The sequence below is a fragment of the Genypterus blacodes genome, unplaced genomic scaffold (assembly GCF_046128005.1).
Source record: "Genypterus blacodes isolate CSIRO-AG114 ecotype Tasmania unplaced genomic scaffold, CSIRO-AGI_Gbla_v1 ptg000133l_1, whole genome shotgun sequence".
Taxonomy (NCBI): domain Eukaryota; kingdom Metazoa; phylum Chordata; class Actinopteri; order Ophidiiformes; family Ophidiidae; genus Genypterus; species Genypterus blacodes.
The window spans coordinates 7,787,124-7,855,204 of NW_027466935.1; the positions used below are offsets into that span (position 1 = coordinate 7,787,124).

The 68,081-nt window shown below is 46.5% G+C and overlaps 9 protein-coding genes across 14 annotated transcripts in view; 8 read left to right on the forward strand and 1 right to left on the reverse strand.

Annotated features, from left to right (window-relative positions):
- The first annotated feature begins 776 nt into the window (after positions 1-776).
- LOC143011217 (calsenilin-like) lies at positions 777-10,215 on the forward strand. Of its 2 annotated transcripts, XM_076164018.1 has the most exons (10): positions 777-854; positions 2,249-2,423; positions 6,143-6,145; positions 6,632-6,756; positions 8,161-8,230; positions 8,338-8,408; positions 8,498-8,605; positions 9,156-9,260; positions 9,581-9,643; positions 9,766-10,215. In XM_076164018.1, the coding sequence occupies exons 1-10, from the start codon at positions 849-851 to the stop codon at positions 9,811-9,813; spliced, it is 774 nt and encodes a 257-aa protein (XP_076020133.1). In that variant the 5' UTR covers positions 777-848; the 3' UTR covers positions 9,814-10,215. The 2 variants fall into 2 exon arrangements, with proteins under 2 accessions (XP_076020133.1, XP_076020134.1); XM_076164019.1 differs by lacking the exons at positions 777-854; positions 2,249-2,423; positions 6,143-6,145 and adding an exon at positions 5,026-6,004.
- A 2,042-nt stretch (positions 10,216-12,257) lies between these two features.
- On the reverse strand, positions 12,258-16,200 carry prnpb (prion protein b). The gene is made up of 2 exons (XM_076164017.1): positions 16,092-16,200; positions 12,258-15,627 (listed from the first exon to the last, which is right to left on the reverse strand). Exon 2 carries the CDS (start codon positions 15,617-15,619, stop codon positions 14,168-14,170), a length of 1,452 nt encoding a protein of 483 aa, XP_076020132.1. The 5' UTR covers positions 15,620-15,627; positions 16,092-16,200; the 3' UTR covers positions 12,258-14,167.
- A 439-nt stretch (positions 16,201-16,639) lies between these two features.
- On the forward strand, positions 16,640-24,210 carry LOC143011021 (protein phosphatase PTC7 homolog). 5 transcript variants are annotated; one of them, XR_012964877.1, is made up of 7 exons: positions 16,640-17,209; positions 18,605-18,784; positions 19,688-19,886; positions 21,216-21,339; positions 21,427-21,556; positions 21,714-22,768; positions 22,861-24,210. XR_012964877.1 is itself a non-coding variant. In XM_076163672.1 (6 exons), the coding sequence occupies exons 1-6, from the start codon at positions 17,008-17,010 to the stop codon at positions 21,770-21,772; spliced, it is 894 nt and encodes a 297-aa protein (XP_076019787.1). In that variant the 5' UTR covers positions 16,640-17,007; the 3' UTR covers positions 21,773-24,210. The 5 variants fall into 5 exon arrangements, 1 of the variants encoding a protein (XP_076019787.1); XR_012964876.1 differs by having other exon boundaries at positions 21,714-22,762; XR_012964878.1 differs by having other exon boundaries at positions 21,714-22,758.
- A 676-nt stretch (positions 24,211-24,886) lies between these two features.
- Positions 24,887-31,372, forward strand: LOC143011020 (TBC1 domain family member 10A-like). Its single transcript, XM_076163671.1, has 9 exons — positions 24,887-25,493; positions 26,559-26,658; positions 26,800-26,907; positions 27,177-27,283; positions 27,389-27,503; positions 27,686-27,751; positions 28,301-28,490; positions 28,725-28,879; positions 29,189-31,372. The coding sequence occupies exons 1-9, from the start codon at positions 25,315-25,317 to the stop codon at positions 29,582-29,584; spliced, it is 1,416 nt and encodes a 471-aa protein (XP_076019786.1). The 5' UTR covers positions 24,887-25,314; the 3' UTR covers positions 29,585-31,372.
- A 2,998-nt stretch (positions 31,373-34,370) lies between these two features.
- On the forward strand, positions 34,371-37,305 carry LOC143010950 (apelin receptor B-like). The gene has a single exon (XM_076163561.1). The coding sequence runs from the start codon at positions 36,039-36,041 to the stop codon at positions 37,074-37,076; it is 1,038 nt and encodes a 345-aa protein (XP_076019676.1). The 5' UTR covers positions 34,371-36,038; the 3' UTR covers positions 37,077-37,305.
- Positions 37,306-41,035: 3,730 nt separating this feature from the next.
- LOC143011444 (apelin receptor B-like) lies at positions 41,036-43,104 on the forward strand. Its single transcript, XM_076164337.1, has one exon. The coding sequence runs from the start codon at positions 41,091-41,093 to the stop codon at positions 42,168-42,170; it is 1,080 nt and encodes a 359-aa protein (XP_076020452.1). The 5' UTR covers positions 41,036-41,090; the 3' UTR covers positions 42,171-43,104.
- A 3,693-nt stretch (positions 43,105-46,797) lies between these two features.
- On the forward strand, positions 46,798-49,353 carry nfkbil1 (nuclear factor of kappa light polypeptide gene enhancer in B-cells inhibitor-like 1). The gene is made up of 4 exons (XM_076163553.1): positions 46,798-47,180; positions 47,281-47,393; positions 48,143-48,254; positions 48,342-49,353. The coding sequence occupies exons 1-4, from the start codon at positions 46,907-46,909 to the stop codon at positions 48,929-48,931; spliced, it is 1,089 nt and encodes a 362-aa protein (XP_076019668.1). The 5' UTR covers positions 46,798-46,906; the 3' UTR covers positions 48,932-49,353.
- Positions 49,354-50,758: 1,405 nt separating this feature from the next.
- atp6v0a2a (ATPase H+ transporting V0 subunit a2a) lies at positions 50,759-57,830 on the forward strand. The gene is made up of 20 exons (XM_076163928.1): positions 50,759-51,445; positions 52,106-52,184; positions 52,338-52,435; positions 52,569-52,706; positions 53,027-53,124; positions 53,200-53,326; positions 53,446-53,528; positions 53,625-53,718; positions 53,799-54,011; positions 54,172-54,322; positions 54,412-54,551; positions 54,642-54,799; positions 54,954-55,044; positions 55,135-55,253; positions 55,612-55,822; positions 55,922-56,041; positions 56,139-56,255; positions 56,392-56,509; positions 56,611-56,782; positions 56,873-57,830. The coding sequence occupies exons 1-20, from the start codon at positions 51,335-51,337 to the stop codon at positions 56,973-56,975; spliced, it is 2,541 nt and encodes an 846-aa protein (XP_076020043.1). The 5' UTR covers positions 50,759-51,334; the 3' UTR covers positions 56,976-57,830.
- A 6,065-nt stretch (positions 57,831-63,895) lies between these two features.
- Positions 63,896-68,081, forward strand: part of osbp2a (oxysterol binding protein 2a) — a 5,097-nt gene continuing 911 nt past the window's right edge. The window contains exons 1-12 of the mRNA XM_076164052.1: positions 63,896-63,904; positions 64,014-64,184; positions 64,446-64,591; positions 64,674-64,740; positions 64,831-64,968; positions 65,051-65,296; positions 65,602-65,722; positions 65,852-65,955; positions 66,212-66,307; positions 66,407-66,591; positions 66,746-66,995; positions 67,276-68,081. The exon at positions 67,276-68,081 is cut by the window's right edge and continues 911 nt beyond it. Coding sequence (XP_076020167.1) covers positions 63,896-63,904; positions 64,014-64,184; positions 64,446-64,591; positions 64,674-64,740; positions 64,831-64,968; positions 65,051-65,296; positions 65,602-65,722; positions 65,852-65,955; positions 66,212-66,307; positions 66,407-66,591; positions 66,746-66,995; positions 67,276-67,404 — 1,662 coding nt within the window. The 3' untranslated portion in view covers positions 67,405-68,081. The remainder of the gene's footprint in view (positions 63,905-64,013; positions 64,185-64,445; positions 64,592-64,673; positions 64,741-64,830; positions 64,969-65,050; positions 65,297-65,601; positions 65,723-65,851; positions 65,956-66,211; positions 66,308-66,406; positions 66,592-66,745; positions 66,996-67,275) is intronic.

Genomic DNA, 68,081 nt, shown 5'->3' on the forward strand with positions numbered 1-68,081 from the left:
AAAATCTCCATCATCTACCGCGTTCACCCTCAGAAGGATCGGGAGCGAGCGAACAGCCCTTGTCTTCCTCCTCCTCCTTGTATTTGTTTTTAATGAGATTCCCGCTTGTGGTTTTGTCATCGAATGTGAGCTGATGCCACTTGAGCAGATGCAGAGGTTTATTTCTGGCGCAGGAGGAAGAGGAGAAGGAAGAGGAGGAGGAAGCTTCCTGCGCTGGTATTCATCCACCTCTCCAGTAAAGTCTCACTCTGCGCTGGATTAGGATGTCATTTCAATGGGATTACATGTGTCCATAGTGTCTAGAGCTCACAGGCTTGGTGGTGGGATGGGAGAACATCTGGAACATCTGGAACATCTGGGTTCATCCCACAAAGAGCTCAGGTATGATGTCACAGTAGATCAGCTCCATTAGAGGAAAAAGGTGCGTTGTGGTTTCACTGATGGTGTTCCAGATGCTCCGTCCAACACCAAACACCAAACTCTGTGTGTGTGTGTGCGTGTGTGTGCGTGTATGTGTGTGTGTGTGTGGTCTCACACTTCAGTCTCTTTGAAGAGTCACCTGTTGACCTTGTTTCTGTTCAAACTGAACTTTAAAATAGAAAATCTTATGCTGCTGCTCTCTCCTCTCTCTCTCCCCCCTCTCTCTCTTCCCTCTCACTCTCTCTCTACCTCTCTCTATACCCCCCTCTCTCTCCCCCTCTCTCTACGCCCCCCCCCCCCCCCCCCCCCCCCTCTTTCTCTCTCCCTCTCTCTCTCCCCGTGCAGATCACGTGGGAATCTCTCCAGGAGCGCGAGCGGACGCGGTCGCGGCGTTTTTTTCTGTTAATCAGCAACGCAAACTGGACACCATGCAGGTAAAGAGGAAACAAATGTGTCACTAATATGTGTGTGTGTGTGTGTGTGTGTGTGTATTTGTGTGTGCGTGCGTGTGTGTGTCTCATGTCACTTTTGTCCGATTAACTGCCTCTTTATTCATGACTCTGTTCCTCAATAGCGACTTGTTAAGACCACTTTGTTGTTTATCGCTATATTGACGTGATGCATTATGGGTAAACCCATCAATTTACAGTAAGAACTAGCAAAGTTTCTCCCATAATGGTGATATATAATGTAATATTTTTGTCTTTTGTAACTGTATCTTTATGTATCACATGATAAAGACTCAGTGAGCTCACCGTCTCTACTTAATTAGTTAATTACTTATTGCTCCGACATATTAAGACGTAGTTTCGATTTGTTACAGTTTATCGTAATAATGAGATATTACGTAATTCAGACTGATTTGAGATTGTTGTCCTTTTTGAATAGTTTGTTTTTATGGCAGTGGTTTTAATTTCTGTTATAATTACACATACAGCACAATCAGCAATCATGATAATACTGTAAATAAATTGTAGTTTGTGTGTGTGTGTGTGTTATTTCAAAGGTTTCTGCCTTTGCAACAAAAATGAAACCTTTTCTCTCCGTTCCCCCTTTTTGCCATCGTTTCCCATCATCTCCTTTATTTTCTTCTCCAGTTTCACTGATTGGAATCACTGTAACCCAAACAGACAGGAGATCAAACACGGAGCCATAGATACTCTGTACATTCAGCACTTTTGATAGCCGGGGCGCCGACGTCATCTGTCTCATTCTGAAGGTTCCTGTAAACTAATACTGAGGTGGAAATGTCTGTGTTGTTTGTGTTTGGACCTATGGGGAGACCCGGAGTGTGTGTGTCATGCTGTCATGTCATGATCTGACCACCAGGTAGAATTGTACATTTTGATTTTGACCGATAACATGAGGCAGAAAACACAGGCTCACTCTCTTTGTGTGTGTGTGTGTGTGTGTCCAGCTCTTTGTGCAGCTTTTGGATGCTCCTAATGTATCAGCCTTTGAGTTTTACTTGTACTCACACTTCTTCCCTCGCCATGGCAGCCAGCTCTGATCTTTTATTGATGCAGTTTTAAAGAGAACTGTGAATTATTGAGTGACATCTCTCAATGCTCTCTATGCTTTGGCATCCTTTCATACTCAGGTAGAGGACGAAGGGGGCATCCCAGACATTTCCTCTGTAAACTCTTTCCAGTATCTTACACAGTGCCCTTTAAAAAAGTGTTTCAAAGTACAAAAGAAACAATGAGAGGAAACAGGAAAGTAACAAAAGCAAAGTGATTGAATCAAAACCTGAAATCCATAAAACATAGAAATAACCCAGACTGACTCTTCCTCGGATGGATTCATGCCCGTCGTCTCCCCCTTACAGGCTGGCGAGAAGTCTGTGGACGGCGACGTGATGTCCGACACCAACGGGAAGGAGCCGAACCCCGGGAGCCAGACGGACGGGTCCAAGTGGCAGAAACCGCGGATCACACGCAAATCCCTGATGAAGTGCTGCCTGGTCAAGTGGATCATCGCCAGCACCACCCAGCAGGGCCCAGGTACAGAGGCTGGGGAGGGACACACACTGGAAGAAAAGAATGTTTTTATAAGTGACAGTGAGGAATGTGGAACCATAGGGCAGAGCAGAGAGGAGAGGAGGGACGCCGGTGTTGAATCTCCTGTACTACAGAATACATGAATATTAATGCATCTACTCCCGTGTATAGATCTACATTTAAAATTCTGTAGGCATCGCCTCCTTTGCTTCCTGTTTTGCCGTTTGCACTTCAGGCCTCTTTTTTTGCCGGGTGCCACTTCATCTCCAGCTGCTGATCAATCTAAACCACAAACCCTTTTCCTCCTCTCTTCTATCACTGTTTTATCGGAATGATTACATTTGATCCCCTCACGTTCTTAAGATGAAGTGAACAGAGCACCACACACACACACACACACACACACACACACACACACACACCAACACACACACACACACACGTGCCCCCGTTTTCTGGGTTCATCTAAATTATTGACGTTGCCCTTCTGTGCAGGCAGACACAGACTGACTGTTCTTGTGTTCCGACAGGCCCAGACCTTCTTCCCCTCCATGGTATCCGTGTGTTAATCCCTCATTAGAGTAGAATTCACTAACAGCGTCTTTGATTCCCCCCGTTTGTTTAATTAAGCCTTGACGCTCGGCCTTTTTTTACGAGAGACCCGGCGTGATCTTTCCTCCCGCTGCGATGCTCTTAATGTGACTCTGATTTCATCCGCCGCTGGGTCGCATTTGCTGCTGAGCTCAACATTTCTGTCAGCCAGGAGACAGATGGCCTTCTGCCCCCGAGAGAGAGGGAGAGGGAGAGAGAGAGAGAGAGAGAGGGGGAGAAGGTGGTGTAGTAGTGACACAAATGCCACCGGTCAACTGCTGACCTTAACATTGAAATATTCTGATGGGAGAGAAAAAAGATGAATCAATCGATCAAAATGCAACCGGTGAGTCTCAAACCCCTAATTTAGGCTGAAAGACAAATCGTGAAGCAAAATGGTCCTGATCTTTTATTTATAGGGCTTTTAGTGCCTCTGCAGTTCGACTCCATGAGATTTAAAGACGTCTCTCGCTGTTAGAGTCTTCATCCGGGAGGGAGATCTGTTGCTTCCTAAAATGGGAACATTTGTTGCGGTTTTGTCAGAATCCACTCTGATTCTAACCAATTTCAAGATCCTGTTATTATTATTGGCGTGCTTAGGTCGCCCCCTCCTGGTCTGTAGACATTATTGCACCTGATTTTCTCCTGCAGTACCGCCTTTGTCCAACAGGGGGCGGTGACCTGCTCTTTCCAGTGGAATTTACTGTATATTCCAACAGCACTGGATAATATGAATACTGATCATATTTCTTCCATTATGAGACAAAATGTGACATGATTTGTATGTTTCTGCTCAGCTGATGTGGTGAAGAGCATTTATTAGGCGTCCGTGCCTCCAGTTCTCAGGTCAGTGCCTTGCTTAATAGCAAAGGAAGACACATTCATAATACAGATTCATGAAAGTAAAAAGCACATTAAGATCAGGAGATTAAGTTCAAATCAATAAAACGTTTGTTAAGTATCACTATTGGCTCAGTACTTCAAATGTGAACAACTATTAAGAAGGGAGTTTGTGTAAAAACAGCACTACACACTTGAAATTGAGGTCTATGTACACACACACACGGCAACAGGAGGTCATTCTCTTGTTCAGCAATGAGACACGGAAGACTGCAAGCAAGACAAATTTGAGAGAAAGCAAAGTGTTTAATTGTGCGACGACGTCCTGTTTGATTGATAGGCCGAGGCTCTGAGCTGTAATGTTGCTTTGGCTGAAGTCATTAAAGCCTGGCGGTGAGACCAGTGAGTGCTCCGTCTGCATCTCCGCACGCTTAAGCCACCTTACTATCCTCTGTATTTAATAGAAGAACTAGGAAAGATAGGCACTTAAGGTGCATTAAACTGCATAATGTTGCATTATTTTTTATGGCAGATGCGATGCTGTCTTCAGCTCATGCATCTTGTATGTTCACATAGTGGTGGAGTGTGTTTGCAATATAGTTTGCGGTCACACCACGATCTTCGATATCCGGTGCTAGCCTCATATAAGTGAGCTAGATCCATGGTTTTGGTTTTGCAGAGGTTCACTGTTCGTTTGTGGTTTTGAAATCCCTGCTGAAGCTTTTTGGGGCAAGAAAACAAAACTAATCAAAGACACTCAGGTAAGATTCAAAAGTGAAAAAGCCTACAGTATTTTACAGCTTTTTGTCTCCTCTTGCTCGGCCTTAGTGGAGGTATGTGCTCTGGTTTTGGAAAGGTTATTTCAGTGGTTGTCCGGTCCTGACACTAACAGGTCCATCTGGGCTCTCACAAACCCTCCCGGCCACTGAAATGCATCTCTGGCCCGTTCCTCTGCCCCGTTCTCAGACCAATGTTTCACCTCTCAGCAATTGATTTGCCCTCCACCCCCCTTTTCCTACTTAAACTCGGTCCATTATGTTGTGTTGAGTCATCAATTCTGAACTACGCTCGTCTTACTCTCACAACCGTCTTCGCGCAAAATCTCACAACCCAAACCGGTGAAACGCATTAGCGCCGACCGCCGCGGACGTTTTTTGTCCACTAAGATCCGTTTCCTCCTCCGCAAAGACGTGGAGCCGTCGTCTAAGAGCTGCGGCACCACTCTGTTTATTTCAGAGGAAGAAGAAGAACTACCTGCAATGTCATAAAGTTCTATTTTTACATCTGTCTGTCACATCATTTGCTGGCCTGAGTGAGTCTGTCTCGGTAACGCAGCCCTGGAGACGCAGGCAGCGCCACACAGGGCAGGGCCGGCCTCCCTCACTCTAAGTGCTGTTCATATTCCAGCCATCAGCGGATGTGGATCAATGCTTGGTTTACAGCTTTGCATCCTTGAAATGACTGAGCAAATAAAGACGGCTCGGACTGTCAATCAGAGACTATTAGTATAGAGAAAAAAAAGAATTCCCTCACTAAGCGCCTTCACACACACACACACACACACACACACACACACACACACACACACACACACAAAGGAGGAGAGAGTGAGAAAGAGAAACCGAGCTAGAGGAGGTGGAGCCCTGAGGTGATGGAGTTTGTGAGAGATGCTCAAAGTGAGCTGTGCCATGAAATGCCTCCAGCGACCGGCATGCATCGCTCGCCACCCATGGTAGTTTGGGATATTTTGCCGGGATTCAAACTCCACCACCTCGCAGACTCCAACGCTTCTCCAGGACGCACCATGGACTTTGGACCTGATCTCTTATCAAAGAAGGAAGAGGAGGATACTCTGCCGTCCGCCCGCTCCCTCTAATGGGCCTGGGCGCTTGTTCTATGTCAGGGTTTTAAAAGAAGGTAATGCGTGTGTCTGCGTGCGGCCGCTATACGACTCCTGATGCTTCTGCCGGACGGATGCAGGTGACGACGACTGCAGCGGCGGGGAAGTTTGTTGTTTGAAAGTTGCTGTAGGAGGCTTGTCCACATCTTAATGGGCCTGGACGGCATGGAGGTGATTGCCATCGCTGTGGTTATCGGCCTGTTTGTCGTCGTGCTTAAACAGTTTGGCATGTGGGAGCCTCTGTCCCTGGAAGGTAACGGAAACCCACAACTTCCAAACTTCTTTCACATTTAACAAGCAAGTGCAGTGGAAATGCATAATTCAGGGGAATAATCTAACTTTTCTGTGAATCTCCTCTCTCGCTCTCTTGGTTTTTGCTCTTGTGGTAAAGATGGTGAGTACCTCCCCAAACTTTCTCTGGCACTGTTGGACCTCTGGCTGCTGCTCCTCCCTTGATCTTAACATGTTATCCTCTCGTGTACTCATTTCCCTCCTATGTGTCTGCTGCTTCTTCAAACATCAAGCTCCTCTGACTCGTGTTTTCTTCCACTCCACTGTCAAATCTTCCCCTCTGTCTCATCAATACCACATTTTGTTCCACTTCCCTCCACATGTCCCTCTTCTCCTTCTTCTTCTTCTCATTTCCCTTCTTTTGCACCCTTCTCACTCATTCCCTGCTTTTGTTATTAAAGACGGTGAACATTTTCAGTTAAAACCCAATCAAATTCATTTACGGCCTCCCGTCACGTTTGATTTCCCCGTTTTCATCTCTTCTTCCTTCATTTCTTCCCTCCTCACATCCGCACGATTATTCCCTCCCCTATCCCGTCTTTCCCGCCGTCTCTCTTTCCCTCTGTCCCCCCGTGTTTCTCTCTGACAGACGTTTGTGACAGTGACCTCGAGCTCTCCATGGTGCGCCACCAGCCTGAAGGCCTGGACCAGCTCCAGGCCCAGACTCAGTTCACCAGGAAGGAGCTTCAGTCACTTTACAGAGGTTTCAAAAATGTACGAGTTGCTCGTCCGGCTAAACTCTCCGAGCGCTTTTCATTTGAAAGGATAAACAAGCTTCAAAGCGTTTTCAAAAAGATCCTTACACATTATCGAACCGCAAAACAGTTTGGGTTTTTTTCTTTGCCACTATCTTCTGGCTTCGGCTGAGGTCGATCAGTTTGTCTGCACATCAAGACATTAGCCAATCGATTTGAGAATGAAAAGTGGAATCTTAATGTTTGAGCAGGTAATCAAATTCAGCTGCTTAGGTTTGGAAAGAATGAAGATCTATAATCAGCCTGGACAAGACGTTGATACAGGATTTACACGTTTGTTTGTTTGTTTGTTTGTGTGTAGGGTCACTTTGGTGGAAAAGGTGCAGATCCACCAGGGGCAGATTGAGCCTTCAAATAACTTATTTCTTTACATTGCGAGATAGATTCATGGTTTTTTAATAAATCAATTTCATCAATTAAAATCCAGCCTACTTATCCGATCATTGACTATCAGCGTATGCAGTTTGCTGCGGCTCATGCAGAAGGATTCTAGGTATGAAGTCATCAAACAACTTTTGCACTCATTTTTGCAATGGAGTTTCTTCAAAGTAAAACAGCCACGTCTTCCTCCTGAGGCCAGGATATCAGTAGAACAGACAGACAGACAGACAGACAGGCAGGCAGGCAGACAGACAGACAGACAGACAGACAGACTCCAGCCTGTTTCCCCCTCGGTGCTCTGTGAGTTTTTTTTTTTATCTGACTTTCCTTTCCTTGTTTCCTTTTTACTTTGTAATTAATGTAGCATCTCCGCTGCTTTCAGCCACCACAGGATGTGAAACGTTGTTATGGCAGCGTAAACACAATGCTATTACCTCGGCGGCACCACTTTGAAGGGTTGCAGCATTCTGACGACAAATAAAGGGCAAAGGGCCTCGCTTCAGATTTGGACGATGCAGTAAATGAAGTAATTGGACGTAATGCTCCCCCCCCCTCATGGTAAAACCCCTTCACCAAAGCCTGCAGTATTCTGTCCGCTAAGTGCAGCTAGAGCCTGCAGATACACAATTACCAACACACTGCCTCTCCAAGGAAGCAGAAGGTGTGTTTGTCCAGCCCTCAGTCACCACCGAGGGTATTTAAGTTAGAAAGCTGCATAAATCTGCTGAGTAATCGTATCTGCTGACACCTTTTGCCTCTGACTTCTGAGCTTCTACATTGAATTTATGGATTTATGAAGCTGTTTTTGGGGTTTTACACACTTTTTTGAGTTGCACTTCCAAGTTTGACCCCACAGTTACAGAAACTAGCTGGGTGCCTAAATGAAAACATTCTTGGATACAAAACGTCTGTAAATGAAGAGATGTAGCAGCATGAACTGTCAGAAACTGCTACTAAATGTTTAAAATCATTCTTTTAACAGGAATGTCCTAGTGGGCTGGTGGATGAAGAGACCTTTAAGACGATTTACTCACAGTTCTTCCCTCAAGGAGGTACAGTATGTAACACCACAGGCTTTAGATTAGGTTTGACTAGATGACAGTAGCTGAGGTCAGTGCCTAACTTCCCCCCACTCTGCCCGTCCCTTCTTTGTTTTCAGATGCTACCACTTATGCACATTTCTTGTTCAATGCATTTGACATGGACAGAAGCGGCTCAATCCGGTTTGAGGCGAGTAAACCAGAATGCATCAGCAGTAAAGAATGAGCCATATTACCAAGTGTGTGTGTCAGAATTTATGTCGGAATTGCCCTCTGCAGGACTTTGTGTTGGGGCTGTCGGTGCTGCTCAGAGGCTCGGTGACTGAGAAGCTTCGATGGGCGTTCAACCTCTACGACATCAACAAAGACGGATACATCACTAAAGAGGTGCAGGCAGGAAACTGAGCTCATCCACTCTCATTTTGTGAGCGAATCATCAAAACTGTAGACTGACAGTGCAGTTTGTGCCCTCCCCCCCTCTCTCTCACTCTCTCCCTCCCTCCCTCCCACTCTCTCTCCCCCCTTCTGTCTCTCTCTCTCTCACTCTCTCCCTCCGTCCCTCCAACTCTCTCTCCCCCCTCTATCTCTCTCTCTCTCTCTCTCTCTCTCACTCTCTCCCTCCCTCCCTCCCACTCTCTCTCCCCCCCTCTGTCTCCCTCGCTCTCTCTCTCTCTCTCTCTCTCTCTCTCTCTCTCTCTCTCTCTCTCTCCCTCACTCTTTCTCTCTCTTTCCCTCTCCTTCTCTCCCCCCCTCTCCCTCCCTCCCTCCCACTCTCTCTCCCCCTCTATCTCTCTCTCTCTCTCTCTCACTCTCTCCCTCCCTCCCTCCCACTCTCTCTCCCCCCCTCTGTCTCGCTCGCTCTCTCTCTCTCTCTCTCTCTCTCTCTCTCTCTCTCTCTCTGTCTCCCTCTCTCTCTCTCTCTCTCTGTTCCCTGCAGGAAATGTTGGCTATAATGACGTCCATCTATGACATGATGGGCAGGTACACTTCGCCCAGCGTGCGAGATGAGTCTCCCTTTGAGCACGTGGAGAAATTCTTCCAGGTATGTTAACAAACTGAAACAACCAAATCATATGACGTCATACAAAACATGTCAATCTAGTGTCACAAACTAGGCCAAAGATATAATTTTAATTATTGTACAGGAAGGAAAAGCGTCTTTCTGCTCTCTGCTGCTGTTTTGTTCTCCTCTTTCTTAGTATAAAGTCAAATATGTTGATTGCAATTTTGGGTTAAACTTGAAATATTCAAACCCTCCTGGACCGACCGTCATCAGTCATCTCTAACTTCCAAACCATTCATCCCGAGGCCGTCTCTCTCACTCCTAACATCATCACACACACTTCATTTCTCCTCCTGCAGAAGATGGATCGCAACAGAGATGGAGTGGTCACTATTGATGAATTCATAGAAACCTGCCAGAAGGTAATTTATTCAATCATTCATGTATTTCAGACGCAGAAATTGAAAAAGGAAATGAAACAGTAAAGTCTCAGTATTTGTGTTTAAAGCTAAACTGACTCTAATCTATTTTCTGCTCCTAACAGGATGAAAGCATTATGGCCTCTATGCAGCTCTTTGAGAACGTCATCTAGGTCTGTGCAGGGAGGGGGAGAACACACACACACACACACACACACACACACACACACACACACCCATTGCATAGTGCTTCCAGCCTCTTCAAGCGTCTGAGCTAAAATAAAGACTCGGACATGTTTTCTTTGTTTTTTCTGACAGATTGTAATGTTAACTGGCAACTTCTACCAGCTCTATTGTTTCCTTTTTTTGTTCCAGTTAGACTGATCTATGCAGAGCACTGTGCAAAATTCACCCCCTCATCACCTGAAAAAGATTCTGGAAACTTCTTTGCATGATTGTTTTCATTTTGCAGCGGCCATAATAAAGCGATGGTCCATGTGCCTGACACCTGTGTACTGCATGGTCTGCAAACCACATGTAACTGTTGACAATGTTCAAGCAGGTTAGGCATTTGTGTGATGATCATTTGTTACTGTAAATAAAATAAATATTATTCTAAACACTATATAACTTTTTTTGTAAGATGATTTTGAGTAATTTTTTGTGATTTTGACTTCTGATCTTCATATGGGGGGCGCAAAAGAAAAAGTTTGGGAACCACTGATTTAGATCTTTCAGGTTCTTTTGCAGACAGTTCTCTCTGTGTGTTGCATCATCATCAAGGTCAAACACTGCATGAGTTTGAAGTTTCAAGCTGGTCCAAAGTCTTCCAGTTAATCCACGGCACAAAGAACTAATTCAAAGTTCTCTCATTGCCCGGAATTTTCCAAAACCCTCTGGACACCACTGTCTCATCATGGAACAATGGTCTCTGTTGTTCTACTTCAGACTTTACAGTTCTTCAGCTACATTCCTTTCTTTCTCTACTCCTTTCATTAATGACAGCCTGCTTGTTTGTGTCCATCTGTTTTTAATTGCATTGAAAGCATTCAGTGATAATCTCCATTTCAATCTCCATTAATCTCCACACTCTTTTACTGGTAAAGTTCCTATTCCAGCAAACGGCTTTAATTACATGAAGCGGCGACAAAACGCAACAAATGCAATTTTGATTGAGATTTGTAATTGGATCAAAGGAAAATGTGACCTGTGTGACCCTTGGGTGAAAAACTGTGTCCCATCTAGATGAGAAAAGTCCCCATCAGCAAAGATCATTCAGCTTGTATTGTATTATTGATCGGTAACCAATAGCAAAGCTGGATTTGTTTTGGGGAGGAGCTGTGCCAACCTGTTCACCGGACGCTGGGATGGAAATGATGCAGAAAAACAAACAGGAATGCTGCACAGTGAGTGATGTGGATGGAACAGGACGGCCGCTCCAACACAGGCTGGAAGGTAAGAAGGAAATATCTCATGACTGATTTATTGAGTTATATTTATTTATTTAGTAATTTCTATTAAAATTATTTTAATTATCTTGGTGTATTACTGTGTGTTTGGTGTCTTTCCCCTTTAGATATAATGGCCAGCACTAAATTAAAAGTGTTTTCTGATGTAATTGTACATTGTTCCCTGTTCACCAGCCTCTATAATAGAAAGATAGAGCAAATAAAGGAGCCAACAAAGAGCAGCTTCATTATAAAAGGCAGTGAGATGCATAACACAATAAAGCCCATCTCGTCCTAGAGTTGACAAAGCATGTGGATGGTTCTAGGTGTGTTTTGTGGACAGTTCTGGATGTGTGTTGTGTTGCTGTAGTGAGCATGTGACTGCTAGTGTGCAGTGTGCAAAATCAAACACACACTGCTCACTAGCTCATGTATCCATGTTATTAGCTTTGATTGTTTACATCATGAACATTCAACCTTGGCGTGCTTCTTATTGAACTCATTTGTGTTGTTTTTGCTTTTGCAGGAACAGATCTCCCGTAATGAAGAAGCTTCTCACCCTCTGGATCTGCCTGTTGCTAATGGCAACGCTGTGTCCAGGAGCACAGTATGCATACAGTAAGCTCTTCAAAGGACGGGGAAAAGACAAAGACAAAAGCAAAGGCGACGGAGACAAAGCTGACTCGTCCCACGGTCGCGGGTTGTCCAAGCAGGGCCTGAAGTTGGTGGGAGCTGCAGCCGCCCTGGGAGGCACCGGCGCCGGGTACGGCCTGGGCCTCTTCGGCAAGCCAAAGCACGGCTCTCCTCATCGCTACGGCAAGAAGGCGTCCTCGTCTGAGAAAGAGCCGCCGCATTACTATCAAGATGGCCAAAGATTTCACAACCAGCCTCCGCGTAAAGCTTACAGTGCTGCTGCCTCTGCTGACACCAGTTACATCGTCTACACGCTTGGATCTTTGATGTCTTTCATTATGACAGCTTGGATAGGAGGCGGTTAGAGTAACTTTGATCACTGACAAAAGCAGGGTTTTACATCGGCTGTGTTTATAAAAAGGCTGATCAACTGGAATTTCCAATAAAAGCTCCTTTGAATGAGTTCATCATGCAGTCCTGAATGAGCTTGACTGAGATTATAACGTCTGCACAAACATGAAGGAGATGTCAAACACTAACATTGAAATGTTTTATTTAACAACTAAATATGCAGGACAAACATGTACATCATGAGCCCGATGACAAGAGTCACAGAATATCGAATCTTAAAGGGGAGATAAGTGCACTTTACAGATATTCTACAGCCTGGATGGCACTGTTATCAAAATCTGATTCAAAACATTAACTAATCACATTTTGGCACAATCAATAAAAAAACAGCAACCACGCCATGTGTCACGTCCAACTGCGAACCGCGTGAAAACTCATTGACTGTGAGGTCCAAAGAATAGAAATAACAGCAGGAACAATAAATCTACCTGTGAGTCATGATGTATATCTGAAATAAAGGAGTGTAACTTAAAAGATATACAGTTAGTATTTGTAGTACTTGTTACAGTTTCATTTGACATTTCAAGTTCTCTTTAGAACAATTTGCAATTTTGCTGACAATAAACGTCTGCAATTTCCATATCCAAACGTTGTGACACATTACACTGAGAAATGACAACAAATCAATAACAATGAAAATCAATCAAACCATCCTAACACTCATGAAGCTCACTGTCACTGACTAAAGCCCACGAGGAGTGAAAATGACACTAATTCACTCAGAACCAAAAGGAGAAGAAGGAAACAGATTGCCACGTAGACAGAAACCACATCAGAGTAGCACAGAAGCTTATATAAGAGCAACATCCAATGTATGGTTGTGGTTCAGTACGATGGACCGGTGGAAATAGTTGTGTAATCGTTAGAGGAGGACTGGTGAGGGGCTCGAGCCCGAAGAGGAAGTGTAGACAGAATATATATGTGTGTATTGTATGTGTACTGTTAGAGAGTAAAGAGAGGGAAACCGAGGCATGGAAAAGTAACTGAGACTGCAGTTTAAGTGATGTCACCCAATAGTGGTACGAGTATAAGTCATGCACATGCTGTTATAGTTTATAATCTGCCACCGCAATATACAGATTTAGGAAGCAAAAACATTTTGAAAGAACAGAGACATCACTTAAGCACGACGGCGTCAAAGGACCATGGCTGTTTGGCATTCCCTGGCGTGGTTCAACCCTCATTTGATGGGAAGTAGAAATCTGTCTTGACTGTAATGTGTGCAGCTTTCACTGATCTGTTTGTAATGCTGCTCAGATAGAAAGCATCAGGCGCTTTCATCAACAAATGCATCTTTTGTACTCCAAAGCTGCCGGCAGACTAGAAGCAAACCCCACACTAATGGCGTCATCTGCAGTGCATCAACAGACACGTGTTGACTGATGCTTCCTGTCAGTCGAGGCTGCTATCACGCAATCCGACATTTTGTAAAGCAGCTAATAATGATGTCTGAGTACCTGAGGAGCAGCTATAGTTTTTTTTTGGGAGGGGTGGGAGATTCCGGTAATACAAGTGTGCTAAGTGTGAGAAATGAATCCATTAAAACTTTAAGAGATGGAAATTGAGTTCTAAATCTACGACCCAGCGTTTCCCGGTTATGGCTCAGTGATCGGTAATCGTAGGCCATAAATGAATTGTAACCGTAAGTGATGAGTGATAGTATAAGTGAGTGTGTCCTTGTAAAGAAGGACACTCGCCTGTTGTTAAGCAGATTTCTGTAGACGCATGTAAATCTCTTAATGTTAGTTTTATATTATTTTACAAAGAGAACTATACTGTCATAATACACCACTATGCATTTGGTTTCTACATATTCAATGCTGAATCTTACCTGTTATGAACATCTCTGTGTTAGTGCAAGGAAGAACATTTGTGTGGCTTTTACAACACAAACAGCTGTAGGGTTCCCACCCTAACCCTAAATACGATGCGAGGACCATATCGGCCATGCAAAACATTCAGAATGCGTAGAATGAGTGCAAAGTAACAAACTAACATAGGAACCCAATGTGGTTACAGGGGAGCCATAATGTTCTCACTGGAGCAGGAACATGCCGCTCAGCAGAACGAAGAGGGAGGTGAAGAGCTGCGTCGGCCCGTCGCTCAGGCGGCCTCCGTGACTGCCCGGGACTTGCTGCTGCTGCTTCTCGGCTGTTCTTTTCTGCAGGAAGCCCTCAGAGTAATTCATGTAGAGCTCAACACAGCGCCGAGACTTCACTTGCTTGATTAGGGCAGGATATCCGATCTCCTCGATGCTGACGGTGTCGTCACGTTCCTGCTCCGCACCGCTCTGGATGGTGGTAGGAGCCGGAGTGACTGTTTTCGAAGAGCTGCTTCCCTGATCTTTGGCAGGCTCGGTCTTATTCATGCAGTTGTCCATGAATTGGTCGTAGGTTTGTGCCCGTGGGGGAGGCTTGTAGACGTAATCGCGGCCGTAGTCTTTCTCATCTGTAGACTGGGTCCCATACCGACGGTACATGTAGTTGTTATAATACTGCTCTTCTTCAGGGTTGCGGAAACCGAAGTGTGGTCGAGGGAATCGTCCCAGTCCATATCCTACAGCCATACCGGCCACAGCCCCAACTCCTGCGGCCATGAGGGCTTTTTTGGCAAAGCCTTGAGACTTAACAGAGGGGTGGTGTCCCATATTCTGCACAGAACGAGAGAAAGGAGACCCGGCCATCCCTTGGCCACCATAACCTCCTCCACCATAGCGGGGACTGAGGATTGCATTGTTTGGGTTCCAGTTGGGTTGACCTCCCATCCCTCCACCTGGGTAACCCCCTGGCTGTCCACCCCAGCCCTGGCCAGTATTTCCCCCTCTGACTGGATATCCACCTGGATACTGGTTAGGGTAACCCCCTCCTTGTGGGTAGCCTCCAGCACCTGGGTACTGATTTGGGTAATTCCCTCTGCCTGGGTTTTGGTTAGGATAGCCGCCCACAGGTGGGTAGCCTCCACCAGCTGGGTTCTGATTTGGGTAATTCCCTCTGCCTGGGTTTTGGTTAGGATAGCCACCCGCAGGTGGGTAGCCTCCTGCTGGGTTTTGGTTAGGATAGCCTCCAGCCGGGTTCTGATTTGGGTAATTTCCTCTGCCTGGGTTTTGGTTAGGATAGCCGCCCGCAGCTGGATAGCCTCCTGCTGGGTTCTGGTTAGGGTAGCCACCGGGATTGGCTCTGTCAGGATACTGGTTAGGGTATCCACCAGCCCCACCTGCTGGGTTCCGGTTGGTGTTTCCACCTTGATTTGTGCCACCTCTTCCTGGGTGAGGGTAACTTCCACCAGCAGGATACGGATTGGGGTTTCTATTGGGCGTCTGTGGCTGCCTGGGGTAGGTTCCCGTGTTGGTTGTTTTGGATTGTGTCTTACTTGTTCCGGAGGTCGATGTGCTTGATGTGCCCCCCTTTTTTTTAGTCCATGCTGATTCAGTGCTCAGAAGAAACGTAATAAGAAGGGTCAGCAGAGCCACGTCATACAGCCTCCCCATGTTGGCTCCTGAAAAAGGGTTAGGATCATAAAAACAATCAAGTGGAATAACAAGTTTGTTCCCTCTCCTTATTACACAATCTTCTAGGTATCATAACAGAATCCTTACACAATGGCACATAGGTGTGTCAGTTTTCAAACGTATAATTAAAAAACTGTGTTGCTTCCATTCCATACAGTTTCATACACACTCACTCATCAATTTCAGTTGATCTATAAAAGAAAGGAATAACAACATTGACATATCAAATCCAAATCCAGCATCATGGAATGTGTTATTTTCGATTTTCGGGAGTAAACCATTGAAGCCATTATTATTATCATCATGCCAGCCCACGGAACTGAAACCGTTATAGCCGCGTTATAACCGACAAGTGCGGTGCTTCTTCTCTCGTCGGGCCTAACTACAAATAATTAAATATATATCACAGACGTCGATGATCATCATTGCGCAGACTCTTATTAAATCTTACCGTGAACTGAGATTTATCTGTTTATCCTTCGATGCTGCTTTTTTTTTTAGGCTTCACCCGCTACGATCCGCTCGGCTCTGTGATGTTTTGGGGTCTGGCTCAGGGTGGGTTCGTCGAGATGGCGGGCGTTCGTTTTATTACACAATAAGTGCCGGATAAGCTGCAGCGCCCTGCCAGGCAGCGATCACAATAATCACAAAACAGTCACAAACGCCGGCAATACGTTTCGAAAACAAATCTCCAAATATAGATTATGATACAATTTAAGCAGTTTATTATGATTTATAACAAGACATTTACAGCTAGGTGCAATGTTAAAAGAAAATAACTTAAAATGGATTCGTGTCAATTTTCATTCAATTCAATTTCATTTATATATGTATTTTAATTTATTAATCTTCCGTTGAACCTGATTTCCTTGCGTGCATTTTTCTTTCTTTCGTTCGTTTGTTTGCTAATTTAGTCATGTAAGCCCCACCTAACATTGACTCATCCTGGTGTCTCCCGTACTGCCTCGTAAAATAAACCGAGCGCACCCAAGCGGCTAGTGTGCGCAGTTTGGTCCGTGACGTCGGGTTTGTAAAAACGTGAACGACCCGTATGTTTGTACCCGGTTGGTTCACAGAGTGGAAACATGTCGAGAAACAGAAACCCGAGTGGAGGAGCGCAAGGAACATAAACAGCCGCGGAAGCAGAAGAGACGGACGAGTCGTGACGGACGAAGTTCAGAACCAGCAGCGCGGTGAATTGAGCTAGCGTGTGGTATCGAGCCTCTCGGGGTCGGATGGACGGATAAAGACACAGCCGGGGCTTGATTCGGAGAAGAAGCCGAGCAGGGAGGCAGGCAGACAGGCAGGCAGGCAGGCGGGCGGGCGGCGTGCAGACTCAGAACACACGGGTCTCTGCCTGCTGGGGGATGTTATCCGTACTGTCTTATGGCAGACTGGTAGCCCGGGCGGTCCTAGGCGGAATCTCTCAGGCGGACGGTCGGGACTACAGCCTGGTCTCCGCCAGTTATGGCTTCGGCAAAGACTTTCGAAAGGGGATCCTGAAGAAAGGGATGTGCTACGGGGACGACGCCTGCTTCATAGCGCGACATAAGGGGGCCGATGTCTTAGGTAAGGTGCACGGCATTCCACACACTGCCCCCCGGTCTCATGTGCGTGTAACCCCGCGGGTGACCTTCAGTGAGCCTGCACGTGTACCGACCCCTCGGATGAAAACACAACAGCCCCCCCTCCACAAATGGACGCAGACATTTAATAACTTTCTTACTGCGGTTCGCCATGACACCAACCAAATATTGAGCAGTGTATCAGTTTGCATATCTGCCTGTTATTGTATCTTTTTATATGAAAAATGTAAATATAAACAGTCTCCATAAGGTGAAATGCCTAATGACCTTTCACCTAGAAGACTGCCGACCGAGGAAACTACGACTGTGAACGCAATATTGGCAATAATAACTCCAGAGGTCAGAGGTCATGTGTTTCAGGTGGTCTTTGCTGATAATCCCGTCTCCACTTCATGTCAGACTTAACTGTACAATGTCTTATAAAGGTCAGAATGGTTGAACATGGAGGCAGCCATATTGCTAACAGCGTTAGCAGCCTACTGGCTAGCTGAGTATGATTGCTTTGTCCTCAGCAGCCGGCAGACAGGAGGGTAAACACGGGGAAATGCACGCAAATCCACGTGGATTGGTCCTTATTCCCACGCCGTGTTTGACAGACGCTGTATATACGCGCTGTGCGAAGTGTTGAGGCTGATGATGCGGAGTAAAAATAAACCAAACTGCCCTCACGTGTCCCACACTAATGTTACACATGTCTGTCGGGCAGACGAGGCTACAGGAAGGGAACTCTGCTGGTGATCGAAGACTTTATCGGTTAATCGATTTGACTCGGGTTGCACGTTGTAGCTGTTGATATTTAGATTTACAGAATTTCGCTGTAAATGTCACGATATGATTTATTTTTTAGATAAAAGTATAAAACTGCAACACCAGTTTGTCAATTTGATCACGGAGAACATATTCATAAATTTAGTTGGCAGAAAGGATTGAAACTTCCATCTGTGACAGAGGAAGGCGGCACCATTACTCCACTCACATGCAAAACAGACACTCAGCCATTTGTATCAGGTGCTTTTCATTTAATTTACATTTTTTTATTTGCATTTCCAAATGATAGTAGTGGGAGGCATGAATGGAAGCACTTGAACACATCACAGTTGTTGACAACATCATGAAATGACCTCATTAAAGGTAACACCCGTGAACCCTTATTTTGATACCATGAATGATGACACAATTGGTGATGACATCATGATACAATTGTTAATGACCTCATTAACAGAGACACCTGTGCACCCACATATTGACACCATGAAAGATGCCACAAATGTTGACAACTTTATGAATGGAGCCCACCCACAATGACATCATTCATGGTCACAGTTGGTAATGACATCACCAGAATTAGATCTGTTTCTTCTTCCCAATGTTCTCCCAGGTGTTGCGGACGGCGTCGGCGGCTGGCGAGACTACGGCGTTGACCCGTCTCAGTTCTCTGCCACCCTCATGAGGTCGTGTGAGCGGCTGGTGAAGGAAGGACGCTTCACCCCGAGTAACCCAGTGGGTATTCTGACCTCCGGATACTACGAGCTCCTACAGAACAAAGTCCCCCTGCTGGGTGAGCACACGCGCACACACACACACACGCCGACATAATGCATGATGGTACACAGACACACAGACGAGGCACGGATGGTGTGAGTCATGCTTCCTATGCTCTGTGAAATGAATAACATGTCTGCAGTGTGAGTCAGAGACTGTGGGCCGTGGCTTCTTATAGAGATGTATACAGTTCATACTTAAACATCACGTACAGAAAACTGCATGAATTGCACTGAGGGATATTTTTCTTCCGTGTATTTGAGCGTAAAGCCTCACAAATGACAGCGTCTTGTTCACTGTCCTATCTTTGGCTGGAGCTTGTCGGGCAGAATAGACCTGCATCCTCCTGAGTGATGTAATACTGCATCTATGAGGTAACCGGCTCCTCACTTAACTGGATCAGGATGTATTTCATTACACCGCCGCGTTAAATGCGGAACTAAACAACGTCACAAGGCGAAAAACTATTTTCCTTTTGCACATACTTGATAGTCCTTCTCCTGCCAAAGCTCCAAAAGGTCACACGTATCCATCTGTAACTGACACTGGCCGAGGTCTAAAAAGACTGAGCTTCATAATGCCGAATGTGTGACTGGTGAAGGTCACATTTCTCCTTAGACTTGGTATTCCTGACCTATAGCCAGTGCGGAGCAGGGAATCTGACGAGGCGTTTCCACGTCTGCTCAAGGTTACTGGGGCTGCTGGGTGCTGTCAGGGCGAATGCTTCACTAACTAGGCAAGTAAGCAAACGGACCTTGAACACCCAAAGGTGGCAGCGATCTGGTTCAGCAACATTTTGTCTTTGCAGTGAGTGAAGGGAGTGACGCATGTAGACGTGACTTCCTCCTTTTCTGCCTGGCCAAACAGGAAAGAAACCCCTTTAATCACCAATAACCTCTTCTCGCCCTCTTGTTTCCAGGGAGCAGCACTGCCTGTATCGTGGTGCTGGATGGGCGGAGTCACCGGCTGCACACCTGTAACCTGGGTGACTCGGGCTTCCTGGTGGTGCGGGGGGGGGAGGTGGTACACCGCTCAGACGAGCAGCAGCACTATTTCAACACGCCCTTCCAGCTGTCCATAGCTCCGCCCGGGGCTGAGGGAGTGGTGCTTAGCGACAGGTCTGTTTTTAATTTTTAATAAAATATGAATGAATGTGTGGTTGTGTGGCATTTTTCCACTCCTAGTGAGTCACAGCAGAGTCACAGCAGAGCTACAGACTTCACACTGCACTGGTTCATATTGGGTAAATGCTAAATACATCATCATGGCCCTTAAACTGGAGTCTTGGGTTGGATCGTCATCATCCTCTCAAGCCGACGCCTCAAAGAATGAAAATTAACAAACACTGTCGTAAAAATGTCAAACCTTGTTTTGGCCACAGACTCAAGTGTGTGTGCAGGTATATACAGACCAAACACTCTCCCACTACGTGAGGGAGTGTTTGGTCTTTTGTATAATAGTTGGATTGACGTGGTTTCTTGTAAATGTCCATATTCTCTTAACGTCTCCTGGTTCATAGCAGAATGGGTGTGTGAATGTTGTGTTTGGTAGGCAGTAATGTGACTCTGCAGCCTCGTCCTTGTGGCTCCAGGCCACCCCGTGTAGGCTTTTACAACCCTGCAACACATGCGAGCGCACGGCCCGACTGCTGGCAGCTTTGTAGTGCCGAACTAGACATGTGATGGTGTGCGGGGCCACGGGCACACACACACGCACACACACACCCACACGTGCGAGCCCACAGGACAAACACAGAGAGAATGTGACACTTTGTTCTTCCTGCCTTTCTCACAGGCTCAGAGTATTTTTGCAGAGGACGGATTATGTTTGTCTCTTTTGGAGGATTATTGTCCCGTTCTAAAGGCAGAGAATAAACCTGTGTCGATTAAAAAAAAAAAAAAAGGGAGAAATCATTTGATGTGTGTGATGAGCAGAGTTGTCTGTGCTTATTGCAGAACAAGTAAATGATTTTTCAAGCCTCACTCTATTACAGCAGGCTGTTTAAGAAGGGATAAACTGTCTGCTGCTGCCTCTGATCTAATCCATGTGGGCCTGGGTCAGCCATGAGGCCGGAGGTCAGTGAATTCCGTGTTCCGATGGTTTAAGCTGGTAGAAGTGCTTTTTCTAATATCAGAAGAACCGAGCAGACGTTCTGGCTCGGTAGATCCTAACTGCAAAAACCTGCTAGACCGTACAAGAGCATAAGGTTTGAGGCTCCCAGGAAATGAACCTGACTCTTGGGGATGGAGCCAGCGGGCACCATGGGCCTCTGGCCACTCTGGCACGCAAGGGAACCTTTTCCGAGTCAGCTGTCAGGCCCCCCGACGCTTTGGCTGAGTGACTTTTTGACCTGCCCCAGTTCCGTCCTGGAGCCCGGCTGATGCATGCTCCTGTTTCATCTAGTGACTGACCTCTCCCCCCCTCCCTTTCCTTTCCTTTCCTTTCAGTCCCGAAGCAGCTGATAGCTCCTCTTTTGACGTGCAGCTGGGTGACATCATCCTGACCGCCACCGACGGCCTCTTCGACAACATGCCAGACTACATGATCCTGCACGAGCTGCAGAAACTCAAGGTGTCACTACGATATCCAGCTGTACGTCACGCAAAGGCAGCAGTGGAAGAATCGCACAGTAACACTTTGCGTCCTTGCTCATTTCAGACCACCAACTACGACAGCATCTTGCAGACGGCACAGAGTATCGCAAAGCAAGCTCACGACCTCGCCTACGACCCGAACTACATGTCTCCTTTTGCACAGTTTGCCTGTGACAATGGCCTGAATGTAAGAGGTGAGTGTGTCGCACAGCGTCCAGGTTCTGCCGAGAAGGGAATCGTTTTCATTCGGTTGTCTATGCTGGACGTGGAAGATGATGATGAGGATGATAAACATTTAGGGATCCATCACAAACAAATGTTAATCACCTTCTCTTTGGTCTCGTTTTGCAGGAGGGAAGCCTGATGACATCACTGTGCTGCTGTCCATCGTGGCCGAATACACAGACTAAACATGCGTGCGAGTGTGTGGGTGTGTGTGTGTCCTTATGTACCTTTACCACCTGAGTCTTCCACCTGCAGCCCCTCCCAAATGCACTATTGTCGGTCGTGGGCTGACAGGGGGGTCCCACCTGCTGCGGCACACACTCCTCGCTGCGGAACTGAAGTCCACGCTTGTACATTGTTTTCTTCCTCCCGTTTGCGTTTCGGCGCTTGAACACTCGAGGGGGAAAGCGGGCAGCTAGGGCATTTTTTTTTTTTTTTCCTTTTCATCTTGATCATCAAGCGGGAGCACGGTGGGAAGAGGCCACGCTTTTGCTTTTAGGTCTTCATTGTTTGATTGACCTGAATAACGTTGATCAGCCCTCGGTTATAGGAGGCGACACTGTAAGAGGAGAAAGCCATGGTGGTGATGAGAGTTGCCGATTGAACCTCGCCGTCCGTCTGTTGTTGTTACCATTCTCGTCGTCAATCCGTTCGGTGTCTGTGAGTTGAGGTTTGGCAGCGTTTTAAAAGAGCAGGTGATGTTGCAGAAGGAAATGCAAAGTGTTGTTTCAGCATCTTGGTCCTGGGAAAGTGCGTCGACGCGAAAATATGTAACGCCATAAAGAGAATCCATACCATAAATCATAGCTGGTGAAGTCGTCGGGGCGGTCGGCTGAGGAATGTCTCACAGACGCGTCCTCGTAAATTGTAAATATTTGTTGTGCGTTTTGTTAAGGTTGTGTAATGGCCTCTGTTGCGTCTTATTCGCTTTGGTTGTGAAAGCAAAGACACTGTTGTGAAAGATGTACACATGCGTTCATCCATATATTTTCTTGTATAGGATTTTAATCTTTGACGTGAGCTTTATCAATCCCACACTTCCAGTTGCTGCAAAGAACAAGACGATGTTTGGTGAGATTGATGTCGATGTTGTCGTCGAGTGGTGCACAGCAGGTCCTGAAGGGTGTGAGCGCGTGTGTGTGTGTGTGTGTGTGTGTGTGTGTGTGTGTGTGTGTGTGTGTGTGTGTGTGTGTGTGTGTGTGTGTGTGTGTGTGTGTGTGTGTGTGTGTGTGTGTGTGTGTGTGTGTGTGTGTGTGTGTGTGTGTGTGTGTAGTACATGTGAGAAGCTTTTATTTGAATGTGTGCTGTATTTAATGTTAATATATGTTATTTAGCAAAGCTAAAGGCAGCATCTGGGAATGCTCACAACTGCAATGATAGGTCAGGCATAAATTCTAAGAAAAAGATGTATTTTTTTAACTTTGTTATTAGTTTTCAGAGTTTGAAGTTTGTCTCTCGACATTTATGAATTTATTTTTGGTGAACAACAACAAACAGATTTGTCTATCTTAACGTGTGTGTGTGTGTGTGTGTGTGAGTGTGTGTGTGTTCTCTCAACCCTTATTTCCATTTGTTTGCTGCTTCTCTTTTGTAATTCAAATGTCTGTAACTTGACCTGATTTCTATCAACACGGTCGCCATGATTGTAACAAGTGCAAGCGATTTCAACAAATCTGACACTGCTAAAACAGTGATGATACTGTAGATTGTCCTTATTGTGAAACAGCGCCCCTAATGGTTTGGACAGTGTTATTACAGTTTACAGCATGCGCACCAAAGACATGCTTTCTTTGCGTATTTCGTTCATCATACAGCAATACTGTAAAATCCCTGTGCGCAGAGCCGTGGTTGTGTTGGAAATATTAAAGTAGACACAAGTTGTTTCTATGTCTGTGGAATGAAGGTTGAATTATATTCTTGGTTCTTGGAGGCTGCATGGAAAAACCAAAGACAGAAAGCCATATGATTGGGGCTCTTGTTGTGTATGCCCTGCTGTAAAGGTAAACGTTGTGTTGGTGGAGACCAATATTGTCACTGTGTCATTCATCAAAAAATAATTATCACTGCATCGACGCACAATAGCATCGCTTTTTATTTTATTTTTTTTTTTTTAGAGTCTTTAATATGGCACCACTGATTTCACACAGTTGTTGTCTCGTCGTGTCTTGAGAAAGAGTGGTTTGTGTCCACGTGTTTGTGCTTCAAAGGTAGGCTTGTGTTTGACCCATGTTACCCATATGCAGAAGCAGGAGTGCTGAGATAACGTCATGGTGCTCGCAATTTACAGTGTGGAAGTGAGCACAGTTTTGGCCTTAACCCATAGCTAGACCTGTACTCCAGAGGCCTTTCCTGGCATTAGAAGCTTGTCTCGTCTTAGCTGTTTAGCCTGTGTGTTAAATGTAAAAGTCCCCCCACCCCACCCTATTTTTCTTGCCTGTAAAGCAGTTTTCAAAGGTGCTTCTGCAGTTAGTACGGTGTGATTGTCCTCTCTTAAGCAAGCAATGTGTGTGTGTGTACGAGTGATACACCTATGTCTACAGTGTAACAATGCAGGTCTAATTTATGTAAATATGTTTTAAAATATGTACAATATTTAAATAAAGAATCTAGTATTTGTACAAATCGCTTTATGAGTGTTTCATGTTGCAACTTCAGTCTCACTTTAGAAACTGACACAAACTGAGACAGGAGCAGACTGAAACACAATAACACAATCCAAGACCTCTCACCAAACACAAATATTTTGCTTGATTAGATTTTGTTTACGATGGCTTCCAGAGGAACTTTGACAGTGCATCAGTCTCCACATGTTACCATGGCAAACGGATTGAACACTGAAACTCTCTAAAGTCTCAAGTGTTCTCTACACATGGAACATCAATAACATTAACGAAACAGAAATTAAATGGAGGCCATTAGGTGTATCGAACGAGTGCAAAGAATGATGAAGTTCTACCTTCCCCTGCAGAATTCTCAATACCATAAAAATTTAAAAGTTTCAGCTTAAAATCACCGTAGTGCCTCACCTACAACACGTCAAGTCAGACAGTTGAAAGTAAACAAAAAAATCTGTTAAAACAATGCAATTTTTGTTGTTGCTCAAAATAAAACAGAAATTAAGAAAATAAAAGTTTACATATGTGAATGGTAAATTAACTGAATTGAAAGTCCAGCACACTAGACAGTATTAGTAGATGTTTGTGTCCTGCATCCCTTTCGCCGCTAGGTGGCGGTGGAGGCTCGTGATGTAAGGTGTGATTGTTTTGGTCGCTGTGTCTCGCGCTTCCTTCCTTGTAGCCGCTAGCTAAGCTACATAACTCGCTGACAGCAGAAAATAGGTGCAAGTCAGCTGACAGTTGTGATGCTAGCATGTTAGCTTCGGCGTTAGCGAGCCGCTCCCCCACTTCTGCTAGCGTTTATTTACCCTATTTACCTGTTTTGCCTTCTTTATCGGTTTGACTAATTGACTCGGTCGTAAATGTGACGGCAATAATAACTACGGAAGCAATGCGAAGATGATATAATCTACCAAAGGGGAGGGGGGCAAGCGACTAAGTCTTCCTAGCAACTCGAGCTAGCGGTGACAGCTAGTCGGCTTTAGGTTTGGGTGAGTAAGCTGGCCAGCGGGCGTCTTCATGGCGAGCTTAAATGAGTTAGAAACGCGTTCCAGTGTGACTTTAACGAACTAACTGTGGACCGGTTAGTTCTTAGGTTTAGAAATATTTAAATGGCACAAACTAAGCAGGGCTATGGACCCGGGTTGAGAGCCAGCACGGAGGACCTGGTGGAGGATGGGAAAGGCGGCTCGCATGGATCTGAGCCCGAGGTGAATGGAAACATCCCCGGGGAGAAACCGGTCGACAAGTACGGATTCATTGGTGGAGCCCAGCAGGTCACCGGAGACTCGTGAGTGGCGTTTCGTAATGCTTTCATAATGTTTAACAGTCTTAAAAAAAGAAATGGAAGAGAAATATGAGCTGAATAAAGGAGGAGTTCATAGACAGATATGTCTCTAGTGGTTTTGTATCCCTCTCTCTCTCTCTCTCTCTCTCTCTCTCTCTCTCTCTCTCTCTCTCTCTCTCTCTCTCTGTCTTTGGACAGCCAAGAATGAAATGACTTGACAGCTTACACACTGCAATATTCCTTTACAGCTAGATGTAAGCTCATAACCTTTCAATCAACCCTCATAGAAATTGTCTGACAGCCTTTCTCTGTCTATCGCTGTCATTTGATCGCAATGTGTGTGCAAGACGAGGTAAGTAGACAGGAAGGGCAAAGGATACATTGTTTTGTGGCTCTAGTTTATTGCACATAAAAGCAGAATAAATGTTCCCTCTTCCTCTCTGCCGAGCTGCTGCACGTCTTTATTACTCAACATGGCTTCACTGAGACAAATGGATGAGCAGGGAGGTACACATCACTTACACATCTAAGTTTCTGGCATACCAGTTTGGGCTGACGTCATCGGGGAATCTGAAATGCTCACGGCTGAATGGAATTCATGATAATACCTTTTCGCGGCACCGGCGAGTGTGTGTGTATTCAAATCTCAGAGCTGTTGTGTTTGCATACATACATACTTTTCACTGGGGGGCAGGTATTGGTGTGTTTTGTGAAGGAGGCTTTAGGGAACTGATCTAGGGGAAAGTTCTCCTGCAGCTTCCTGTTTTGCATCGACTTCACTGCTGATGGCAAGTGCTCCACTGTTCTGTCTCAGAGTGGGTTTCCTGTACGGACAAGGAAGAGACTGTGCACTGTCCCACCCTCTTCCCCGATGAGACGCTCCCCTCTCCCATCAACAAGACAAAGACGTGACAGTGTGCAGCCGCAGATCAGATACTTACTACAGAAATAAATAAATAAAAACACTTAGAAATGACTCCTGTACTTGCAATCCCTACATTCCAGATCACCTCCATGCCTCAGTGTCCTGAGTCCTCTCTCATGCTGTCCATCTCTTTGTCTCTACAGTATTGAAGACATCCCCACTGATGTCCTGAGGCAGCGGGAGGTGAAATGGCTGGAGATGCTCAACAACTGGGACAAGTGGATGGCAAAGAAACACAAGAAGGTTTGTTTACATCTGATCGGACCCCCTGCTGCTGTGAGACAAAACCACCAAAGGACAGATTTAGTTTCCTCTTTATGTCCTGCTTTGCTCTGATTCGTCACTTGCTGCACACGAGTGACGGTGTGTGTGTGTGACTAACAGGTGAAGCTGCGCTGTCAAAAGGGCGTCCCTCCGTCCCTGCGGGGCCGCGCATGGCTCTACCTGACCGGAGGCAAAGTGAAAAGGGAGCAGAACCCGGGAAAGTTTCAGGTCGGTTATATACTGGATATGATAGAAGAATGTTGGTATGTGTGATATTTTAAGATATTTAAAGCTGTTAACAAATGTCTGACACACCAAAAGCCTTTAGATACGGCAATAGATGATTTCTTTGCTGTCTTCAATGTCGTATAACTTCTAAAAGGAATTCTAAATCAAGATCAGATCCAAAGCCTGACTTCAGGTTTATTAAAGCTTTAATTCGGAGTTCCATGCTAAGGGAGTTTACAGTCATACTAACAAATGGAGGTGTGTTTCAGGAACTGGTGGACCATCCTGGAGATCCCAAATGGGTGGATGTGATCGAGAAGGATCTCCACCGCCAGTTCCCCTTCCACGAGATGTTCGCAGCACGAGGCGGCTTCGGGTACGAGAGTGTTTTTTTTACGCCGCCTGTCTCTACGACGATGTAACCGAGTGAACGCTCATCCATTCTTACGTAACGTGTGCTGCTCTACACACACACACACAGGCAGCAGGATTTGTTCCACGTGCTGAAGGCCTACACGCTGCATCGCCCCGAGGAGGGCTACTGTCAGGGTCAGGCTCCCATCGCTGCTGTTCTGTTGATGCATATGCCGGCAGAGGTACTCGTCACACTCCTTCACACTCCTTCACAATCCTACACACTCCTACACACTCCTACACACTCCTGCACACTCTTGCACACTCCTACACACTCCTACACACTCCTGCACACACACCAAATGTATATTATTCATTCACTTTTACTAAATGAAACACAAACACTTTCCTCTCCTTTACCCAGGATGCATTCTGGGTTCTTGTTCAGATTTGTGAGAAGTACCTTCCTGGATACTACAGTGCAGGACTGGTAAGATGAACCCTCTATCTTATTTACGTGGAGTGGGTTTAAAGGTCAGGAGACAACCTTTGGGTGACTTTAAACTAGGATTACACATTCACCTCAGTCAGCACGTTAATTAGTGTCTCTCTCAGTTACACATTTTTGCTCCAATAAACATCTTTGCCTGTCGTATTGAAGGACAAATACACACTTTCTCCAACTAATACTGTAGAATTGAATGTAAGGACGGAATGAAGTGAATTTAAAGGACCTTAATGTTTGTATTTTCATCTTATTGAGGTTCCAGAAATCCAGCTGCTCATCATTTCTGGCGCTGAGGGGAAAGCGGATTTAGTCTCAGAACAGTGTGGCTCTCTGCTCGCCTTGTGTGTCTGTCAGCCTGGTGTCAAGACTTAGCAGGCATGCGTGACGCTGATGTGCTAATGAGATAATCAGACAATCAGACAATCAGACAATCACATTAAGCAGAGTGGAGAGGAATGTGTGAAAGGAATGTGCCCTCTTTCCTCTTGTTTGCTAACTGCCTTGTTCCTTGTTTTTTTCCCCCGTTGGCAGGAGGCGATCCAGCTGGATGGGGAGACCCTGAACGCTCTGCTGAAGCGGGTGTCGCCCGTGGCTCACCGGCACCTGAAGAAGCAACAGCTGGAGCCCATCCTGTACATGACGGAGTGGTTCATGTGCGCCTTCTCCCGGACGCTGCCCTGGGCCTCGGTGCTGCGTGTGTGGGACATGTTCCTGTGCGAGGGTGAGGAGACAGAGCACAAGCAGATCACTCACCGTAGTATTATGATGTAGTCCTTACACACAAGTATTACACATACAGACACGCACGTCCCCCCCCCCCCCCCCCATACAGCTTTTGTCAGGCAACTTCCACTGCGAAATAAGCAAACATGAGCTCTGATAACGTAGACAAGTGACTCGCTGTTGACTCGCTGTTGCTGAAGCTGCTTGTTTCCTGATGCGTCGCTCTTCCCAGGAGTGAAGATCCTGTTCCGAGTGGGCCTGGTGCTCCTGAAATTTGTCTTGGGAACCCAGGAGAAGCTGAAAACCTGCCAAGGGTTTTACGAGACGATGGAGCACCTCCGCAACATCGGGCCAAAGTACATGCAAGAGGGTTTCCTGGTGCGAGAGGTACGACGTGCTTACATCTCACAGGCTGTGTGTATTGTTGTGGCCTGGCGAGTTGAGTCCTGTGTGTGTGTGTGTGTGTGTGTGTGTGTGTGTGTGTGTGTGTGTGTGTGTGTGTGTGTGTGTGTGTGTGTGTGTGTGTGTGTGTGTGTGTGTGTGTGTGTGTGTGTGTGTGTGTGTGTGTGTGTGTGTGTGTGTGTGTGTGTGTGTGTGTGTGTGTGGGGCACTGTAGGGTAAATGGGGTTTCACTGTTAATAGAAATGCCCTTATGATGCATTTACTTCCTGTCGGGCATCTACCCGCACGTTTCAGATCCTGGAGTTGCCGATATCGGAGCGAGACATCGAGAAGGAGCACCTCGCTCAGCTGCGGCGCTGGAAGGAAACCCGCGGCGATCTGCACTGCAAGTCCCCTCCCAGAATGCACGGCGCCAAAGCCATCATAAAAGCCGACCCGCCCACCCAGCAGGACCTCAGGCAGAAACCCACCATCATCGTGGACTCTCCTCTGGAATCCCAAACGGACGGAGACACCATGGGAAGAAAACAGACTAAAGAGGAGGTAAAGGACAAGGGAACTCTCCTGCCACACACACAGACGGTTAGTTCCTCCCCTCCTTCCACCGACCCCTCACCTCTGCTTAAACACCCCGCGGTCAATCAATCCAAAGAGAGTCTGAGCAGCGCAGAGCACGACACCTACCTGTAGCAGAGACGCCGGCTTACACATCAATCATTCCATCGGCCCTTCACTTAATAACTACGCTGACAATCGGCTTTAGATTTGGGCGTCGTTGCAGATTTGATAGTTTCCTTCAGCAGCAGCACTGACAGCTTTGAGTCCTGCAGAAAGATCAATCAAACTATAACCTAATATCATTTAACCTTAGGAAACTGAACCGTCACCTTACTTATGTTAGTTAGAACAAAGTGATCAAATCGTCGGTCGGGCGATCAAAATGTATTTGGCAAAAGTCCTGGAAATTAGTTTAAAAAATGTAAGATATGTTATGTAAATATAGGAACTCTAGAAATGTGTTGTTGCCACGAGCGACGCATGGGGAGCATGTAAGGCTGCTTGTACACACGTGTGTGAAGTTTAAAGCTTTTTGGGAGTTTGGAGTCCTGGACGCTCCTTTGCTTTATCAATGAAGTCATGATTTGGTCTGAATTGTTGATATTTTTGTTGTGGAGCACTTTGTCCTTCACCGCTCGGCCGGTTGAAGAGATTCGCATTCATCCGACGTCGTCTGACTCGGACCATTCCCACTGTTTTGCACTGTTATGTGCTGCGACCATAATGTTGAACACTAGAGGGCGTTGTGACATCACCTCCAAGCAGCAGCAGCAGAAGGAACACTTCGATATTTAACCCTTAAATGAAGCACAGGGGACATTTGTGCCACTGAACCAAAGATTTCTCTCATGCATATTGTTTTGCCGTTTGTTGTCCTAATAGTTTATTAAATCATGCAGACATATTTGATTGTTTTCAGTTTTGGGGGGAGGCGTCAGGTGTGTATTTATGTTGTGAATGAAACTTGGTGACATGCCAGTTTGAAGAACACTAAAATGAAGCTGTTTTGCATGCAGACAGATAGAAATTAGGAAAGGAAACCTCCAGATCCTCCAAAATGTTGAGGAGGAACTCCACACTCCACTGTATGTCTCCAACCAGGAAATGTCATGAATATGTACTGAGGTTCTTCCATCGAGAAACTTTACTCTAAATAACAAAAAGAATTTAATTGAGAACATTACGCAAAGAAAAAAGAAAAGAAAAGAAAAGGCTCAGTGATGTAATGAGGATCCTCTAATGACAAACCTCATCTTAAAGTGAAAGGTTCAACCAATGTTGTCACAGGAATTGTGCAGATTTACTTTTTACTTTAATCCTAAAAGGCTTTCGATATTTCCGTCCAAAATCATGAAGCATGAAAGAGACTAACAGCGTCTGTCTGCTCAGCCTGTCTACATTCATTTGATCTGAGATGTTTCAAATCAAGGAAAACCGGATGATGTCATCATTAACCAATCCCAGTGCAGGACATACTTTTCCTTGCCAACCACACGAGCAACAATAAATCAGATATTCAGACATTATTGTTATCGTTTTCGTACTGTGGAGAGCGAAGGGTTCTGAGAAGGAAGACTGAAGCTTTTGATACTTTCATTTAGTTTAATTTGTTGTTTCTCGTCTCACGTTTTGCCAACATGTTCATAACGTAAACCTCTGGATCTGAAGTACAACAGAGATATGAATGAGAGTGTGTCAGACGGGACCCACGCTGTCCTGTAGGTGGAGCCACTGAGCTTCTTCCTGGGATTAGAAATAAAAGCATCTTCAGTGTCTAAGATGCTGCGGTGCGATTCATGAAGTCAGGGCCCAAAGCTTACGAAGATATTTGCCGTATTAAAGCCATTTTTGCTTGCAGAAACGTTCAGGATTTGTCATCTAACAAATCGATTGTTGATTGAGTTCCCCCCCATCAACGCTCCTCAATGCACAAAAAACACAAGAGTACTTTTGCAGATTTGTCCCGTTTGTTTCAAATCTGTTTTTTTCATTGGATTTGAGAGAAGAAGAAAAAAACACCTCTTCGTGTTCATGAGCTGTTTTTATACAGAATTGCATTTCAAATCAATAAATTTTGATACTCTTGAAAAAACACTGCAGATGTGTCATCTTTTCCTCTTTGCATGTCAACAACACTCCTCTCTCTTTTCACTTGTATTTGATAAAACAAAAGCAAAGGAGACAATGATCGGAGATGCAGAAAGCCACACACACACACGGGTCTTCACTCAATACGCCCTGTGTTATCGTTTACTGCCACACACACACACACACACACACACACACACACACACACACACACACACACACACACACACACACACACACACACACACACACACACACACACACACCGCCTCGCCCTCACACACACCCACGCCCCAGCACACTTCCTCGGACACCTGTTTCCCCGGCTCTTTCAGCTCTTTCAGACATTTGCATCTCAAATGGGGGCAAATTCCCACAGCGGCGGCCAAAGCGCTTCGCCCCGGCCCTTTTGGCCTCTGCTCTCTGTGAATGAGACTCCTCTTCCTCCTCCTCTACAAGCTTTGGGCTGCAGTCCAGGGACATGACAGCCAAGACTCTCTCTCTCTCTCTCTCTACCTCTCTCTCTCTACCTCTCTCTCTCTACCTATTTAATTCACCCATCCAGTCACAACCAGATTTAGTTTCTATTTACTGAATCGGCACAATTGCCCCCTTGGCTTTTATTCATTTCTATTGTTTGTTCCATTTCTTTTCCTTTTTTGTTTTCCTGCCATTGTGTTTAAATCTGAAATCCGCCTTTTTCCACTCCAAACTTCTGCTCCGTTGTAAGGACGAAGTGTTTACCTTCTCGACTCAATTTCAGTTGATCTCCCTCACGGAACAGCGAGGACGTGTCTGGACAGCGGAGGAAGATGATCTGAGTCTGTCATTACAGCCCAAGCCACCAAACCCACCACCTTACCGACCTGTCTCACCTCTTTCTCTGCCTCAGCTCAGTCCCTTGATGCTTTATCGGCTAAAGCATTCAAATAAACACAAATACAGCATCTAAGTCAATAAGTTAGACCAAGATATGCACACAAAAATGCTCTTGTTTTTGCTCTATAAGTTCTCCTTCAGCTGCTAAATGAATGGATTCATATCTTGAATGAACCAATAACTTGATAAGAAAGGGAAATCTGATTTTCATTCATTCATGATGTTCGTTCTGCTTTAATACCCAGTTTGTTTTTGTCCCGGTGACGCTCAGCAGTTAGTTATGGGAGACTGGCTTTATGGCTAATCCACTGAGGAGGAGGAGGAGGAGATGTGACCCAGACGTGCCCCCCGTAACCAAAACTACATCCACAGCAGCCACACACGCAAATACACACTCTTGCACTGTAGCTGCTGCTGCGCCTCCATGGATTTGTCAAGAAAAAAAAACGTGTATGTGTGTGTGTGTGTGTGCGGATGATCTCATGAGGCCATATGTGTGAAGCGTCTGGCAGATTATAGTCTGTCTTCATGAGCTGTAAAGCTTCCGTAAAGCTTTTTGGTCTCCCCCCCGACCCCTCATGCCCTCTGCCCTGCTGGGATTAGAGCAGAGAGAGAACAGAAGAACGCGAACGTGATGGGTTTAAATGGTTAAAGATGACACTTTTGTGCTTCTTTGAACCGACTTAATGAATAATGCAGGATGTTAGAAGCTGGACGTGTTCACATTCAGCTGCTTTACCTTCATATGAGTGTGTTATGTTGGTTGCGTTAGGCTCTGGTGTGTTCCTGTCCTTCCCTCACTCGTGGGGCTTTCCCTCAATTTTATGTGGGAGAGCGACGACGAGAAGTTTCAGGGAGTCGATCTGCACGTGTGGGACAGGAAGTAGTCAGGCAGTGGAAGGTGTGAGGTCAGACAGATGCCCATTGAGTGGACATGGGACAGTGGACAGGAAGTGTGTGTGTGTGATAACGGTAGCCCTGCTGGGGCTGCAGCAGGAGAGAGCAGACGCCTCGATTTGATCAGCAGGAGAGCAGTACACACCTTCATCCACGCTCATGTCCTCCGAGGTCAGACACCAAAAAGAAACAATATCAGTTTAAACAAATCCATAGATGAAACATGCAGATATGCTTCCTTGCTTTTTCTTGTGTCCATTTTTAGACGATTGGCTGAAGGGTGAAGACGCTCCTCAACGCTGCAGAGAAGCCCGGCAACATGAGTGAGGTCACGTGTGATGTTTAGTATCTCATCGGTAACAAATACAGGAGGCTGCACATTTGAACCTCTCCGGTGCGACTGTGTGTGACCTTTGACCCCGCTGCCTCTCAGGTCAGCCTTCCTATCTCTGTCCACACTCGCTGTTGACTTTTTAAACTTCCTTCCTGCCCACTCACTTTTATTCTATAGGGTTTCGTTTGCGCAGTCTTACAGCGTGATGACAGAGATTCATCAACTTCAAATGATAGCCTAATTTTATAGCCTAAGAGAAATAATTTAAGCTTTCTCTGCCAATCAGACGTCAAAATAAGAGCATTCTGTTTGTTGTTTGTTGAAGGTTGATTAGTGTTTGGCAACCAGTTGGATATTATTATTAATTTAGTAATCTTGCTGAATTCCCTATTGTTTGTCTTCCTGTTACACATTATGACAGATTAGATTTGCGTGTTGTTGGGCTTTGGAGCTTCTATCCGGCAGTGAGTTGTTGTTTCTTGTTTATCTGTCCGGCAGGGATGTTTGCGACTGAGGTGTTTCTCCGTCGGTGTGTTTTTCCTCTAATCAGCATTGATCTGAAGTCACTTCCTGCCATTGTTGTGTCACATCCCCACTGTCTCCTCTTTTCCCGTCCATCTTGTCCCCTCTTCCTCCCCCCTCCTCCTCCTCCTCATCAAGGAAACGGAGGTTCGGAAAGGATACGCCAAGAGGCTGGCGTGCGTGTGTGTGTACATGTGTGTGTGAGAGTGTGACAACCCTGCTGCAACCCTGATAAACTTCAGCCAGACTCTACTGGGCCGGTGTGATACTGGTGAGCAACCCAAACACAAGCAGTGATAAGAGAGTAACAGAAAAGGCAGCCAGATGGTGAAGAATGGGAGGTTTAGTGCTGAGACGTTGGAGACTAAAACCTGCTATATTTTGGAAAATTCTTAAATTGGAATTATGATATTTTTGTACCTGGCTTCAGATAGTGCAGGCATAGACAGAGATGTTAAGTTTTAAACATGGAATTGAGTTAAAATGTTCTTAAATGTGACAGAAACTCCAGGACAAAGAGGAAAAAGTTGAATTCATATTTGCAGTTTGAATGCACATGATCATATTCCATCTCTGTGTGTGTGTGTGTGTGTGTGTGTGTCAGGGTAGGAGATGTATGCGTTACTACATTCCAACAGGGAGTGACCTCAGCTATAATTGAGACTAATGACAAAAGCATATGGGCGTCAAAACCTTTGGGTTTGAGGTTACAATAGCTTATTGTACTGCAGCTCGATGTAGTCACGGCTGTTATATAGTGTGTGAACATGTAAAATTATTATATGTGTGTGTGTGTGTGTGTGCGTGGACTGAATTTCTGTGTAACTCTGGACCTTGAGCGAATCTGCAGACTCGTGTTTCAAACGCTGTGTGAAGTTTGAACAGCCACGCCAATCTGTGAGGAGCGTCACGTTACATGTGAAGGATGAAAGTCACCGCAGCTTTAAATCCCGTCCGGCGTCCAGCCTGCAGTTTGCAGACGATGCTTCTCTACCTGCCACGCTCTGTCACACGGTTTCACAAACGTCATGAACCTTTTTTCATCAGATTCTCCTCTGCATTTCTGCTTTTCCTCCCCGATACAAACCAATGCATCAACATTGCTTGATTAGAAAGATCATTCTTATAAAAATAACTCACTTCATTAACGTATTAATTAAAGTAGATAAGAATAGACCCTGCACTGTAAACGATGCAGAATGTTCCACACACACACACACACACAGACACACACACACACACACACACACACACACACACACACACACACACACACACACACCACCTTGGTCCTTATCCTGAGTCGGAGAGGAAGCTAGCACTGACCTGTCATTGATCTAACACTGTGCCCACACACACACACACACACACACACACTCATTGTTTGTGCTGCGCTCTCCCTTTTGTTCTCCGTCTGATTTAAACTCTCGCCTGTCCTGCGTCACAGACGAGGAGACGTCCCACCCTGTAGTTTCACTAAATTGAGCTATTTATACCTTTTCTTTAAAAAAAACTCTTTGGGGTTTCCCTCCCTGTTGATGCATTTATATTTGCTATACATCACTGTTCGTTAGAGGACAACAACAGCAGGAAGTTTCATATCAACAGAGTCAGCGGTGCTTGTAGCTGCAGCTAACGGCTTGAAGTTAGAACAAAGCCTGTAAGACTCTGCTGCTGAGTAGTTACTTGATGTGGGTCAGTGATATTTTTCCAATATGCAAATGTACTTCTCTTTTCTGAGATTTCTGGGAGGCTACAAGGCATGAGGAAGTTTATAAAGCTTCACATACAGCAGCAGACTACACACTCCTGTCAGCTGCCTTGGGTCTGGCTACATTTTTGGTGAAAGGGATACAAGCAGAGAAGATGGAGATGGATCTGGAGCTGACCACCGCAAGTCCCTACGAGTACTATGACTACGTCGAGTTCGACGAAAATTACACTATTTGTGACTTTTCTGAGTGGAAGCCTTCGTACTCCGTCATTCCTGTGCTCTACATGCTGATCTTCATCCTCGGCCTCTCTGGGAACGGCGTGATCATCTTCACCGTGTGGAGATCTCAGGGCAAGCGGCGAGCAGCAGACGTCTACATCGGCAACCTGGCCCTGGCTGACCTGACGTTCGTGGTCACGCTGCCTCTGTGGGCCGTGTACACCGCCATGGGCTACCACTGGCCCTTTGGAGTGGCCCTGTGTAAGATCAGCAGCTATGCGGTGCTGCTCAACATGTACGCCAGCGTCTTCTGCCTCACCTGCATGAGCTTTGACCGCTACCTGGCCATCGTTCACTCACTGTCCAGCAACCAGATTCGCATCCGCGGCAACATGAGGGCCTCCCTGATGGCTATCTGGCTCCTGTCCGGGCTCCTTGCGGCTCCTACTCTCGTCTTCCGCACCACCAAACACGACATTCTCAGCAACCGCACATCCTGCGCCATGGACTTCAGCCTGGTGGTGACAGACAAGGCGCAGGAGAACCTGTGGCTCGCCGGGCTCAGCATCTCCTCCACGGCTCTGGGATTTCTTCTGCCTTTCCTGGCCATGATGGTGTGCTACGGCTTCATCGGCTGCACAGTCACCCGCCACTTCAACAGCCTGCGAAAGGGAGACCAACGCAAGCGGAGGTTGCTGAAGATCATCACCACTCTGGTTGTGGTGTTCGCAGCCTGCTGGATGCCCTTCCACGTGCTGAAGAGCGCTGACGCCCTCTCTTACCTGGACCTGGGGCCTGGCACCTGTGCCTTCCTTCACTTCCTCCTCCTGGCTCACCCCTACGCCACCTGCCTGGCCTACGTCAACAGCTGCCTCAACCCTTTCCTCTACGCCTTCTTCGACCTACGTTTCCGATCTCAGTGCCTGTGCCTCCTCAAGTGTAAACCAGTTGGGAAACAGGATTCTGTTTGATATTATTTCAATGCAGTCATATAAACTGTATTCATCAATGCTACATATCTAATCTAAGTTTGCTTTCCCATGTAAATCTTTGTGAGTCAGCAGTAAAAGTCGAAGGTTCTGCAAGCTAGAAGAGAGGAAGTGATCCAGCAGATGTGATACAGGGGGAAGAAGTGATTGAAGAAGTGATGTTTGTGGTTTGTGTCTTGTAACAGAAATAAAATTTAATGTTTGGATGGAAGCGGTCTTGTAGTTTAATATCATATTAAACTAAATGTATATAAGGACTCCTTCAGCCAATCGGAAGAAGCTGTCTAGGCTTATTGTTAGTTAAGGTGATGTAGTATTGATATTATGTTTATGAATTGTCAGTGGCCTTTGCTGAGACATGCGTGTACTTCTGCTTTAAGCTTCTCAGTTAAGACTTTTATAGAAACCGTTGTAAGCAGCCTGAGTCATCTACAATCTTCTCACACTTTTCTTCCAGTCTAATAATAATGAGTGCAGTCTGAGCAGAGTCTCCACCAGAGAAGTGAGGAAAAAGGGATAAAACTCAGCCGTCTAGGTGGCCTTTACCGTTAACAAGGTGGTGTCAATCACGTGGCTGGAAGGAGCAAAGGGCAGCAGTTGAGGAGGCGGCGGCGGCGGCGGTTACGACGGCCAAATGTTCGCGCTCTCCAACCGTGCTGAGAGCGTCGGCTTTGATAAGTAGAAACGGCAGATGAGACGGTTGAGAAGATTGTTCATCCCGGTGCTGATGGTTGCCCGAGGGTGTGTGTATCATCTCGGCTGTCAGGTGTGTAAGTGCGTATGTGTGTGTGTGTCGGACGTGTGATATCATGCGACTCTGACTCGGATCGCAAGTGGAGCATCTCAGAGGCAGCTGTCACAGTGCAGGGTGGCCGGGGCCAGGTGTGGTCTGTGCCAGCTCAATACACACATCAGACAACTGTCAGACCCCCCCCCAGTTCACCCCACCAACCCAAACACACACACACACACAAATCAACACAGCAAGAACACACACGTCATGCTCATTTGGCTCTACCTAAACCAGGCTGTAAACGACGTAAGGTCATGATAACAGATCAAAGGGGCTTTCTGTGGTAGACTGTAAGTGTGTGTGTGTGTGTGTGTGTGTGTGTGTGTGTGTGTGTGTGTGTGTGTATGTGTGTGTGTGTGTGTGTGTGTGCGTGCGTGCGCCTCTGTTTACATCTTTGTAAATAGAGCTCATCACTTTCAGCGCTCATTCCCTTCTATGTCCCGCGGATATGTTGTGTGTTATTGCCTGTCTGATGATGGATGTCAGGTGGGTAAAGGATGAGGCGTGTTGTGTTCCCTCTGTGTGGTTTACAGCAAAGGGGCCACACAAGTGAGCAAAACAAAGCAGTGTGAGGCACAGGTGGGCAAATGAGCAGGAAAAACACGAGCTGCCATCTGAGAGAGGAGCGAGGCGAGCCGGGGGTGAGACTCCACTATTGGAACTCGTCACTCTGAGGGAGGGTTGAAATAGGAAGAATTCAATCTGCTTGTCGTTGTTTTGCTGTCGTGCTGCAAAACGATGATTTAGAGTAGAAACAGTGTGGAATGAGGCAGAAAGTAGGAAATACTTAAGTACTTGGACCCCCCCCCCCCCCTCCACATACACACACACACTCTCTCACACACACACACTCTCACACACACACACACACAAACACTCTCTCACACACACACACTCTCACACACACTCAAACACTCTCACACAGTGCCCTGAAGAATCAAAATCCGAGTTTCTGCATGTTAAGGAATTATGACATCATATCCCTAAAATCAGATGCATAAACGTTTCAATCCGCTCATGGATGTCCACTCTGCTTATGTGACTTTAAATGATGCAATAGAGCAACTTTAGACCACTTTATAAAGGTAAAATGTCTCTCAAGGAGGCTGAGAACTGCAGGGATCATGACGTGCATCACTCAGCTCACACAAGCCAAAGTGTAAATCTGAGGTCAACTTTTATATTTGAAAGAAAACTGAATTCAAATCCCAACAAAGTCAACATCTTCTAATCTGTGAAGGATGATTAGTGGCTGTGGGTGAAAGGGGCCGGGGTGGATCTGCTTGTTTAATTTAGCAGCACAATCACAGCTAAAAACAGACCTCAACCTCCCGCCAGAACCCAGAGAGGAAGCTGGCTTTGATTCAGTTTACGCCGCCGTCTTCCTGTTCTGTCAAACGTCCTGCGAGCAGTGAGCCGGACGGACAAAAGAGCCTGGATACCACAATTAGAGAGGAGGACAGAAGTTGGGCGGCGGCGGCGGCAACACAAACACACAATCACATCAGTTGATTGTCAAATAACAAGACGATGCATTACCATAAGTGGCACAAACAAACCGGTCTTTGACAGTGGAGCATGCCGGTAAAAAGTGGAGGAGACGGGAATCTGTCCTCCCCCCCCCCTCTTCGCTCCCGAAGAGGAAGACTGAGAGGACAGGGTGATGCAAGGGTGGAGAGAGGGAGGGATAGGCTAAAGGAGGGAAATGTTGTTGAGTGAGGCAGCAGTTGTGTCTAAGGGGTCGGCGGGCCTGGCGCCGCCGCTCGCCATCGTCTGCTGAGAGACGAAGCGGGTCGCGGAATGAGCCGGAACACCTGGAGCTGTTCACACGTCTGCAGAGAGAGGGGGGGGGGGGGGGGGGGGGGGGGAGAGAGAGAGCGAGAGGGGGGGGAGAGCAGGGGAGAGAGAGGGGGAGAGAGAAAGAGGGGGAGGGGGAAGGGGAGAGAGCGAGAGAGAGAGAGAGTGCAGGAGGATGTCAGGGGTCAATTCTGTTGTTTGACGTGATTGAATAATGATAATTTAATCTACTTTCTTTAATGTTTTATGAACTTATTCAACACAGAACACACAGTTTGTGTTTTAATACACAAATAAATGAAAGTATTTCAATCAGGTGCTGTTGTGGCCATAATAAGATCATCACATGGGTTCACACTGTGATTTGGATCAGAATGAGAATCAGAATCAGAAACAGAGGAGCTTTATTGCCAAGAAGGTTTTCACTTACAAGGAAGTTGTTTTGGTCATTGGTGCGATCAACATATTAAGAGGGAAAAAAGAATCAATTTAAAAATAAAACATACATTATTGTACATTTTGACAATTTAATATATACAAAATAAAAGATTATAATAAAATAAATAGAACCTCATTGCTATTGTTTTTTTGTTTTTTCTGAAATGATAATAATGGATATAATATTTATTCACATCACATTTCTTATATGTATTTATTATTTATTTATTTATTTATTTATTAGTCCCTTATTTTGTAACTTATTTCATGTTCTTTTTTTTTCTTTAAACTCACTCAGTTTATATCCCTACAGGTCAAGTCATCTGTGGATGTGTGTGTCTGTTCATGCTCTGACATGTACAGCCATGACAACAGACATGTAAATAGACCCAGCTCAGCCTTTCACACGTCAGGAGAGTCTTCCAGTGTTGGAACGACTCTGAATTGACATTATAATTGACTGCTTGGTTCTTGTCCAGACTCGACGCCTGAGCTACTGGACATCAGGAGCTGTCACTCTGTAAAATAAAAATGGTAAAAAAAAAAAAAAGTTTTGAGCAAGAAAACCCCTCCCACATATTCTTCATTATAATTTCAACTTTATAATTATTTGCAACAACTTTTATGATTTCTTTCTTCTTTCTATTGTTTATTTGTGTGTGGAGTCTGAAACACACACGTTATGGTTCTGTGTTTGTGGCATTTCAACACATTTTCACTTATCACATGGCCCTCCAGTGATAGTGAGGCGCATATGAAATGAATGGAGGGGCTGTGAAGGGGAGGTGTGGACGTGGTGAGCAGAGAGGGGGAGGACCAGGGGGGCGGGGGGCGGATGTGTCCTGGGAGGGTACAAGGCTGGAGGGGGTATAAAAGCTTCACATGGAGCAGCAGCAGACACACTCCTCTCAGCTCCTCTGGATCTACCCACGTTTGTCCTCCTGGTGAAAGGGATACAAGTAGAGAAGATGGAGATGGATCTGCCGACCGATAATCCCTATGAATACTACGACTACGAGGACTCTGAGAACTCCACCATGTGTGACTATTCTGAGTGGAAGCCTTCGTACTCCGTCATTCCTGTGCTCTACATGCTGATCTTCATCCTCGGCCTCTCTGGGAACGGCGTGATCATCTTCACCGTGTGGAGATCTCAGGGCAAGCGGCGAGCAGCAGACGTCTACATCGGCAACCTGGCCCTGGCTGACCTGACGTTCGTGGTCACGCTGCCTCTGTGGGCCGTGTACACCGCCATGGGCTACCACTGGCCCTTTGGAGTGGCCCTGTGTAAGATCAGCAGCTATGTGGTGCTGCTCAACATGTACGCCAGCGTCTTCTGCCTCACCTGCATGAGCTTTGACCGCTACCTGGCCATCGTTCACTCACTGTCCAGCAACCAGATTCGCACCCGCGGCAACATGAGGGCTTCCCTGATGGCTATCTGGCTCCTGTCCGGGCTCCTTGCGGCTCCTACTCTCGTCTTCCGCACCACCAAACACGACATTCTCAGCAACCGCACATCCTGCGCCATGGACTTCAGCCTGGTGGTGACAGACAAGGCGCAGGAGAACCTGTGGGTCGCCGGGCTCAGCATCTCCTCCTCGGCTCTGGGATTTCTTCTGCCTTTCCTGGCCATGATGGTGTGCTACGGCTTCATCGGCTGCACAGTCACCCGCCACTTCAACAGCCTGCGAAAGGGAGACCAACGCAAGCGGAGGTTGCTGAAGATCATCACCACTCTGGTTGTGGTGTTCGCAGCCTGCTGGATGCCCTTCCACGTGCTGAAGAGCGCTGACGCCCTCTCTTACCTGGACCTGGCGCCTGGCACCTGTGCCTTCCTTCGCTTCCTCCTCCTGGCTCACCCCTACGCCACCTGCCTGGCCTACGTCAACAGCTGCCTCAACCCTTTCCTCTACGCCTTCTTCGACCTACGTTTCCGATCTCAGTGCCTGTGCCTCCTTAACCTGAAGAAGTCCTTGCACGCCAGCCCGGCAAGCTCCCTGTCTTCCCAGAAGACGGAGGCTCATTCCCTGGCCACCAAGGTGTGACAGTAACTCAGAGCCCAGAGGCATGCTGGGGATGAGGTGATCGGTGGCCCTGCCTTGTCTTCACCCCGTAAGTCAGGTGAAACAACAACGTACATTCATGGTCTGTGGTCCAGTTTCAGGGCATGGCCCTCACTTCCCCCTGACTCTGTGGCCATCATAGCTGCTACTGTGTGCTCTGTTTGGCTGAAGAAGCCAGTCAGGCCCGAGCTGTTAAAGTCTGAACACAGACACGCTCCCAAAACTCGCTGTCAGTTCAGCAGAGACCCTTGGAGCCAAACTGAACTTCCCACTGCGAAGGGACCGAGCTGCAGGAAAACTTCAAACCAGACATTTCTGGAAAGCGTGGAATGTATTTTAATAGAACCTCGTGTTTCTCTTCCTGTGGACTTGCAAAATACTGAGTTCTGATCACTTGAGACCCTCTGATCTTGTCACAGTGAAGTGTATAAGTCGTGCATTTGCCTCTGCTGTCCTTGTTGTCATTTGTAAGTACTTTGAGGTGCGATATCCAGCAGACTACTCAATCTGTTGGCACCACAGCCAGCAGTGTTACGTCTGCCTGTCCCTCTGCGTGTGTGTGTGTGTGTGGGTGTGTGAAAGGGGTGCCAGTCGTCGAGAGGTGTTGGTGTCTGATAAGAGTGTTGTAAGGAGAGACGGGTGGGGGCATAGTGAAGGGGGGAGGGAGTCCCAGACAGACAGACAGATGGCAGCTGACAAATGTTTTCAAGCTGGTGGAGGGTCCAATTAAAAGGTGACTGTTTTGACAGAGTGTGTGTGTGAGTGTATGCGTGTGTGTGTGTGTGTCTCTTTGTGTGAAGGAATGAGTTCTCTCCTGTCGAATGAATTTGTTACTGATAAATATGTAAGAGCATATTGTGAATACACATTATTTTGAGTTTGTTGTTGATGATTTGTAATAAAAAAGGTGTTTTGAAAAAGAACCTCTGTCCTCTCTTGTCTTTGCTCTCGCTTGCGACGGCTTGTCATGTCTCGTTGGAATGTATTTTGTCTCTGTTCAGCGAATGTGCTTCTTCCTGTTAGTGCATTGCTCGGGGCAGGCGGTCTCCCTCCCATTGTGTTTCTGCAGGGGCCAAATACAAAGTGTGTGTCTCCAGGAAATTCATGTTGGACCTCTATTTCCCCTCTTCCAACATGTTTGTTTCTTCACTATTTTACAACTCCCGCACATCAAATTATCAGCGAGGACCAAAGCGGGGGACGCTTGTTTAGCTTTCCCACACACACATACCAAAACTGTCTATAGAACAGTCGGCAAACATTCCAGATTGTTGATTACAACACAACAACAGGGTCTGTCGCCCTTTAAACTAGACTTCATTGATGAAGTCATTTGGCTGTAATCAGCTCTTAACAGGATCTAATCAGCTGGGACAGCAGGGAGACAGCAGGGAGACAGACAACAGACGGATTGGGCTCCTAATCCCGGGTTACCCATTTCCAGTAGGAGTTAGTTAGACGCCATCCTCCACCTTTAAATTCCAGTTACAGCAAAACTACACGGTGGCTTTTGTTGTAAATGTGACCCAAAGCTCGACTCCTCCATACATGTGAAACTCTCGGTCGGGCCTCTCATCTGTGGACAGGTGATATCTGCCACGACTCCTTCACATTGATGTTAAAGGAATCCGACAGCTGCAGGCACATTCTCTGTCTCTGCGCTTCCTTCATCGCTCCTTAATCTCATCAGGGCCGGGACACGAAGAAGGAGAACAGAGGGCAAAGCAAAAGCCTCGACATATGTAGTCTGAAGTTAGTAGTGAAGTTCATGCAGCAGAGGGGAATTTCCTCACAGTAGCATTTTGAAGTTGCAGAGATCGCCAATCGACTCTCACATCAGGCCACAGGCTCCTACGGTGAATGAAAGGAGCAGCTTGTCTGCACGTCGGAGTGTTTTATTGGTGAAATAGTTTATAGTCCATTTCAAACTCCACACAGCGGCACTTTAAGTCACACAAGACGACTTGTCACGTTATCCTCCACCTGTCAAGACTAAAGAACACTGTGTAACACGATCCGGATGGATTATTTTCAAGGGTTTTCAAGGTTTATGGAGGTAAACTGATCGCTTTACAATGATTTTATGGCACTTATCACATGTACCAAAGCTACCAACAGTGCTGTTGTTATGGAAAACAAGACAATTGACCTCTTTCTCTCACATCTGCTGGGAAATGTTTACTTTAAAAGCGATTGCGTAAAGCGTTCCCATTCCTTTGTAATAATAGAGAGAGAAACAGAAATGGGAGTTTCCAGTCTTACTGAGGGGTTGACACAACAAATCAGCCGTAAACACTGAAAGAAAATCAAACCAAATGGCTGAATTTAAACTCTTACATATATGTTGATCAGGATGTTGTAAATGGGCAAAGACGAGCCACAATGTTTACAGAAAACACTGTCGGGAGAGGAATCAAAGCTCCACAATGTAAGCAGACAAACCCAGACCTCTAATTAATCCTTAATAGTACCCTGTAGTCACCAAAGTAACAACTAATACTGACTTCAAAAGATAAAGAACATGCATTTACAGAAATCTGCAGCTGAGGAATCCATCTTAAATGAAATAGAAGAAGAGTCCTGTTACATCTGGACTTGACCACACGCTCCTATTTTGTAAACAGGGCACAATAAAGAGTTCACAAAGGTCAAGTCCAACCTGAAACCTTTCCTCAGGCACACAACAATCTTTATAATGCATATCAATGAGAACTTAATGCAAATGGAAGTTAGTTTCTGTAGGTGTGGCTCCCACCATCAACGCCATTACAATGATGAAGCAGCTGCTGTATTGTCTTAAAGCAGGCTCGTTGCCAGGCTGACTGCACAGGAGAAGCCGATGACCAGCTGCCATAAATCAAGCGCCCAATAAACCAGGTCAGTCACAAATAGACAGAGGAAGTGTGTGCACGTTTCTCCTCTGTCCCAAACAATGGAGGCAAGGGGGGCCAGCAGGCCGGACTCTGAGCCGGACCCTGAGCCCGGTCCTGCCGTGCCCTGGGTAGGATGAGGAGTTGACCCCTGCAGCGTCTTGGAGGACCCCGAGCTTCCTGCCGCCGCATCTTGTTGCAATCCTCTCCGGGGGCGTCCCGGGAGGGCCACGGACCTCACGGACAGGATAGGAGCGAGCACCGGGCCTGGACAGGAAAGCAGAGAGGTGGGTGGGCAAGGTAGAGGTTCCTGTCCGGGGATATCCTGTCTTTCAGAGCCCATCTCGTTGTTTTGAGTCAGCCGCCCCCCTGAGTATTCTCCACTTGAGGTCATTAGAGACATGCATGCTCACTTTGGATACTGCTGCTTTGGGTGTGTGAGGAAACACGTCTGTGACAAAGAAGAGACACATTTTGTTGTTTGATTAAGTTAAATTTGTCAGGAAACTCAAGCACTGGGACACTTTTCTGTCTTCAGTCCCTGGACAGACCAGAATATAATATAAATAAGGCTTTCAGATACAATTGAATGTCTCACAAACCTGAAATTCTCACATGTATCCTTCATTCCTTGACACAAAGATGTGATGTTATGTATTAGACCTGTGTGCACCTCTTCTCCCTCTCCCTCCGTCTGTCTCTCCTGACATTTCAAAGGCGTTCACACATGTGGGGTATCGTTAGTGGAGACACGTCGTTTCCGACAGCAAAAGGAGTGGAAGTGCCCACTCCTTTGGGTGACTCCGGATCTTGGTGATGTGAGTCTCAGAAGGAGCTCATCCTCTCCACAGGGCACAAAGTCTCCCTTCATTCCCCTCCTCTATCCTCTCCTTTGTGCCCTCGGGCCCGGCGCAAGCCTAAATGGAGGCCCTGTCATCCACATCAGGACCGAGCCAGTTCAGAGGCTCAGCTGCACTCAATTAAGCTCCACAGGTAAAGATGGCTGCACTGCTTGGGCAAGCCAGGAGTTATGCAAGAACTAAACGCATAGATACAGAGAGATGAGTTCCATTTGTTCATTCAGGTATTAGCTGAGGTGCAGATCACATGTGAAAGATATACAGCTATCAAATCTAATGCAACGCCTCTGTAATTTTTAACAATCTGTCGCAGAATTTAGGATCCAATTGTGGAGGACTTTTTCTATGTGTTATGGTAGACGATCATCAAAAACTGTGACTCAAAGGAGGAAGGAACATTTGCCTCATTCATTCTGTCGTTGTGTCGCATCTCTTAAGAAAGATGGAAAACCGTCAACAAAACACACTCTCACAAAAAACAAACCCCACATACACACAGATGCTTTTACATGACATCTTCCTGACAGGTGGCATGTTGAAAAGAGTAGCAGGCAGAAAATCACAAAGAGAACAGGAAGGACTTGTGAATACTGAGTAATTAGGGGCTGCAGTGATGGCAACAGAGGCCTAATCAGTTTTACAGATGAGTAAAAAAAGGAGTTGGGGGTTTTGAGAGAGAAGGAGACGATGCAAGCTGTAATTCTGAGCAGCCAATGCATCTACGGCGTGATGTTAATTTTATAAAAGCGCAAGTTTAATTTATAAAAGGCTGGAGAACTAGATGGCAAATACTGACCTCTAGCGGGGGCAGCGGAGCTCTGCTTTCCCCGGAACTTTTGTTTCTAAGACGTTGGCTTGCGTCGGACTTCAATACTCGTAGGACCGGATATTGAGCTAGTGTTGTGTTGCGGCCTTGTTTCGTTTGTGTTTTTAACCTAAACAAAACATTATTTATTGTTACTTATTAACCCTGTGGGGTTTGTGAGGTATGGTGTCCTCCAGGCAGAAGCGGGTGTGGAAGTACGTGGAGGAGGGCAGTTTGCTGAAGCTGAAGTCGTACTTGCAGAAGCACCAGGAGCTGGACTTGAACTTCTCCCAGGGCCGGAGGCAGAGGAGCCCGCTGCACCTGGCCTGCTGCCTCGGGGACGACGCGGTGCTGCGGCTCCTGCTCCAGCACGGAGCCGACGTCCTCCGCGGGGACCGCAAAGGCGACACGCCGCTTCACGTCGCCGCTAACATGGCGCTCAAACGGGGCAAAGCCAGTAAGTATTTGTGTTTAATGTAGTTAACCTTCAAATATACCGTTAATTTACCATACTGTTGTTGTATTTAATGTTAAAATGTATCGTTTGGCCCTTTCAGCGTATGATGACCTGGTGGTTCCGCTGAGGAACAAATGTCCAGAAGCTATGGACGCCCCGAACAGTGCCGGAGTCACACCGCAGGACCTGCTGCAGTGGATGAGACACACTGGGGTAGGAAAGAACACACATTTACGCAACCATTTCTCTCATTTAGGCTGATTTTAGCTCATTTTGCAGCGTCCAATCTAGATATTTGAACTGTGGCTCCTGCTCCTGAATGTAAACAAGGCTCATACAGGTCTGGACTTCATACCAGTGCCTAATATTGCTAAAGACCATAATGATTTCAGCCTTTTGTTAACATTACATTACATTACATTACGAGCATTTGGCAGACGCTTTTATCCAAAGCGACTTACATTACATTACCACCCTACGCAGAGGGGGGAGCAATTGAGGGTTCGGTGCCTTGCTCAGGGGCACCTTGGCAGGGACTCGAACCGGCGACCCTCCAGTTCCCAAGCGGAAGCTCTACCCACTGAGCTACTGCCTAATAATCATATTGACTTTTCATCTGCTACTGATCATTTTCCTAACCACATTAATACACACACACACACACACACACACACACACACTTCCCAGGAAGTTGTTTTCCATTCATTTCCGTATAATTGGAAATAAGCCTGAGAGGAGTAATCCATCAGAGTGAACAGGAGGCTTAATGTGGTGTTAAAACCAAAACCAGTGTGAGATGATATATTTAATTAAAAGGCAGATTAAGGTGCAGATTATCCTTGAAGGTACACAAACACATTTAAACAACTCTGTATCAGCAGAAATGAAATGTAGAAAATAGACTCCATGTTCGATGTTGTTATGTTGTGTGATGTTTATGTGTGTTGTTCTTTTCCTTCCAGCCTGCAGCGAGCACGAGCGGCCCGCCTGCAGCAGACCCTGAGAAGGAGTGGATGGAGAAGCTCTTTGGCGAGTGTGAAGACGAGTTCTCTGAAACCTTTGGAGTCTATGATGGTAGATCTGACACTTGACGTCTCAGTGCAGGATTTGATGTAGATGAAATGCACGGAAATTAACGCTGCTGTCTTTGTTTTTTTACAGCGGATGATTTCCTACCCGTTGATGACGACGATGAAGACTACGGGGACTGGGCCGAGCGTATCAGGAAAGAGTATTTCGATAAGAAGCACGCCGATGCTCAGAGACTGGCGGCGTCGTCGTCTGGGTGGAAAAAGAAGAAAACTAAGCAGGAGAAAGAACAAGAACAGCAAAGCAACAAGGAGCTGTTGGACAGGATGAAAAAGGAACACGAGGAGTATCTGAAGCGGGCCGCGAGGAAAGAGGAAGAGACTCGTCTGGGCAGGAAGCGGAGGTACGACGAGAAGTGCGCGTCTACGTTCCAGCCCGGCTCGTCAGCAGAAGCTACCAAGCTGAGCTACAGCGACATCCCCTGGCCGGCCCCGCGCGGCACAGTGCTGGAGATGATCGACGTGATGCTGCATGGAGTCGACCGCAACGACGCGCCGGCGTTCCGTAAAACGCTCCGGAAGCAACAAGTGCTTTGGCACCCCGACAGGTTTGCCCAGCGATGCGGCGCTCGGCTGGAGGAGAAGGACAAACGAAGGGTTTTGGACACGGTGACCGCTCTGTCACAGGAGCTCAACAAACTGGCTCACAGTCTGAAGACGTAACGCTCAGGACGAAGCGTCACCATGGACATGGACACGGCAGGCAGATGTCTCCATATACGCGCTGTGAAAAAGACGTTTTCAACAGCAACCGGCAGATTTGAATCATCTTTTTCATTCAAATTCAGATTAATTTAGTGCTCATGAGCAATGCACACTTTTTTATCGTTTGATTAGATTAAATTCTGGATATTATGCAATTACTACCTCACTACAGCAAAGGTGGTTAACGTTCTCACATGTACAGTTTAAAGTGGCAAAGGACATTTTCCACTGTTGCTCTTTAACAAAGTTTTAACGTATTTATTATTGTTTCAACTATTGAGTATCATTTTAAGATCTTAGAAGAATTGAAACGGTCTGATGAATGTGGAATGTGTGGTTTTAAATACCATGGAATAAAAAAACAGACCCTGACCTCTTTACACTGTTGTCATACAATGACTGACATTTGTTTATGTTTGGGTTCCAGCTGGGGAACATGATCATGGGAGGAAAATCAATATGTGACCTATTTATAGCTGATGTACTTTTGAAATTTCAAAAAGATTAATAGTTAAATAAATGAACAATAATCAAAAAGTAAATATAAGATAAACAGATAAATATTAAAACACAGTCAAATAAAATAAATATTGATTTGATTGATAAATGATATTGAATGAGGTAAGATACATAATGGATATGATAGAAAATTACAAATGTATGTAGTAAACAATTTGTAAACACCGGATGAAATGAACAAATGAGTGTTTATTTTCCCTTAAGTGAGGATTAGACACAAAGACGCAGATGGTTCCGCTTTCACTGGAGAACAGCAAATACAGAGGATGCGCTGGTTGCCAGGTTTGGGACGAGCCCCCCCTTTAATGCTTCGCTTTTCACATTTGGCTCGTGATACAACAGAGATAAAAGTAACTAACTGATCATGGTTTGCGCCAAAAAGAATATCAAATTATACGACATCTTATCGATAAATGTGATTAGATAACACTTTAAATTAAATTGGGGGCATAAAATAGCAAAGCGTGGAAGGATGCGTTTGATTTATCTACCTGGCTTTATTACATTTATCTCTTGAAGTTATTATGTTGTTGTGTATTGTGTTTGTTTTTTTGCTTCAGATCTAAACCACTGCTGCTCGGATTGCGCTGAAAGAATCTGGGATCTTCGAGGGCTTACTGACAAAACGACAACAGACCCTATCTGGGCAACTGACCTGCTGGTGACGGCGTGATCGTCTTTCCACGCTGATAGTATTTTGTTAACCAAACGCTGATTATGAATTTGCTGGAGGATCATTTGTGTTCGACTACAATGATGTCATCTCCCCCTGCTGCCCTATTTCAAGCAAATTTACGTATTTGATTGTTTGTTTGTTTTTACGTAGGAACAGGTTTCGCTGCATTCCTAAATTTTTTGTTTTATTTTATTTATTTTTGCAAGTAGCAGCAGGAGTAAACGCCGTTGTTGAAACGCGTTATAGTGTTTAACAGCCTTATAGTCACGTGGGGGGGGGGGGGGGGGGGGGGGGGCACACGATCGATAATAATTGAATAATAACTGTTTATCGATCAATCCAAACAGTTGCGGTCCACATTCTGTCACGCCTCCAGACCTGCGGACGAAGAAAGAAGCTGATTCTCTCTCTCTCTCTCTCTCTCTCTCTCTCTCTCTCTCTCTCTCTCTCTCTCTCTCTCTCTCTCTCTCTCTCTCTCTCTCTCTCTCTCTCTCTCTCTCTCTCTCTCTCTCTCTCTCTCTACGTGATTCCAGCTTATCTGGCAACCCGCAGACGCAATCTGTGTCAAATTGCCGGGCGACGTAGTGCGAATAAAGGCCGGAGCCTCTTTTCTTTCAGACCGTGCGGCGTTGATTCTAACGCGACAGACAAACCGAACCTCCGTTGGTCTGCACGTCGTTCTTGATGATTCACGCTTAGTTTCGCCTGTTGCGTATTTTATTGCGTTATTTATCGCGTAGCTTGTCGCGCCGTGATTCCCGGTGCTCAGGTACACGGGTTTACAGGATGACGCCTTCCCCTCGGAGCGCCGTGTGGCAGTGGAACATGCGGGAGGTTCGGTCTTTGTTGTCACCTTGTTTATGCTGTAAACGTCAAAGATCGTAGAGGGGGGGAAACGAACACGAAGGCGACATCCCGGCCGGAATGACGAGCCGTTAAAAGCGTCATTATCAAGGGACAGTAATTAATCCTCTGGGGTGCGTTAATTGGTTTAAAGCCCCGTATGACATCGGTGGAGTCTGGGATGTCGTTTTAGTCTCGTGGAGTTGGGGGAAAAAAAGGAAACGGCTCATTGTCCAGGTAGGAGGGGGGGTCCCGGATTCGCTTCGGTTCGGCCGGTTCTCAGTCTACAGACGGATCATCAGGAGGGTGGGAGATAAAGAAAGATGGTGTTCCGGAGCGAGGAGATGTGCTTAGCGCAACTGTTCCTGCAGTCCGGCTCTGAGTATGACTGCATCAGTGAGCTCGGGGAACTGGGACTGGTCGAGTTCAGAGACGTGAGTAGAACCGCGCATGTGTGTGTGTGTGTGTGTGTGTGTGTGTGTGTGTGTGTGTGTGCTTTGATGTTTCATGAGAAAAATACAGGATCATTTGTGTTACATTGTTTCTCTAATATTGTGTGTGTGTGTGTGTGTGTATTTCAATGCTGAATTCATTAGTATTAACATATAGTAACCATGTGATTACCCCCCCAACCCCCCCTCATGTGACCTATGACCTCTGCCTCCCCCCCCTTTGGCCTTCATCTGCTCCCACACTGAGCATGATGATTAAGATGAAGATGGCTCGTCTATTCATGATGGTTCTGCTGCGACTAATGAACTTCAGCACTTTATGCAGATGTTTCACCGTAAAAGCTTCAGATGTGAGGAGTCCACGTGTCTTCACCATCATCATCCTCCTCCTCCCTGTGCACTGTGTGATGGCTTGTCATCATTTAATGCAACAAGTCCACCGTGCCTGTTTAGACCTTTTATCCTGATTCTCTAAACATTTCAAGAAATGAAAGAAAGAAATGAAATGAAATCAGGAATTTGAATGTAATCTTGGATTTTGCCTCAACATTCTTAGAACACACACACACACACACACACACACGCACACACACAGATGCTGTACTGTGCAGCCAGCTGACTGTAAGGCTCCTGTGGTTTCAGCTTAACCCCAGTGTCAGCTCGTTCCAGCGGCGCTTCGTCAGCGAAATCAAGAGATGCGAGGAGATGGAGAGAATTCTGGGTAAGACAGCAGCCTGGGATGAGTCTTGTATGTGTTAATGTGTGTGTGTGTGTGTGTGTGTGGTACCTGGCTGAGAGCTGACAGTGTTTTGGCTGAGGTCTGACACGTCGGAGCTGATTACCATAAAACAAAATGTCTGGTTTTCACACTCAGGCTTCCTGCTGAGGGAGATCCAAAAGGCCAATATAGCTGTTCCTGAGGAAGACGAAAGTCCACTCGCCCCTCCTCCCAAACAAGTCCTTGAGATTATGGTAAGTGGCCCTTCACCCATTTTCCTTCAAAGAGGAGGCCATGTGAGTCTTTGAACAGTTTGTTTGATTGTGTGTATGTGTGTTTGTGTGTGTGTGTGTGTGTGTGTGTGTGTGTGTGTCCGCGTGTCCGCAGGAGCAGCTTCAGCGTCTGGAGATGGAGCTCAGCGAGGTGGCCCGAAACAAAGACAAGCTTCAGAGGAACCTGCTGGAGCTCACCGAGTACACACACATGCTGAAGATCACGCGTACCTTCATACACAGCCGCTCCAGAGTGAGTGTGTGTGCGCTTTCACTCCAGCCACCAAACCGTCCACATGCTGCACTTTTCCAGTCCCGCTCTGTGTGGATTTTGCTGACTTTAAACTGGTGACGCAATCGGAATGCAGCGTTACAAGCGGTTGCCTGACTCACCGGCGCTACTATTTTAAAATAGATACAGTGAAGAGCAGCAGTGATGCTTAATCCACCCAGGCTTCTAAACATGTTCAGTTACAGTGTATGAACGCTGCTTTGGGTTTATTAGAGCCACGTGAGGAGCAGCTACACTAGAATAGGCTGTCATGAATGAAACGTCTCCCTTTTTATAATTAGCATGAGGCTCTTGGTCCCCAGTATGAAGAATTCCCCACCATGGAGACGGACTCTGTGTCGGGATGCACCGGCATGCAGCGACTGGGAGCCAAGCTGGGGTGAGTCGCACCACCGCTCTTTAGCCTTTACGCCCTAACGTCCCCGATGTTGATCTGAACTCTTTCCTGCTGCAGGTTTGTGTCGGGTCTCATCCAGCGGGTGAAGGTGGAGGCGTTTGAGCGGATGCTGTGGCGGGTGTGTAAGGGTTACACCATCCTCAGCTATGCCGAGGTGGACGAGAGTCTGGCTGATATGGACACTGTGAGTGGAATAGGGATATGATGAGAAACTTGACAATATTGATGAGTGAAACCATCTTACACTCTTCTTAGGAGCGACCTGGGCTTTACTAACAACCCGTCCCATCTCTGTGGTTTCAGGGCGAGATCAGCAAAAACGTGGTGTTTCTAATCTCCTTCTGGGGAGACCAGATCGGACAGAAAGTACAAAAGATCTGCGACTGGTGAGAGTGTCCTCATTAGGCCGACTGGACCCGAGCGTTTCTGCGCCGCCATCAGGGAGACTCAATGTGAAACCTATTTGTCTTTGTCTCCCTTAGTTACCACTGCCATCTTTATCCGCACCCGGAGAACGACGAGGAGAGAGCAGACGTGTTGGATAGTTTGAGGACACGCATCCAAGACCTCAACAATGTAAGTACGATCAGATAAGACCTTCCTTTGTCCCCGCACAGGAATAGTAACACGTCTGTCACCGTTCTCTTCCCGTCCAGGTGCTGCACCGCACAGAGGACTACCTGAGGCAGGTGCTGCAGAAGGCCTCTGAGTCGGCCTACACCTGGGTGCTGCAGGTGAAGAAGATGAAGGCCATCTACCACATCCTCAACCTCTGCAGCTTCGACGTCACCAACAAGTGTCTCATCGCCGAGGTGTGGTGTCCCGTCAGTGACCTGGCCAACCTGCGGGGGGCGCTAGAGGAAGGCTCGGTGAGTGGAGAGGGGATAGGAGACAGAGGCAGAACAACAGTTGTATTCATTGTGTCAGCACTTCCTTTTGTTTCATCAATACTAAACCTCAAGTTAAATGCAAAACTAAAAATTAAGTCCATTTCTACTGATTCTTAACATGTCTTCTGTCTTCTATCAGAGAAAAGGGGACGCCACTGTCCCGTCCTTTGTGAACCGCATCCCCAGCTCCGACACTCCGCCCACACTGCTGAGAACCAACAAGTTCACGTCCGGGTTTCAGAGCATCGTGGAGGCGTACGGGGTGGGCGACTATCGGGAAGTGAGCCCAGGTGAGACTTCCTGTCCTGTCCTGTCCTCTGGAGAAGGCCAGAGAGAAGACAGAAGCACGAACGTTTGACTCTGTTTGTGTCTTTGGCAGCTCCCTACACCATCATCACCTTCCCGTTTCTCTTCGCCGTGATGTTCGGCGACCTGGGCCACGGCTTAGTCATGACGCTGTTCGCCCTGTGGATGGTGCTGACGGAGAAAAACCAGAAGAAGAAGCGCTCCAATAACGAGGTAGAAGGATACATTTCCCTTTGCGTCATCCTTAATGTGGTGTTTTACTCTTTAAACAACATTAATAAATCACATTCCTGTTGCTTTTAGATCTGGACGACATTTTTCAGCGGGCGTTACATCATCCTGATGATGGGGCTGTTCTCTGTGTACACCGGCCTGATTTACAACGACTGTTTCTCCAAGTCTTTCAATATTTTTGGCTCTGGCTGGAGCGTCAAGGCGATGTTCACAACTCAGCAGTGGACGTGAGCTTTCAATACACACACACACACACACACACACACACACACACACACACACACACACACACACACACACTCATAAACTCATAAACACATAACTACTACATCCTGTGTTGTGTTCTGCCCGGTAACTGATCCCTTCATGTGTGCATTTCAGAAACAAAACACTCCAAACGAACGCTTTGCTCACCCTGGACCCTAACATCAGCGGCGTGTTCAGTGGTCCGTACCCGTTCGGCATCGACCCCGTGAGTAAAGGGAGTCAGATCACACTGCTCCCCCCCTCCACCCCCCGTGCGCTCAGATGGAAGTGTTACTGACTCAGATCTTCTCCACAGATTTGGAACATGGCGGTGAATCGGCTCTCCTTTCTCAACTCCTACAAGATGAAGATGTCCGTCATCATCGGCGTGGTGCACATGACCTTTGGAGTGGTGCTGAGTGTCTTCAATCACTTGTGGGTGACTCCATCCCTTACATCACGTTAATCACGCACGCACGCACGCACGCACGCACGCACGCACGCACGCACGCACGCACGCACGCACGCACGCACGCACGCACACCACACACACACACACACACACAATCAGTACCTCCTGATGTAACCTTTCCATTCACAGAATAGCCGTAACTAAGCAACGTACTCTTTATGCTCGGTGTCCTTGCTTCCGCTCGAATGTGGATCACTTTGCTCTGCACCTCTAAATGAGCCTCTCGTGCTGCTTATTGGAACGCGTCCCTAATGAAACCGTGCTACATGTCGCTGTTGAAGTTTCTGAACACCATCTTATCCCTTTCTTCTCTTCCCTCAGACATTTCCGGCAGAGGTTTAACGTCTATCTCCTGTTTCTTCCTGAGATGCTCTTCCTCCTCTGTCTCTTCGGCTACCTGGTCTGCATGATTCTGTACAAGTGGTTGGCGTTCGGTGCGCGAGACTCCAGTCAGGCTCCCAGCATCCTCATCCACTTCATCAACATGTTCGTCATGCAGGGAAACAACATCGCTCCTCTCTTCCCGGGACAGGTACGCATGGGGACAGGAGGGAACGTTGTTATTTGGTTAGCAGCTCTGGTTGTCTGCTTTGAATTTGCGTGTGTGTGTGTGTGTGTTTTGATTCCACAGACGGGGCTTCAAATCTTCCTCCTTTTGGTAGCGATGATGTCAGTTCCTGTGCTGCTGTTAGGGAAACCTCTTTACCTGTACTGGCTGTTCCGTGGAGGCAAAGGCCTACGCAGACGCAGAGTGAGAGAGATATGTTGTGATGTCATACATACAGTACACACGCTTATTTATTCCTTTGTCAGCACTTACGAGAAATCTTGCTGTGGTCTCATCTCAGGGCTACGAGAGAGTGAGGCGTGTAAGCGAGGACGACAACTCCACTGCGCCGTCCTATGAAGACGATGAAGAGGAGGGTCTGGATGAAATGCCCAGCAGAGAAGCTCTTCCCAAAGAGGTGGGGACCTCACACGTGTTCTGTTTACAATGTTGGCACGTTGCGTTTAAAGTCAAAAATAAAAGAGCGGAAAAGACATTATCGCTCCGGAATTGTTTCTTTTGATACATTTATTGTTTTGTGTTTCCTCTTTCAGTTTGACTTTGCCGACGTGCTCCTTCATCAGGCCATTCATACCATCGAGTATTGCCTGGGCTGCATCTCCAACACGGCGTCCTATCTGCGCCTGTGGGCGCTCAGTCTGGCTCACGCACGTAAGGCAGCGGCGGCGGCACACGGATGCTCTTACGCGCTGAACATAAACGTACTTTTGTTTCTGCTGCTGCGACGCTTTACCTGTCTGTCTTGATTCCAGAGCTGTCTGAGGTGCTGTGGTCCATGGTGATGCGGCTCGGCCTGAAGGTCACCACCAGACTCGGGGTGGCGTTCCTGGTCCCAGTATTCGCCCTGTTCGCCCTGCTCACCGTCTCCATCCTGCTCGTCATGGAGGGCCTGTCAGCCTTCCTTCATGCTCTCCGCCTCCACTGGTGAGACTAAATCAGCCTTGGAGGATGTATCCTATGATGTATTATAGTCTTATCCTTGAAGTTTCATATATTCCTAACACTTGATTTCAGGGTGGAGTTCCAGAACAAGTTCTACCACGGGGCCGGGATCAAGTTTGTGCCCTTTGACTTCTCCCTGCTGCCCTCTGTCTTTGAGCAAGACGGGTTGCTTTAACAACGTGGACTTTGACGAATCGGGGGAAGACTTTACAATCGGGGCTGGATGCTGAAAGTGGGACGAAATCGCACTGTGATAACGACGACAAACCTTCGAGACAACGGAAAGTCAATCTTGTAGCAACGTTTTTTCAACTTTGACAATTTTTAAAATGTGACGGGCTGCACTGACTGCCTTACACTCCAGCAGACCTCCGTACAGACAGAGGTTCAAAATTCTTCTTCTGTTAACGATTCCATTTGGCAGATGAGACGGTAGAGAAGCGACGCTCATCGCGCCAAGTCGGTTTTAATTTAAGCGGTTCATTTAAATTGTGTCAGTGTGTAAAATAGTTTTGTATCGTTTCCATTTCAAACACTTACACAGTGCAATGTAAAGTACAACGACCACACAGAACCATATCAAGCATCCTGACGTAGTGCCATAGAGATTTGCGGGTGAGGATGATGCGAGGATGAGGATGCTATCAGGGTGATGAAGGGCCGAGGCGAGGCGACTCAACCGTGCCCCCCCCCTTTCCGGTGAGGCAGATTGTCACAAAGCACTTTTGCAGAAATGATTGTACACTTAAAAATGGGAGTTTTCACTATCGACTGTGACGATGCCAAATGAAAAATAATCTCAACTGATTTTTCGCTGTCTGCTTATATTTACTTCTTGATGCATTTAAAAACGTAACCTGGCCTGTAAATGGATAGGGAAAATATGAAACGCTCCACAAACGGTCACGAAAGCCTTACGTAGGTCTTTATTTGGTGATACCGCTTATGGCATTTGTTAATGATAATTATTCATGGTATTTATTTAAGTTATTGTCTGTGCAAGAATCTTACTATTTTACAATGTGATGTGTTGAATAAAGGTTTCAGGACATGCAAGCAAACAAAGCACTCGTATTCCCATATTTTTGTCTCTCTCTCTCTCTCTCTCTCTCTCTCTCTCTCTCTCTCTCTCTCTCTCTCTCTCTCTCCCTGTGTGTGTGTGTGTGTGTGTGTGAGGTGTATATTGTTACATTATAAGCCACTATTGCAGTTTTTCCAAATAGGTGAGAAGATGGGCTGTAAATCCTCATCCTAACCTTATTCATTTGATGCCCCGGACCATCCTAGAGTCTGCGAACGCCACCGTCCCCGAGCCAACCTACTGCAGGCGCACGGTGACACTTAACCTTCCCTCTGTCCACTTTTAGGTTGAAGTAACAGCAACAAGACTAGATGCGTTTTTTGTCGGTGCTGCAAAACAAACGCAGTCTTGATGTAAAATTATGTTAATGTCTAATCTGACTCTCTCCCCCTCCTCCTCTTCTTCTTCCCCTCTCTTCCTCTCTCTGCTCAGTCCACAGTTCACACACACACGTCTTCATGCTCTCCACACGCTGTCTCGTGGTGTGTGTGTGTGTTTTTTGCAGTTTCATGCCGTGACGAGGCGTGTCGACATTTCCCCTCAGATGTTGCCTATTTATAGCGCGGCGTGCGGGTCTTAAAGGGGAAAGTGGGCACAGTATCTGATCCGTAGCTTTAGCACAGGAGTACGGCGCAGATCGGTGCGGCGCAGGACCGGGATCCACTGCAGATACACGGCGGGCGGAAGAGCTGAAGAGGACCTGCTGCACCGCGTCTTCTTCTGCTTCATCACCCCAACATCCACCACCATCATCCTCATCCTCATCTCCCCGCTGCTGCAGGATGAACGAGCTGGTGAAGAGTTTGCCCTCGCCGACCCTCTCGGGGGTCCACATGCCCGGACAGGACGCGTACAAAGGCTGGCTCTTCAAGTGGACCAACTACCTGAAGGGCTACCAGAGGCGCTGGTTCGTCCTCAGTAACGGGCTGCTGTCCTACTACAGGTACGGGAGGAAGGAGGGGGGAGGGGATCAAAAAGTGTCTTTCAGTAAAACTTTGAATCATCATTTTATACATTTTTAAAGGCATTTTCCTGATACGTCACTGCGGGGGGGAAAGCGCATGTCTAATGGCTGCGTTCCATTTCTGTAGGTGAGTCAGAGTCAGTGTCCTGATATTGTCCACAGAAATGGAACAGAGCCGTCGGTATTGTTGATAGATGCCTGCACTGTAATGTAATGAGTCATAATGTATGTGAGTGTGAGAAGGGTTGTAGTTACCTCACACACACACACACACACACACACACACACACACACACACACACACACACACACACACACACACACACCCTTATGTATATGATTCATTCAAACATTCCATAATGCATATGCATAATGTTTTCTAACCTATCACACTTCTCATAGGCTTTATAAAACAATAATAGGATGCTGCAGGTCCATAATCCTCCGTTTACACCACAAGTTCTGTATTTGAGTCACTAAACTGTAGATTTTACACTAAAGTATAGTCGTTTGTGTGTTTGTTTGTTTTCATTGGATGATAGGGAGATGAAGTAAAGTGGGACATAGGAGTCTGTGTCTACATATGCAAAGGTCAAGGTAGTGCCCTTTACAGTTTATCAAGCCAGTCCTTAAATGCATCTCGACTCACTTTTGTTGACCCAAATGTTTCACCACAGATGTTTACACGTTGATGTGTCGCCTCACTCAGGGGGGCGTCGCCAACCGTGCTACTGCTCTGCTGTGTGACATCATTGAGAGAGAGACAGAGACAGAGAGAGAGACAGATCACACTGACAGTTCTTCCACCGGTGCCAGACTGAAGGGTTTTTCCTTCATTTTAAACAGAATTCTACCTGGATTGAGCTTTCATCTGCCATGTTTACAAAGACCTACAAACAAACTGCATTCCTCGTGATCATTTATACACTGAGGTTGAACAATTATACAGAATCAATACATTTTGAATCATCATGCAGAACTGAACCACACTTGCATCACTAATAATGCAGTAAAACACTTAGCATAGATATTATAAGCACACAAAAAAACAGATTTGAAGTAACTGCATAACGTTGTTGGGCTGTGAACACCAAAGTGTGATACAGCGGTTCAGCGCTGAGTCAACTCAGAACAATAAATCAGAACTCACAGAGGTAAAATCAAGTCTCTATATATAGTAAGTCTCTATTTATAAGTCTCTCTCAAGGTAAAGATACATTTCTTTATTAATCATTCATGCCTGCAGGGCGAGACAAATAAACTACATTGGGTTTATTTTTAAAAATAGGTCTGCATTCCCGTTTCTCAAAATAGAGCAAATGAGTTCATCAACATGGAGAAGAACATGGAAGAAGAGCCCGGAGTGTTTTTAACTCTTCGATTACACCCAGTTCAGGTCAGGTTGTTCTTCACTTCTTCCCGTTTGTCTAACTGCAGGACTCACGCAGAGATGGCGCACACCTGCCGGGGAACCATTCCCTTGGCGACGGCGCACATCGAGGTGGGAGACACTTGTCACCTGGTGCTGACCAGCGGGGGGCGGAGCTACCACCTGAAGGCCACCTCGGATGGAGAGTGTCAGCGCTGGGTGTCGGCCCTGCAGCAGGCCAAAGCCAACGCCACTCTACTGATGCATCATTCAGGTCAGACCGTCTCGTAGACTACTCGCTGTAGACAGTTTGCTGTCTGGATCAAAGAGGGAGGAGTTCCTGTTCCAATCACATATCGATATCACATTTCAGTCCCTCACAAGTTGTTAATATGAATCCTTAAAATGAGGGACATTGCCCTTTAATGGCAGCAAACTAATCTGTGCCCTCTGTAATCATTACAGAATACATAATTTGCATTTTACAAGGGGCCTGGTTCACCCCAGAATAAAGTCTGAGCTTGATCAATATTACAAACCATAGATTATGTTAATTTTAAGAATGAGTTTACAACTGAAACCTGGAGTCAAGCTCATTCAACTCAATTTCTTTTGCATTTTCAATTATTATTCTTATTATTCTTCATGTGATTGACAAACAGACCACAAGAGGGCAGCGTTATACAAGATATTTACAATTACAGGGCTAGTCGAGCCTGTTTGTGATCTCAAGCTAAACCTGCATTAAATCACATCACAACATGCTATTTTTATTGTTTTAATGATTAATTTAGTTATTCTTACATCATTTAATCTCTACCATCGATCCTCTATACAAATTCCCCTGCCCATAGATAGTTATATGTATATATATATATATATAATATATGTGTCCTTCCTGGCAGACATTGTCTTCTTGCTCTGTTAGTCTTATTTGCCCGTTGAGGATGTTTCAAATAGAAACCAAGAGAAAGATGCACAGTGTCTCTCTCTCTCTCCCTCTCTCTCTCCCACACACACACACACATGCAGCCACCTCCCGCTGCTGTATCTCATCTCCCTCCCCATTTCTCTCAGTATGACGACAGTCAGGGCTGAATGAAATGACCTTCCTCTAAACTCCTCCTCCCGTTCTGGTAGCAGGAGGGATGAGTAGAGAGCTGGAGTGTGTGAGGAGAGAAAAGAATTCTCTGACATTATTTCCCCGCGTAAGACAATAGGGAGAGAGGTGTGATGGCTTTTTAATGACTTTCACCCTGTAAGTAACCTGTTTACTTCATGTGTTTTTCCCTTTTTACTCATTAAATTTGTCTCCAGGCGAAGATGTGCACGTGTACATCTGTGCGTTTGTGTTTTTGTAAATGTAGCAGTGTACGTGTGTGTGATGTCAATAATGACTGGCTGGGTCCTAACGTCTGTGCTGGTTGGAATTCTTTTTTGCTGGAATCTTGTAAAGTTCTTTATATGTCACCATTGCTCCACCACAACAAAAAATCAATCTGTTTTCTCTTTAGTGTCTCACTCAGATTTGGAGCAACATATCCCAGTTCATGGATTTGTCCCTATGTGCTGGTGTTCATTGTGTTGTTTAAATGGTGTGCAGTCGTTCTGGTTAAGCTCATAAAGGAGGTGTGAAGTTTGATTGACACATTAAAGTAATTAAAGCTTAGACACCAAAAGGGTTGTCTATTTCACCCATTTCTGTCGCTTTTACTTCCACAGCGCACACACACACACACATAGGAAGTCGTGTACAGTCGTGTTTTGAAGTGTGTGTATGTGTCGTAACTACAAATAATCATTTCAAGGGTCCTTAGTTATGGCAATGAAGTCCATGAGAGATTGATTGGCTAAATGAAATGAGGACGACGGTAATCAAGTGGATGTTCTGCAGCTGCTACAAGCTTTCCTACGTCTATTACTGCAGCTAATGAGTGTGAGCCTTTATACCAACATTAACATGCAGGTGTAGGCTGAGCTTCAGAGTGTGTGTGTGCGAGATTGAATCGACACAGGGACACACACACACAGGAGCTGGTGCAGGTTGTGCTCCAGCAAACCTCCAACAAATTACAAGCCAGACTCTTGATTGTTACATTTGTATTGCCGAGGCTTCAGGCAACGTCCGCTAATGTATTTTTCTCTCCGGGTCTAATTCTCCCTTCCCATCATCCTCCTATCGTCATGTTGACTGGCTCATCCGCCGTCACCTGTGGGTGTGTGTTGTGTTATGATTCAGTGATGAGTCACCGGCTGGTCTCTGACTGTCTGAAGTCCTGCTTGCAAAATAACCCGTTCATACCCAAACCAGACAAAGAGCTAAGACTTCACCTTGCATCGGACACACACACACACACACACACACACACACACACACACACACACACACACACACACACACACACACACACACACACACAGATGGATTACTGAGGGGCCAACAGCCACATCTGGAGAGACACACTCACACTGTGACGTCAATCCCACTATGGCGAAGGGTCATCTCATGCATATTCACGTTATTTCCGCCCCAGAAGTGAAGAAGATCTATGAATATTGATAATACAGGGATGGCAATCCACCAATCGCAACACGGGAATCTTCGCCACAGTGGGAGACACGCCCACTGGAACAGAGACACGTTGTTTCATAACCTGCTTCCATACCCAAACCCATTACACATGCCTGAAGGAGTTTCATCGCCTTTATTCATCCAGTTTGCCCTGATTGTTTTGAATTTCATTTCCCCCCTCTAACCAAATGTGGAAGAAACATCAGCCAGGCAAACTTCTAAGCTTTGTTTCCTCTTAACTTTAAGGCCTTTGCTGATGGTAAATTTGTGGCGAGTATTGGGAGATATCTGCCGTTTTGCCGGGTTCTTCTCTGCCCTCTTTCATGGGGCAGAGCGAGGAAGAGGAGGGGTAGAGTAGTGCGTCATCTCTTTTTCTTCCTCTGCTGCTAAAAATAGATAATGCTCCCAGCGGCACAGGCCCATGTTTCCAGGGTAACCGTGTTCATTCACAGCTTTCCAGTTGTGTAAAGGGAGGGAGTGGGATGTGTGTGTGTGTGTGTGTGTGTGTGTGTGTGTGTGTGTGTGTGTGTGTGTGTGTGTGTGTGTGTGTGTGTGTGTGTGTGTGTGTGTGTGTGTGTGTGTGTGTGTGTGTGTGTGTGTGTGTGTGTGTGTGTGTGTGTGTGTGTGTGTTGGGTGTAAGGAGTGATTATCTTTAATGATCTTCCTCTCTCCATTCTCTCTGAATAAGTCTCTAAATTTAACTTAAATCGTTTCTGATGAGGCGTTCATTCCCCTCACACAGCTGTCGGTGTGTTTGACCTTGTAAGATACGGTGACATCATGTTTAAACATTAGTGTGTAATATATGAAATGTGTGTGTGAATATGATGGATGACCGATACGTCTCTGCTTCCTCCCTGTGTGAAGATGACTCGGGTGATGAGGGTCCCGTGCCGCAGGAGGACCGTGCCCTGACCCAAGGGGTGCTCAAGACTCTGGCCAGTAAGCTGGACGACCTGAGCACCTGCAATGAGCTGATCGGTAAGCACGGTGCCGCCCTGCAGCGCTCCCTCAGCGAGCTCGAGGAACTGCGGGCCTCTATTGACAACACGGACAAAGTGAAAACTGTGAACGAGCGAGCCACCCTGTTCCGCATCACCTCCAATGCTATGATCAATGTGAGTGTTGGCACATCACACTCCTTCCTCTTCCTCCACCCTAATATAACCCTAATATGAGGACAGATCAATCACACCTTTGGGAATATGTATTTGTGCCACGCCTCAGGCTTGCCGCGACTTTCTGGACGTAGCCGAGATACACAGCCGTAGGTGGCAAAAGGCCCTGCAGCATGAGAGAGAACAGCGCCACCATCTGGAGGAGACCATTGAACAGTTGGCCAAACAGCACAACAGCTTAGAGAGAGCCTGGAGAGAGAATCCCACCACGTATCCAGGTGTGTGTGTGTGTGTGTGTGTGTGTGTGTGTGTGTGCGTGTGCGCGTGCGTGCGTGCGTACGTGCGTGCGTGCGTGCGTGCGTGCCCATTTCATCCCAGTCATCCTCCTCAGAGCACTGCAGCGAAGTACCGCATAGTCTCATAGAATAAGAATATCGCCCCCTTCTGGACAGACACAGTAATGCACTATTATCATTTTTTGCCAGGTGCTGATTTCACTATAGTTTAAATACAATTTGAACATAAAGACACTTAACTTAAGCACCCCTGTCCTGTGTTTGCTCTAGTAGGCGAGGAGAGGCCTCAAGAGGGCGACGCCAGTGATGAGAACGAGGATGCAGAGTTCTTCGATGCCATGGAGGACTCAGCGTACATAACTGTGACCGCCAGCGAGCACACACAGCACAAGTGAGACCCCCGTCTGTACCTCTTAAATGGTGTACTTCTGCTGTGGGTTGCGTTTAAACTTCTGTGTGATACTGTCTCTCAGGCGCTCAGGGAGCAATCTGAGTATGACGAGCGGAGGAACGCCCTCTGACTGGACTCACAATGGGCATGTAGGTCCTCAAGCATGATGGTCTTCATCTATACACAAATACAGCATCATGTTCACAGTCCTATATAAGTATGTTGTGTTATTGTTTCAGGACTCTTCAAGCACAAATCACATGCAACTACGAAGAACAAGACGCAGCCACATCCCAGACAAACCTAATTACTCCCTCAACCTGTGGAGCATCATGAAGAACTGCATTGGCAAAGATCTGTCCAAGATACCCATGCCTGTAAGTACAAACCTTCCGCAATGAATTCTCTTCTGTCGTGCTCCCAGGTACCTTTCTTGATTCTTTGCGTGTGTTCTTGCAGGTGAACTTCAACGAGCCGCTGTCAATGCTGCAGCGCCTCACGGAGGATCTAGAGTACAGCGAGCTCCTGGACCGGGCGGCTCGCTGCAGCTCCTCCGTGGAGCAGATGTGCTTGGTGGCAGCTTTCTCCGTCTCCTCCTACTCCACCACAGTCCACCGCACGGCCAAACCTTTCAACCCTCTGCTGGGCGAGACCTACGAGCTGGACCGCTTGGACGAGTACGGCTATCGCTCCATTGCTGAGCAGGTGAGACCAAGACAAGAGCCACCACATGGTAAAAAACTTAACCACCTGAGACCCAGTGTCCTCATATGTGGACATTACATGTTTCCTTCCATACACTTTATACAGCACTGTGCTTAACTTAAACTTGTTGTCGTCATGTCTGAACATTTCCCGCTGCTCCTCAGTGGTATATAAATCACTTAACTACAAAATACATGTCCGGGTCTCAGCAGGATAACTAGATATAAAAAGATGCGTCACTCTGTGCATGAAAGTAGTTGATTATACTGCCTCTGCTGACAGCTTCCGGTACTGTTCACCCTCAGGTCAGTCATCATCCACCAGCTGCCGCCCATCATGTGGCATCACAGCGAGGGTGGACCTTGTGGCAGCACATCACCATTGACAGCAAGTTCCGTGGGAAATACATCTCCGTTATGCCCTTAGGTATGGATTTTAATTTGTTTATACTTTGTGCTGCTTGTGATTGTCTGAGTATGAAACAATTACAACACGACACCGATCTCTTTGTAGAGGAAAAGTAAAAGCAGGACGGTGTTGTTTTGGTCGCTGTAGGAAACATTCACCTGCAGTTCCACTCCAGCGGAAATCACTACGTGTGGAGCAAAGTGACGTCGACGGTGCACAACATTATTGTGGGGAAGCTGTGGATCGATCAGGTGCGTTCCTGTAATGCTCAGCACAGTGTGTGTGTGTGTGTGTGTGTGTGTGTGTGTGAGAGTGTGCGTGCGTGCGTGTGTGTGTGTGTGTGTGTTTTATAATAGAATAAGACGGAACTACCAACTGAATGACCTTGAAACAATCTTAAACGAGAGAGGAAATGTGATTGAAATGACTTTGCAGAGCTCTTTTATTTTGCATTCACGTCTGCATTTGCATTTGTCTGGCTGCCCGTCTGTCCTTTGCCGTTTCCAGTCTGGGGACATTGAAATCGTCAACAACACAACCAAGGACACCTGCCGTCTCAAGTTTTCCCCCTACAGCTATTTCTCCCGAGAGGTCCCACGTAAAGTAAGCCACTTCCTCCTCGCTTCTCTTTGCTTCTTAGCTCATCTCTGATGTCAGTTGACCACGCAGTACGAGCTTTGCTGTCTAATCCGGTGTCTTTAGGTAACGGGCGTGGTAGAGGACAGAGACAGCTCGGCCCGTTACATCTTGTCAGGAACCTGGGATGACAAAATGGACAGCGCCAAGATAGTGGACCGCAGCCAGGGATGCGGAGGGTCCGAAGGCAAACAGAAGACGGTTTATCAGACTCGTCAACCCAAACTGTTGTGGAAGAAGTATCCTCTCCCGTATGTTTGTCCACGTCCACCACATTTCTGTCTTCTTCTTCCTAACCCTGCTAACCCTCTTCAGTATTCCCCAGCACTCTCTTCTTTCTCTTCTCCTTCGTCCGACCTTTAGTCTTAACCTGCTGCATTTTCAATCCGTATTTCATCTCTCCAGGGACAATGCGGAGAACATGCACTTTTTCTCCTCCCTGGCTCTGACCCTGAACGAGCCCGAGGACGGCGTGGCGCCCACCGACAGTCGTCTGAGGCCGGACCAGCGGCTAATGGAAGCGGGTCTGTGGGATGAAGCCAACACCCATAAGCAGCGCCTGGAGGAATGCCAGAGGGTGGACAGGAAGAAAAGGGAGGCAGAAGCCAACCTGGCCCTGGATGAAGGTGAGGAGGAGGAGACGAAGAATACTAATGTCACAAAATATGACTATGACTGCTCAGAAGATGAAGAATCACATACAAAGATGTTACAGTGTCAGCTTGTACAGAGAAACCTGTGACTGTCAGCTGCAGCAAGTCTGTATGAAAATAATGCTGCGTTCAGGTGGTATGGGAAATTGCGAAATACCACATTTACTACACCTTGAACTGGAACGCAGCATTAGAAACTTTCAAAATCTGAATCATAAATCATAATCATCTTTATGTGTGAATAAATGGGCTTCTTTGTCTTTCTTAGGGCAAGACATCGAGCGCTATCAGCCAATGTGGTTTGAGAAGAGGACAGATGACTCAACGGGACAGAGCACTTACATGTACAGAGGAGGCTACTGGGAAGCCAAAGACAGGCAGGACTGGAGCCAATGTCCTGAAATCTTCTAAAGCGGACATTTCTGCTCAGATGTTGAATCGTTCAGCAAAGGACAGTTCTGTGTGTGTGTGTGTGTGTGTGTGTTTGTGAGAGAGAGAGAGAAGGAGAGAGAGGGGGGGGGGGGAGCCATACAGACAGGGGCCCTCACTTTGACAGAAAACAAACTAGTTACTAATCTAAACTTTTCTGGTTATATTGGCTCTGATTTGAGCTTTTAAAACGCATGGCCTCACTTTTTTTGACACTCAGTTAGAGAACTAGTTTGTAAGAGTACATAGTGTTTGCGTGTGTCTGTGTGTGTGTGTGTGTGTGTGTGTGTGTGTGTGTGTGTGTGTGTGTGTGTGTGTGTGTGTGTGTGTGTGTGTGTGTGTGTGTGTGTGTTTAAGATTACGACACAGTTTACAGGGAAATCCTTTCTGCACAAAGACAAGCACACATAAACCATGTTGATTACTTGTTCTGGGCGCTGGAATGTTCCTGCTCCTCGTGCTCTCACCAGGACGACAGACTCTAAAAGGGACTGAAGCAGAGCAAAACTGACTTCTACATCAAAAAGGCTTTTTTGTAAGAAAATGCCTTTGTTTATCAACCTCTGCTCTTCTGAACTTTTCATATTCTATTTCTTAAAAGTTACACAAAATGTTTCTTCAAGGAATCATAATAATGTTCCAGGCCGACTGCCCTCTGA

Coding starts and splice junctions, on each gene's coding strand:
- LOC143011217 (XM_076164018.1), top strand. Junction 9,261..9,580: donor ACGTGGAGAAATTCTTCCAG/GTATGTTAACAA, acceptor CTCCTCCTGCAG/AAGATGGATCGCAACAGAGA. Junction 9,644..9,765: donor TCATAGAAACCTGCCAGAAG/GTAATTTATTCA, acceptor TGCTCCTAACAG/GATGAAAGCATTATGGCCTC.
- prnpb (XM_076164017.1), bottom strand. CDS start 15,619: ATGGGGAGGCTGTATGACGTGGCTCTGCTGACCCTTCTTATTACGTTT.
- LOC143011021 (XM_076163672.1), top strand. CDS start 17,008: ATGTTATCCGTACTGTCTTATGGCAGACTGGTAGCCCGGGCGGTCCTA. Junction 17,210..18,604: donor TAAGGGGGCCGATGTCTTAG/GTAAGGTGCACG, acceptor ATGTTCTCCCAG/GTGTTGCGGACGGCGTCGGC. Junction 21,340..21,426: donor ACGAGCTGCAGAAACTCAAG/GTGTCACTACGA, acceptor TGCTCATTTCAG/ACCACCAACTACGACAGCAT.
- LOC143011020 (XM_076163671.1), top strand. CDS start 25,315: ATGGCACAAACTAAGCAGGGCTATGGACCCGGGTTGAGAGCCAGCACG. Junction 26,659..26,799: donor TGGCAAAGAAACACAAGAAG/GTTTGTTTACAT, acceptor TGTGACTAACAG/GTGAAGCTGCGCTGTCAAAA. Junction 27,504..27,685: donor TGATGCATATGCCGGCAGAG/GTACTCGTCACA, acceptor TCCTTTACCCAG/GATGCATTCTGGGTTCTTGT.
- LOC143010950 (XM_076163561.1), top strand. CDS start 36,039: ATGGAGATGGATCTGGAGCTGACCACCGCAAGTCCCTACGAGTACTAT.
- LOC143011444 (XM_076164337.1), top strand. CDS start 41,091: ATGGAGATGGATCTGCCGACCGATAATCCCTATGAATACTACGACTAC.
- nfkbil1 (XM_076163553.1), top strand. CDS start 46,907: ATGGTGTCCTCCAGGCAGAAGCGGGTGTGGAAGTACGTGGAGGAGGGC. Junction 47,181..47,280: donor GCTCAAACGGGGCAAAGCCA/GTAAGTATTTGT, acceptor TGGCCCTTTCAG/CGTATGATGACCTGGTGGTT. Junction 48,255..48,341: donor AACCTTTGGAGTCTATGATG/GTAGATCTGACA, acceptor GTTTTTTTACAG/CGGATGATTTCCTACCCGTT.
- atp6v0a2a (XM_076163928.1), top strand. CDS start 51,335: ATGGTGTTCCGGAGCGAGGAGATGTGCTTAGCGCAACTGTTCCTGCAG. Junction 56,510..56,610: donor GCTCAGTCTGGCTCACGCAC/GTAAGGCAGCGG, acceptor TCTTGATTCCAG/AGCTGTCTGAGGTGCTGTGG. Junction 56,783..56,872: donor CATGCTCTCCGCCTCCACTG/GTGAGACTAAAT, acceptor ACTTGATTTCAG/GGTGGAGTTCCAGAACAAGT.